Genomic DNA, 72,089 nt, shown 5'->3' with positions numbered 1-72,089 from the left:
TACTAATGGTGGGACAAGTAAAGCAAAGGATGGACTTAATTCTGGGGTGATTTGAATCATAGCCACAATTAAAGCTTCAGTACCATGTCAAATACATTTCAACACTTTAAAATCCTTTGCTTGCATAAAGGTTTTCAAGTCAACTAATGACTAATGACTACGTGGAACAAAAGCAATGTATGAGAATTGCAATTATCACAACAACAAAGGAAAGAAAGCATAGGTGATATTAATGACCCACTGTATAGAACTCACATTAATTTATCTCCATGAGTAAATGAAATAACTTCTTAAATGTGACTCCCTGCCAACATTCAAGCTCAATGCAATCGATCTTTCACACTGTAACCAGAGGAACCTTACAAACCTCATCATGGTTATTTCCCTACCTAAATAATGTCACTAGCATCCTGCTTCTCCAGAACTAAACTACACATCACTGGTTTAACCTGAAAATCCTTCCCAGTTTCCCTTTGTCCCACCCTCTTCAGCTACATCATTTGCCCTAACTTCTCCATCCTCACCCCATTTCCACAATTTATCCAGAGCTCCACACATAATACACTTCTTAATTTTTTCATACCTGAACCATTTCATCAGCTTTCTCTCTTCTTGGATTGCCTTCCCTTCATTGCATCCCTTAGGAAATGATCTGTTGATCAAATTTATGTTCAAAGATCATTATCTCTTTAGAGGTCTTCTTTGCTCCCCTAGGTCAAATTAATGTTGATCTTCTTGTACCCACAGGAACCCCTTACAATAGATAATAAATTCTAACACATGAACATTATTAAGAAATGATTTTCTAGACATAGTTTTACTCAATTAAATCCTAACAATAACCTCATGAGGCTGGTACTATGATTATTATCATCAATTTTCAAATAAGACAGTCTGAGATATACAGACACTGAGTGTTCTAGATGAGGTCATTCAAGCATTCGCTGACAAACACAAATTTGGATACAGTTGGTCTGTCCCATTTACAGATTATCCCACAGTTCCATCGCTTGAGGTTCTCCTGGGATCAAGCTAAAAAGAGAATCCAGGGCTTTGTTTGACTAGAGGTTCCATGAGGCAGGAGTCAACTTCCATAGGAAGCCTCAAAATCAGGGGGAAAAAAGCAGATCCATGTTCTAAAATGGGCGATTAAGTCAAGCAAACCAAAAAGATAAGATTTCACAAGCCCTCAAATAAAGAGCAAATACAAATGTCAGAAACTGGGCTCTGAAATAAATAAAAAGTGAGAATAAGTCTGGTTCCATAAGCAGGGTAATTTCTAACTCCTTATGTCCTGAAAAATGAGTTAGGAGTTCTCCCTTAGAGGAAGTAGAAATAAATCTATCCATGTGCTTCAAAGTGTCAGAAAACTATAAACTCCCCCTTCAAAGCTTCTTCACTTCCCTGTTCAGGATAGAGGAGGTCAAATTTTGAACAGCTCCTCACTGGCCTGGGCAAGGTTCTCTCCCATCTGAACAGCACATTCCCCATACAGCAAAACAAGAACCACAGTCATTTATTTATAAATCAATTTTAAGTTTTCTGTGCATGATGCTGGGATTAACTTCTTGTAATTGCTAAACAAGCACTCAATACTGAGCCAAGTCCCTAGCCCTCATTTATAACTTTTATCAGCTTGCTATTTGTCTTAATTGGCACTGCATTTCAGGTCAAATTTCACCAAATTTCTTCAGCAATATCCTTGTTCCCTCTGGCACCCTATTCTGCAAATTGCATTTTTCTTCACAGATTTAGTGGAAAAGGAACACATTTTTTAGGACCCTACTCAAATGCATTTTTCTTCATGAATTGTTACTTTTTCAACTTTACTGAAAGTAAGCTGATTCTCTCAAATTCCTATACACATTCTTTGTACCAATTAAAGGTATTCTCTGTATTTTTTATGTCAATAGCCATGATTGATGATTCTATTCCCAGTGCAACTACCACTAATACTAGAATCTATCTCTTTTTTTCCTGTGCTAGAACTGAGTTTCAACTCATGGCTTGGAATTCTCAAGTTCTCAGTTGACCATACCTTCACTTCCAACATTTTTCTGATTAGTTGAAGGTAAGAATCTCACTGATTTTACTACTCCAAACCCCATGATTCTTAAACTGAGCCTCTTGAGCAGCTAAGCTTATACATGTGAGCCCCCAGAACCTGGGTTCACTTCTTAAGAATATGCTATGGGGGCTGGGACGGTGGCTCAGTGGTAGAGCGCTTGCCTCCATGCATGAGGTGCTGGATTCGACTCCTAAGCACCACATAAGCAAAAAGAAAAAAGCTGGAAGTGGTGCTGTGGCTCAAATGGTAGAGCACTAGCCTTGAGCTGAAGAGCTGAGGGACAGCAATCCAGGCCCCAAGTTCAGGCCCCACAATCAGAACACCCCCCATCCCCCCCAATAAAAAGAATGTGCTATGTGCCTTTACATATAGTCACTTATTCAGCAACCTGAAATGCAGTTGTTGTTTCATGTCAGTAAATAAGAATAACTTTGAAAAACTATGAAATAATCTTTTGCTGAAAAGACATATTCTTTTTTTGGGGTGGGGGTCCGGTCATGGGCCTGAACTCTGGGCCTGGACGCTGTCCCTTAGCTCTTCAGGTCAAGGCTAGCGCTCTACCACTTGAGCCACAGCTCCACTTCAAGCCTTTTTCTTTTTGCTTATGTGGTGCTGAGGAATTGAGCCCAAGGCCTCAAGCATGCAAGGCAAGCGCTCTACCACTGAGCCACCTTCCCAGGCCTGAAAAGTCATATTCTTATCCTTATTTTATAAACAAGAAAACTAAGATACTAAATTATTGACAATCTTGTCAAGTTGACACAGCAGTTAGCCGTAGAGATGTGAAGTGACTCCAGGCCTGATTTCTACATACAGTTATACTTACTGTGTGCTGACTCACTTTTCTTGTCTCCATGTAATAAGGCTAATATCATGTGAACATGGACTGAAAGCAGAACAAATTATAATCAGTAGAAAATGAGTCTCTCTTCTGAGCTGAGGCATTTTAGAGTACAACCCTGGAAACCACAAAAGAGAGAGCCTGGATCTAAAAAACACATTACACAATGCAGATGTGTTTTACATCAGACCTTCAGAAAGCAAAAGACAAACCAGCGATGATCCCTTAGTTCTCTAATTTGTTTTTCTTGTTGTCAATGCTGCTATAATAGAGACTCTCAAACCTAGTTTCTCAACTCTAACTCTAATCCAACTTCTCATTCAACATTTCAGAGTATTTTTCAGCTAAAACAGGCAGAAGAAAGAAGAGAAGGAAATGAATACAGTAAAGGCTACTAGCTTCTTCACATGGAAATAAAACAACAGTGAAGCAATCAGATAGAATATGTGAGGAACTCATGGAGAACCTCACAAATCCTATAGTACCTCAGGTGTAATCTCAGATTCCACAAGATCATCTCAGAGTAAGAGAAGAGGACTGAATGCAAACAAGTTATGCAGTTGTCTTACTCCAACAAAAATCTTTTCTAGTCTTTCTACCTATACTACATTTACATATTAGTTTCATTTCCTGTGTATCAGGAAATCTTGTCTAACATTGGAATACAGAGACTAACATTGGAATACAGACTCTAACATTGGAATACAGGAGTCAGAATAGCTTTTAGAAACAGCACAAATTCATTCATGGCCTTCTTTATTTCAGTTTCTATAATAGTAGGCATTATCCTCTCTACTGCCTTTCCTATGCATTGGTCATAATACATACACTCTTTCCAATACTATTAAATTTAGAAATATTAAATGTGTTTTCCTCCCTCCAAGCAAATTCACCATGGCAATTTACACTACTCACAAAAACCCAAATATATACACATTAGTTAATGGCAGTATTTCTCACAATGGTGAAAAACTAGAAACCTCAGTGTTCCACACTAGTTATATTATTGTATTTTCTATAAAAGATTATTTCATAGTGTTTTTAAAGTGATTCTTCTTTACAGACATGAGACAACCACATTTCAGGCTTGTGAGTAAAATTGTAAATTACAAACATCTGTATTTTGATTCTATTTATGTGTGTGTTTGTATATATGTCTGAGGACTATTTTGTGTATGGAAATAAAGAAGGCATAAAAATCTGCTTCAGAATTTTAACAGTTCTTTATTATTGATAGGTTTTGAGATGCACTTCACTTCTATACACTTCTGTGTTGCTTCTGTTTTAAATGTTCATATATCTTTGTGTATATATATATATATATATATATATAAAGGATTTTATATATATATATATATATATATATATATATATAGGATTAGAGATATAGCTTAATGACAGTGCTTATCTAGCATGCTTAAGATACCAGGTTCAATATCCACTAGCACAAAAATCACAAATGTAATACAGATTCATATTGGGAAAATGTTTAAGCTGTATCTTAACTGCCACTTTCCAGCACACCAAAATTTCATTCAATGGATACACAAAGTGAAATAAACTAAGGTTAGCAATTTAGTTTACAGAGATCATTTCTACCTAGTTTCTATAATCAGAATGTTGCCTGTTATTACTCAATCTATGATGAAAATAATGAGGTTTCAAAAGTACATTCAGAGTTAATTCTTTCACTTCAGATTTCAACATTAAACCATCAAGGTAGATTCTATATATAGACCATAATTCCAATGAAATCTTGGGTAAAAATCTTGTTGCAGAATGAGTTCCTAAGTGATAATGGTTTTCTCTTTCTGACCACATTTCCAATTTATGAAGTCATAAATGTAACAGTACCAGAAATCTTACTGGCTGTCAAATAAAGAAAAAATAAGAGAGGCTCTAAACTATATTTGTTAACACACCAAGCAGTATATCAGACAAGATATTGTAAAATAAGATCTATACTTTAAGCCTCTTTTACCAGTTAAATGATTTTTTTCAAATAAGAAAGTAATAGACAAAATACACCATCAAGTTTTCTATTTTAAAATCTAACCACCAGAATTTACCAACTAAGATTGAAAAATAGGAGAATAAACAGGAAAATGTTCTAAAATCCTATTGGAACAATAACCTGTGATATCACGGGTTATTCCACCAGAGTATGAATGAAGTTTTATTTTAGGGCTAGCCCATCCATTAAACAGATGCTACATTAAACTTAAAGTTGCTTAATAACAAAGTATTTGTGTCATTGGCTATTCTGGTTAAATACACACTATGTTCATTATGGTTAAAACAATAAATCTTAATTTGTACTTTAAGTCATAGTTCAGTTGGTTGCATAGCTATTCAGGAATGCTCTCATTCATCTAAATGGTGACTTACAGAGACAGGATTCTTCCATATTGCAGTTTAACATTTGGAATATGTAGTTTCCAAGGTTGCCACAGAACAGATGCTGGGGAATAAAATACAGGATTTTATGGATTGAGCTGGAAATTGCATATACCATTTACAACTATGTGCTGTTTTCTAGAATTTAACCATATTATTTTACCTTGCTCCAAGAAAGGATTGAAAATATAGTTTATGTACCTAGGAAGACAAAATGGATTTGTGAACATGAGGAATGCTGCTGTAGTTTGATGTTAACTGTTCTTTTTATCTTTGTAGAACATATTAGATACTATGGTAATTTCTTTCCTTTTCTGTATGCCTCAAACTCATGTGGCAAAGGAACACTCACTGCTCTAAAGTATAGACCTAAAAGTTATCTCCAGCTTCTCCCTTTCCTCAGTGCTCCCACAGTCATCAACATTCCCGTGGCTCATTTTTTTCAGCCTATTCCTTTATCACCAGCACCACCAGCTCACGTGTTCAACTAGCCTTTCCTGGAAAGAAATCTCTGCCTCCACTCTGACCTCAACCACAATTTTCCCACCCCATCCATTGTCACTTCCACCAATGCAGAAACAATAACAAATCTTTCTTATCCTAAGACATATTACCACTCTCCTTACCTTTACACTTCAGTAGGTTTACTTCAAGCTCTATAAACTGAGACAACTAACTTTTTGATCCTTTTGCTCAATATTATAGTTTAACCAGTTGTATTATATTCTGACTCCAGGACGTCTTTACTGTCTATATTTTGCTGCACCCTACTTTCCAGACTCTTGTTCTCTATTACTTAAACATATGCTTCTGTGGCAGAAAAACAAACATTTTATTCTGCTGAAAATTTTCAGACTATTTTCTTCTAGTTTCAGGGAATAACCAATAAATTCTCATCATCTAAATCACCTATCTCCATAATGGCACATCAGAATTTCTTGATCCTAACTGTAAGTTGGTACTTACTGTTGAGCCTTCCTCTATGGTCACATTCTCCTTATTCTCCCCAACTTCTAGTAACTACAATTCTATTCTCAACTATGACATCAGCTTGGATAGGGTGGGGAAGTGAGGGTGGGGACGTTTTTTCTTTTCATCTTCTCATGACAGTTAACATGATATACTGAGTTTTATTTTAGAAAGGTATATTGTTTTGACTAATAAACCAAAATTAATAAAAAGATAATAATGATAATAACAGTGATTTGAAGAACAAAACTAAAAAATCAGTGGCTTGACAGAAGTTTGTTTCTTCTCTCCTAAAGTCCAAATTAGGTATTCATGATAGTCAAGCAGCTCTTCTCTTGATGTAGGAATACAGATTCTGCCACGGATTCTGCTTAACTTTGATATTTGGCTTCCAGTGTCACTAGTGCAAGAAGAGAAAGGATAATGATTAGGAGAGTTTTGTAGATGAGGCCTGAAAATAGCACATATCATGGGACTGACAATATTACATGGCTAGAACTCTTTTACATGGCTACACATAAAAATCAAAGTAGGGTGTGAACTCAAAGGATACTGGATCTGAAAAATAGCTTTCCTTTAACTATTTTCCTATCACTCCAGCTCCTTCCTCCTCTGCATATTTCTAGTATTTTCTAGAACCTTCCTGATATGCTGCATCAAACTCTGAACTGGACTCTGTTAAATATCTCACAATATCTCCTACAACTACAAAACTGCTCTGCACACTAAATGAGTTCCTTACATATGGACTAAGGAGACAAACAATAATCTCTTAGGAGCTATTAAAGTATATATAGGCATTTCTTCATATTCTAAGTGGTCCCAGACTTCTAGAAATAGAGAGTTTGGCTCTACACATTTTATTATTCCTTTCCTTGCCATATAGATATACACTTGCAATATTTTAAAATATGAAATGCTTTAGCAATTTGTTTGTCATCCTTATACAGTAGACATGCTAATCTCTGCATCATTTTGATCTTAGTATACAGTATATGTTGCTGTAGCAAGTAGTTGATATTGCTTTCTATTGCCTTCAGCATGTTGATGCTCTAGCCAGCCCTTCTTTACTGTTTCTACAATATGCAGCAATGGGTTCTACAACATATACAATCAAATAAATACAATCTCTAACAAATGTAATTATTCCATATTATATATTACATTGTTATATATTAATGTAATTACTAACATATATTTGATTATAGTTTACAAGAGAATAAATAAATGCGAAATTGTTCATGCTGTGGCCCCTGGGAGCACTTGTTCACTTTGCAGATGCCCATCCCTAAAATAATATAAACTTGTCTTCTTTCCTCTCTTCCTACCATTACCATGTGTTCATTGAAGAGTATTTAATAAATGAAGTCATCTAAGAATTCTAACCAAATCTACAATTTTATCAGCAATTCACCTTTATATTATCCCAATAAATCAAGACAGAAAGAGATGAAGAAGAAGAAATTAGAGAGCTAAAGAAGTCTTAAAAGTGTGGTGGATATTAAAGCAGACAGTTGTGACAGAGCTATGATAGACTTTTCAATAGCATCCTAGTTAAACCATGACAAGTCTATACATCCCAAGAATTTCATAATGCCTCTTCTTTAAACACAACATAAATATGGAAACATACATATAATTGCATCAAATCAACTTCATGAAGAAATAATATGGCTTGTCAGAGGTGTCTATCTGAATAGCATTGAATAGAGGCACAAATCTATTTCTAAAAGGAAACTAGAAGAATAATTCATGTATTTTTTAAACAAAAGTGGTAACAATTTCCATGATAAAGGGAAAAATACTTCAAATATTTCCAAGAATATTAAAGTCCATGGGCTCAGTCAAAATTTCTATGTACCAAAATCAATATCATTGTATAAGTTAATGTTTGTAGAAGTTGTCATTTTAATTGACTTCTGTTCCCTTGGCCATTATTTTTAACATCACAGTGATTAAGGTGCTTTGAACTAAATGTTAATTCAATGTAGTCTGAAATGAAGCAGAACAAAATTTCTTTAAGCCACACTGACCGCTAGAGACACAAGATTATAAATATGCTGGAGTAAAATAAAAATGCATCTCAACAACATCAACATGAGTAAAATGGGTTTATATTTTGTCACAAGTTAGCACAATAAACTGAACTGTATGTAATACTCCACTAAATATACAGCATTGCAAGTTATTAAAATTTCACTTCAAAGACAAAAAGACAGAGGCAAAGAGAAATAATCTAGACCAAAAAAGACTTTGCAACAACTGAAAATGCCCAACTTTGCAAACAATTGAAATGTATGTACCGATTCAAGCCAGCCCAGGCAGGAAAGACCGTGAGACTCCTATCTCCAATAACCACCAGAAAACTGGAAAAGGTGCTGTAGCTCAAGTGGTAAAGCGCTCACCTTGAGCTGAAGAGTTGAGGGACAGCACCCAGGCCCAGATTTTAAGCCCCACGACTAACCAAAAAAAACAAAAACAAAAAACTATTTTCCAATTTGAAAAGCAACAACAAAATCAAAAAGAAGTCTACATTAAATTTACCTTTTAAAAATCCTCTATTAGCCAGGTGCTGGTGGCTCTTGTCTGTAATCCTAGCTACGTCTGTAATCCTAGCTACTCAGGAGGCTGAGATCTGAGATTCATGGTTCAAAACCAGTCCAGACAGGAAAGTCTGTGATACTCTTATCTCCAATTAACCACCAGAGAACCAAAGTGGTGCTGTGGTTCAACTGATAGAGCACTAGCCTTGAGCTGAAAAGCTCAAGGACAGCATCCAAGCCCAGAGTTCAAGACTCATGACCAAAAAAAAATCCTCTATTATTATATAATTAAACTGGTTCATAGAGTACATCACTGGTAAAGATGGTTATATTTGGTGTTGAATGTCACTGTAACAAAGGATAACAAAGTGAGCAGCTTGCAGCACACACACAGAAAAATGAACACTCTCACAGTTTTGGAGATTAGAAGGCTGAAGTCAAAGGTGTCAGCAGAACTTTGCTCCTCCTGCTTATTTCTAGCTTTTGTGGTGGCCATGAACTTTTCACATTCCTTGTCTTGCACTTTACCACTCTGATATCTTCTTCTAGTATCTTCTCTCTGCATGTATCACTTTATTTTTCTCTTTCCTTTTAAGGATGCTGATCATTTCTGATAAATGTACCACTCTACTCTCATGTTAATTTTAAGTAATACTACTTCCAAAGAAGGACATACTCTGAGATACTAGGTTAGCACTTTATCATACTTTTGAGAAGCATACATTTAAAAATGATGATATCAGGCAGGCACTGGTGGCTCACACCTGTAATCCTGGCTACTCAAGGGGCTGATATCTGAGGATCATGGTTCAAAGCCAGCATGAGCAGGAAAGCCTGTGAGATTTTAATTTCCAATTAACTACCGGAATTGGTGCTATGTGCCGGAACTAGCCGGCAACGAAAGGAACTCCTGATTTAGGGGGCGAGGACGGAAAAATAAAGACATAAGACAAAGGATGGGGTTGGGAGGTCTGCAGCTCAAGACTGCAGCCCCGTTTATTTTTAACTCTCCTTATTTATACTATTAGAAGTCAAGAGGTAACCTAAGGTCACCATAGTGCAGAAAAGCAAGAAAAGTCTTTAATAAAAACAAGGGTGCAGAAAGAAACAAGACAAGGTCAACTGATAGAAAGTAAAGAAAATTCTACAGACATAGCAAGGCAAACCCGGACACCTGGTGTTATTCATGAAAGCCAGGTCCTTGTATGTGCCTTCAAGTGAGCACAAGGGTCAAGATGACCTTGGAGTTTTACTGTCGGCTCCCAACAGCTATGGGTCCAAATGATGTAGTGCTAGCCTCAAGTAAAAAAATCTCAGGGAAAGCACCCAGGTCCTACGTTAAAGCCCAAGACCAGCAAATCTAATGATGATACCTATCACTGATTATGGGAAAATACATGTGCAGAGAAACCTGACAGATCTACTCTAATAACAACAGAGGCTGGAGGGGATGTGGACCGAAGGGAACCTTACTACATTGTTGGTGGGGGTGTAAACTTGTTCAACCACTTTGGAAAGCAGTATGGAGGTTCCTCAAAAGACTCCACATAGAGCTCCCCTATGACCCAGCAATCCCACTTTTGGGCATTTACCCAAATATTTACAAACAAGACCACACTAAAGCTACCAGCACGACTATGTTTATTGCAGCATTATTTACCATAGCTGACATATGGAACAAACCCAGATGCCTCTCAGTAGATGAATAGATCAAGAAAATGAGGTGTATATATACACAATGGAATTCTATGCCTCCATCAGAAAGAATGACATTGCCCAATTTGTTAGGAAATGGAAAGACTTGGAAAAAATTATATTAAGTGAAGTAAGCCAAGCCCAAAGAAACATAGGTCCCATGTTTTCCCTTATTTCCAATATCTAGTATATGTATGAGTCAAGCAGAAAAGGTCAGATAAGGTGATGTTAGGAAAATGAACCCTAAGATATGTATTCAAATTTTTTCTTTCATGTGATTGTTACTAACACATTCATAAGATTATTTCTTTGTTGCTTTGTATGTCCGTCCCCCACAGTATAATCCCTGCTTTCACTGTATTTGCTGTTGGTATAATTAGTGGAGGGGAAGGGGAAAAACAAATCATTTAAATAGGGATACAGGTGGACCCATTGCAACAATGAGATATACAAGTCGTTATGTCGAAAACGAACTTTACAACTTTGGTGGGGGGGCAGCGCGGGGAGGATTGGGGGGGCGGGAGGAGGATGGGAAGGGCTGGGAAGGGGAAACAAAGGAGGAGGCTACAATGCTTGATAAGAAATGTACTCATTAATTTAACCCTTCTGTACAATATTTTCACAATAAAAAAAAAGAAAAAAGAAACCTGACAGTTCTAAAATAGGAAACAATTTGGGCATGATGGCACTCACCTGAAATCCCAACTCTGGAGGTAGAGGCAGGAAGATGAAGACCCATAGACCAGCCTGTTATTAGTAGTTGGACATCATCAATAATACAGATAATAACAGATTCTAGTATGGATGTGAGTGAATAGTAACTCTAGTACAATGTTAGTAAGAGTGTAAACTTGTTCAACTACACTGGAAAACAATATGGAAGATCCTCAAAGAACTAGAGTAAAATCCAGCAATTCTATTCTTAAAAATTACAAACTAGGATACAGTAAAGTCACTTGCACAACCATGTTTATTGCAGCACTGTTCACCACAGCCAAGGTATGGAATCAGCCCAGGTGGCCCTCAATAGATGAATGGGTAAAGAAATTTATATAACTAAATTTTACTCATCCTTTAGAAAGAATAATATTGTATCATTTGCAAAAAAATGGAAAGACCTAGAAAATATCATACTAAAAGAAATCAGGCTCAGGGAGTCAAAGATGTATGTTTTCTCTCATATATGAAAGCTAGAATTCATTTATAAATATAAGTAAACATCTTCAATGTTATGCAAATATACACAAATGTATCAGCCAAAATCTGGTAGAATCAGGAATGAACTCAGAGTGTAATTGCTAAGAAAGGCTGACTCACAGTCCAACAAAATAAACAACAGGAAACGAGTATTCAAAAGTGAAAAGGATCAAAGAAAGGGAGCTAGACAAATGAAGAACAGGGAAGAATGCAGTCATAAAATTCAATGTTTATCTTACAAAACTGAGAAAGGGGTGAAATTGGGAGGGATGGGGAAATGATGAAATGGATGATATTAATCAAGATGCATTGTACTCATATATTGCTTTGTTGAACGGCAATTCCTTAACACAACTACTTTAACATACTAAAAATACACTAAAAATAAAATATAAAATAAACATAAAAAAAGGTGATCTTTACTCAATCTACATATCAAAATACTAATCTCTCATGTGAACATCCTCATATTCACCCAAAAATAGCTTTGTCAGCTATCTGGAAATCTTTAGCCCACTCAACTTGATGCATACAATTAGCCATCATAATTAAGGCGATGTGGTGAGCCTTTTCTTTTTTTTCCTTTTGAAGAATAATAGAGAAGTACATCATTTTGAAAACTTGCCAATAAAAGTCAAAAATAAAATATCTGTCCTCCCTTTTTTTTCTGTTGGTCATGGTCTGTTGGGCCTGGAAACTGTCCCTGAGCTCTTCAGCTCAAGGCTAGTGCTCTACCCACATAAGCCACAGCTCCACTTCAGTTTTCTGGTGGTTTATTAGAGATTAGAGTCTGACAGACTTTTCTTCCTAGGCTGGCTTTAAACCGCAATCATCAGATCTCAGCCTCCTGAGTAGCTAGCATTACAGGCGTGAGGCACCAGTGCCTAGCTTGGTCTTTCTTTAACTACACAAATTACAACCGTGTTTTTAAGCAAACAGTGCATGTTTCTCTTTATAAATGTATTCTGGACACTCAGCAAATGAAAGAGATCATAGAATTATAACATCACCATTGGGCAGCCCTTAATGATTTAATGTATCTATGCACTGACCACCATTTTTCTCATGTTAGAAAGACACAGAGAGAGAGAGTCAGAAAGGCAGAGGCACAACCAGACCTTGTAAGTCTGTATCTTTCTTATACTGAGGATGGAGGGCCACCTCCTAACCTATGAGGTAGATATAACCAAAATAGTCTAACCATAATTGGATAAAACCTTGAAAACTTAATTATCAATTTGCAGAAAATAAACAAGGCAGAAGAATTTATTAAACTATACCATGAAACACTAAGAGAACAATCATAGAGAAAATCTGGGCATGGAAAATTCTAAAGGGCAAACCAAAACTAGGAAGAAAAAAGATGCAGGGGGTGAACCTACAAAGATTAAAAGGTGTCAAACAATTATTGGGGTGTATTTATGTCATTTATAAGAAAAATGTCAGCATGTTAAATGGCATTAAGATGCTGCTGTTAGCTGCTAAGAGTAATAACTATTCTGTTTTTTGTAGAGTCCTGTCATTTTTGGTTGCACCATGAAGGTTTCCAGGTAAAGTCATATGTCTGAGATTTGATTCAGTATCAATTAGTGTGAAAGGTAGAGGACAGAACAGAATTTCCCACATTTGATTGAAGATAGATATAGAGAGGTCACTAAAGAATTCTGTTTACTTTTGTATGAATGTTTAACTTTTTCATAAAAACTTGCAATTCACTGACATAGCTCTTGCTTAGCCTGGTTAAGGCCCTATGTTGAATCTCCAGCACCGCCAAAGACAATAAATGAGAGAAAAAAAATCACTTCAATTTTTTTTCATATGTAGAATAAAAAGGAAACTAAGAACTAAATTTCTTCTATGACTTTGTGATCTGGGAAAGTCATACAAGGATAAAATTTCCTCTTCTGCTATCAAACCATAAACTCTGTGAGAACAAAATCTGTTTTCTTCCTTTTCTGTATTCTTGAGAGATAATTCAGTGCCTTGTATACCATGGACATACAATACATATATGTTGAATTATGTTGAAAAACCTGCTAATATATTAGCTGCTTCAACGAAAAATCCTTTTGAAATTCTCTTTCAGATGTGATCTCTAAACCTGTATAGGAAATATTGTTACCCAGTGATAATTCTACCGGAGACCTTGATTCCCACCAAATGTAATCATAAATGAATGAACTCATATAACATATGCACTACTCAGGTAATATTCTATTTTTAGCAAGGTCTAAAAGTGAAGAATTTTACTGCAGTTAGTAGAGACTCTCAACATACATTTTACATGTATATTTTTTCAGTGTTTTAAATATGTTGTACTAAAATGAAGCCAGGGAATCCAGGATTGGGGGAGAGTCATTATAGGCAGCCCAAGCAAGTCAGGCCTGACCTCTCCACTACCATGATACATATACCACAGCAAACAACTTTACTTTTTCCACCTATATTATTATGATAGTTTCATATAATGGTGTAAATTTTTTAAAGTTTCCTTATTTTAAAAAGATTTTTTAAAAAAACATTTGTTTTCAAAGAAGTTAGAAACCCTGAGCAGGGTACTGGTGGCTCATAACTATAATCATAGCTACTCAGGAGGCTGAGATCTGAGAATCTTGGTTTGAAGCCAGTCCAGGGAGGAAAGTCGATGAGCCTCTTACCTCCAATAAACTACCAAAAAAGCTGAAAGTGAAGCTGTGACTCTCAAGTGGTAGAATGTTAGCCTTGAGCAAAAGAATCTAAGGGACTGTGCCTCTGGGCCTGAGCTTAAGCCACAGGACCAGCCCCCCCAAAAAAAAGGAGTTAGCAACCTTATTTCAGAGTATCATTATTATAAATTTTTCTTCCCCATAACTGTATAGAACTATAACAGAGCAATGGGGTAACTAGCATATTAAAGAACAAAACATTTGGGGCTGGGAAGGTGGCTCAGTGGTGGAGTGCTTGCCTTACATGCATGAGGCCCTGGGTTCAATTCCTCAGCACCACATAAGCAGAAAAAGCCGAAAGTGGGGCTGATGCTCAAGTAGTAGAGTGCTAACCTTCACCTGAAGAACTAAGGGACAGCACCCAGGCCCAGGTTTCAGGCCCCACAACCGACCAAAAAAAAAAAAAACATTTGTTAAAAATATTTTTATATAATGTAAAGTTTTCTGACAATCAAAAATGCCCACTTATTTTACCTTCTTTAATATTCTTGTTATTCTGTATTCTAATTAACACAAATACATAAATCGTGTTCACAGTCTGTAATTAGGCAGTGCTTCTGACATATCCAAACGATGTGAAATTAATAACACAGGGAAAAAGTTCTCAGAGCAAAGCTGATTCTGTTGAGTATTGAAAACCATTCTTCTGCTGTGAAATATACCCCAAAACAGTACTGGGAATTCAGTATCTGTAAGGATGAACAGTATTTTTTATTATTCAAAACTATTTCAGCGTTTGAATTATTATTATTCTAACTCCAGAGAACTAGAAACTTTAAGATGTCAAATGTAAAACCTACATAAAACCATGTATTTTTTTGTTTAAAAGGAGATCCAATAGCTTTTCACTGAAGAAAAACAAAGTATTAACATATCAAGGCAGAAAATGAAAAAGAAGACAAAAATTGGGAAGAGATCATAGTGAAATACAGAAAGAGGTAGAGAATATCTAAGAAACCAGATCAGCTGAATCTTAGTTACAAGTATATCCACACAATCATTTCAGTACTCATTGTCAGTGGGAGTCTTATCTCTGCTTCCTTGATTTGATCTCCATCTGGTATTATTTTCAGAACATATCACTGTGATCTCATAACTCTTAGTAAGCCATTATAAAGTTGAAGATTTGCTTTTCTGCTTTAAATAAATATCAGGATTATTAAATATACTATAAAATATTATGTCAAAAATCTGCCAGTCAAGAAGAGAGGACTGCACTGCATTTGCAAAATCAATAATGGCTCTGTGTGTGTGTGTGTGTTTAGTGTGTGTGTGTTTATGTACAAACGTGTGCATGTGCCATTAATGAGGCTTCAAATCAGGGCCTGGGAACTGCCTCTCAGCTTTTTTGCTCAAACCTAATGCTCTCCCACTTGAGCCAGAGCTCCACTTTCAACTTTTTCATAGTTAATTGGAGATAAGAGTTTCATGGATCTTCCTGTCCATGCTAGCTTTGAACTGTGGTCTTCAGATTTCAGCCACCTGAGTAGCTAGTATTAAAGCATAAACCCTAGTGTCTGGGTAATAACAGACTCTTAATCAGAACACCGGTTAAATGATCTCACCACCCACTCTATGACATTAATGTTTTGATCAATTTTTTAAGAAGAGAAGACCTTAAGTCAGTCCTACATTTCCATATAATATTAATAGACACAAAATGTAGAAACTCAAAGCCTAAATCTAAACCTATATACCAGAATAAATCATAGCTTCCAGCATTAAAGTACTCAGTTCTGTTTTTTGAAAACTATTTCTCTTAGGGTGAGATTGTGATTGGGACACATTGTATACATGTACAGAAATGTCACACCAAAATTCTTCTTGTGTAACTAATGGATACTAATAAATTAAAAAACAAAACAAAACAAACCTCTCTTGAGCCAGGCATGGGTGGCTCACAAATTCTAACTACTCATGATCTAGGATCCCAGTTCAAAGCCAGCCAGGGCAGCCATGATACTCTTTTCTCCAATTAAACACCAGAAAAACGGAAGTGGATCTGTGCTCAAAGTTTAGAGTGCTAGCCTGGAGCAAAGAAGGTCAGAGACATTGCCCAGGCCCTAAATTCATGCCTCACGACTCACAAAAATAAAAAACAAAACAAAACCCCTCTCTAATTTTTTTTCTGGAATCCTAAATACGCTTACCAAAGCAAAAATTACACTGAACAAGAGATAGTCAAAATTGCATCATTGAACATTCTGGATCACCACAATAATCAACAGAACCATCATCTTAACCATAATAAGCACAAGGTTCTAGTGTCAGATCTACACTGAAGGCCAGTCACAGGGCCTTAGGCCTCTTATCTATCTCTAATTTCTCATCTCTAAAATATATAAATTGGATACAGCCCTATATAACACTAAAATACTCTGTACAGTTATGTTTCTGCAACTTCCATTGAAGTGCAAAAAAAGTATTCAAACATAAATATCTAAAGTTTACTGACTTTATGAATTACAATGACCTTACAAACAGTTTTACCTAATATAAGTTTTTGAAAAGCTATAGAAAATGTTATCACAAACATACATTCTCTATTAATAGGGGTTAAGTTATTTCTTTCTTGAATTAAGAAACTATAACGAAGGGACTTAGAAAGTTATAATATTGGTAAAAGCTAATTTGTGATAAGGTATGAACCTGAGCAACCAATGTCCCTTCATATATAAAATTACAACTGGATATCTGTTGCTACTGATCTATCAAAACATCCTATAAACTTAAACTCTCAGAAGAAAACTATAAATTCACTTCTTTTATGATTCTATGAAGGTTTAATTATTATTTATATTTATTCAGCATTTTGTAACTACTGAAAATGAGAATTCATAATTAGGAACTGAAGTCCAAAAATTCTGGATATGAGTAAATTCAACTCTTTCACATTAGAGGCCATCTATGTTTCTATATACACATTTATGCAAACAAATATCTACATATACACATATACACACCACCCTCCAACTAATTAACTGAATTTCCCAATATTCCATAGCTATATATCCCAAGGCTATTGCTACTATAAGCATAATAGATCAATATATGCAGTTGACAAGGTTATCGTCAAAATTCTTTCGGGGCTGGGAAGGTGGCTCAGTAGTAGAGTGCTTGCCTTGCATACATAAGGTCCTGGGTTCGATTCCTCAGCACCACATAGGCAAAAAGAAAAAAAGCCGGAAGTGGTGCTGTGACTCAAGTGGTAGAGCACTAGCATTGAGCTGAAGAGGTGAAGGACAGCGCCCAGGCCCAGAGTTCAGGCCCCAAGACCGGACCACCCCCCAAAAAATTCTTTCTTGACTAAAATCCTAGGCTCCTTGGAAATACTCACTGTCCTGAGAGAAATTAGATATTCCATTTCCTAAAGAAATGAGCTGAGAAGTTTCCTAGCCTTTGTAGTTTCTTAGTGTGTGTGTGGGGGGGGGGGGGGGCGGAGGGGGATGATCCCAGACAGTTTAAAAAAGAAAGGAACATTTTGAAGGATTATTTGGTAGCTTCCAAAATAACAGGATACTGACTGTGAAGTATAAATATGAAGATAATTGCTAGCAAAATACCCATTATAAAGGAAGCTAGGCAGCTTCTAAGGCCAAAATAGAAATGAGGTCATAGAGCAATAGGTGGGCACCCCAGCACTGTAAACCATGCACACCGGACTTTGGGTAGGACTATAAAGCAAGATGAAGAACATCTGGAACTTTCAGCTCTGTCCATAGAAGGCAGGTTTTGCACGGGACTTCCCAAAACAAAGGGTCCAAATCCAGTGAAGTCGGGCACAAAGAAAATTGACAGACAGCCATAAGATAGATAGGTGACAGAAACTGACATTATTATGAATAAGAAGACTTCATTAGCCTTTAAGGAGAAGAGGGGGAAGGGGATGAAATGAGGACAGGAAGCAGGGGAGGGACAGGGGGTGGAGCAGGATAGAGGGAAGAGAGGAGGGGGAAGAGAGGCAGGGAAGGGAAGAGGAGGGAGGCAGCCATGGGCTGTAGTGGCTATGCCAGGCCAGAAGAGAGAACAGCAGGGTGAAAGCTGAGCACAGAGTGCAGAACTGAGGGCTAGTGGGAGAGCAAGCTGCCTGCCAAGCCGGCCTCTGCTGCCTTCTCTTGCAGGTAGCAGCTCCAGCCAGGGCACCGGCCGCCTTGCAGCTCTGCAACAGGCAGCCAGGTCCAGGTTGAGGGAGCCTAAGAGCCAGGGAGTGGGCGAGCAATTGAGCCTGGGTATTGAGCACTGCAGCAGGAGGCAGCCAAACCCAGCAGGCACAGTGCTGGTGGCCTTGGGAGTGGGAGCCCATCCCTTGGCCTGCTTGGCCCCTTCTTCGCCTTCCCTGCACTCCCGCCCACAGCACCTGCACGGCCCTACACATCTTACATAGAGCCAAAAATAGTGATTTAATTCATAACTGATCACATGATTGGATATTAGAAATAATCATCTTTATTTTACACTCATTTACAGTGAAACAATGTTCCAGTTAGCTTTAAAAGGCATATGGTGCCAATTAGTAAAATACTGAAAGCAATATTTTACTGTTATCTTGCAAAATCATAAATGTTTAAAAAAATGAAAACATTTTTTAAAAAATAGCAAAAGTAAGCCTAAATTTTTAAGAAGAATGTTACAGGTATCCGGAAAACACACTTCAAATTATGCTACAGAAACACAGTATACAACCAGATTGGTACTGGCACAAAAATATACCCAAATACTAATAAACCTTAATAAGAAGACCAGGAACAAAACCACACAGCTACAATCACCTAATTTTCAACAAGGAAACGAAAAACGTGCAGTAGAAAGCAATCGCATCCTCAACAAATAGTGCTAAGAAAACTGGTTATCCACTTGAAGGACACTGAAAGTTGACATCTCTCACTTTCTCCAAAAATTAATTCCACATAGTCTGAAAATCTCAAAAATATGATCTAAAACTCTCAATCTACTACAGGAAAGTCTAGAGATTTCCCCAGAAGATAAGCGGCACATCTAATTATTTTCTGAGTAAGATTCCACTTACCCAGAAAACAAGAACAGTAACAAGTGGGACTGCACCAAATTAAAAAGTTTAAGTACAGTAGAAGCAACAATCCACTGAAAACAAACAGTCCACTGAATGAGAGAAAATATTCACTAGCTATTCAGGTAAATGAGTAAATGTCCAGAATATACAAAGCTCTGAAAAAAATAAACAGAAAATGAATAAATAATTCAACGAATTAATGGGTAAGAAAACTGAACAGTTTCCAGATTAAGAAATCTAAAAAGTATTTTAACATCCTTAGCTATAAAGGAAACATGAGTTAAAAGTCCTAAGGAAACCTCAAAGGTTCCATCTCACCACAGTCACAATGACAATCATCAAAAAAGCAAACAACAAATGCTGGTAAGTATTCAGGGGGAAAAGACCCTCAAACATTGATGGTGGGAATGTAAACTAGTGTAACCAAAATTATTATGAAGCTTCCTCAAGAAAGTAAAACTAGAACTATCTCCTAACTCTGCCAACCCACTACTAGGCATATATCCAAATTAGTGTGAATCAAGAAAACCATCTGCATGCCAGATACTGTTTATTATAGTCCTATTTGCAATAGCCAAATGACTAAATCCTCTGAATTAATACAACAGATATTGTACATATACCATCAAATATTATACATCCATAAAAAATATGAAATGCCCTTTGGAAGGGAAAATGAATGGAATTGGAAAACATCATTTTGAGCCAGGCAAGTCAAGCGAAAAAAGACAGCATTGTGTGTTTTTGTCTATATACATATGTCTATATTCCCATATATATATATGTATGTATGTATATATATATATATATATATATATATATATATACATACACTTATAACATGATTCTAATTATGTAGAAGGATAAGGGGAAAGGGAGGTAAAAGAAAAAAATGATGGCGAATAATTTTTGGTTATGTTTATTCCCCCTCTCCAAGTTGTATAGTTCATTCCAATATAGCATCTACTGGGTTTCACTGCTGAATTGGTTCATCTTATGTCCCATCATTTCTGTCTTTCCCCTTCCCCTCACCAAGTCAGGTAAACTTTACATAAGAAAAAGGGTACAGAAATCAAAAACAGCAGCAGAAGGGAATAAACCAACAGGGGAAAAAAAGGACAAAAAGAAAAAATAGAACACCAAACAGTACAATAAAAATCTCTTGCTTCCATTTCTTGGAGTTCATTTCTATAAGTATCATTTTATATAATCACACATAGCCATTGAGCTTTTGCAATCCTCTCCTAATAATATCCTCCTTTGTGAATGTCCAAGTGCAATTACCAGTCTTTTACTATGCATTGGGATTACTTGTAGATTTATAGGCACATTCTAATTACCACATGCAACCTGTTAACTTTGGGTTAGTTTGTTACTTTGCTTAGTATAATTTTTCATAAGAAAATGAAAAGATGGAAAAAGTACAACTGTTTATAATAACGACATAAAGAACTTCAATGAAAGCTGTTCATCACTAGGAGATTGAGAAAGCCAGGGAATAGAAAGCAATTGAGGCTTATTCTGTGTAAAGCACATCTGAAATAACACAAAAAGAAATTACCTTAACAAAAGCTAAATACAACAAAGCTGAAGCCAAGATCATACTAAATGAGGAAAACAAATCATTTCCCCTAAAAATCAGATGAGAAAAGGCAACTTCTCTAAGTACTCTTATTCAATACAGTGTTGGAATTCCTAGATGAAGCAATAAAACAAGAGAAATTAAAAAAAAATAACTCAAATAGGAAATGAAGAACTCAAATTATCTCTATTAGCAAGTAATAGCCTATATTTAAAAGGCCATAAATATTCCACCAATATTCCCCCACATCTTATAACTATTTTTGGCAACCATAGCAGGATATAACACCAGCACTCAAAAAGTCAATAGCTTCTTTATGTACCAAGGAAGAGCAGGGTGAGATGGATCAGGACAGAGGGACTGTGCCAGACCTGCTCCCAAGGGGCCCTTGGCAGCAGGTTTCTCTGGCCTCTGGATAAGCCTGGGAATGCAGGATAAATACAGGAACAGGAACAAAGGCCTGCAGCCGTGAACCAGCGATCCTGGGATGTGAGCTATGGACCCTGGGAAAGGCCACAGCAGAGTGACTAAGGACAAGCATTCAGCAGAGCTCCCCAGGGATCCTTGGTCAGGCCCTCCACAGGATAACCCATGGACAGGCCTTTGTAGGGTGACTGGAGACACAGGGACAGACCTCAACCTCTATCCTGGAGCCCTCTATTCCTTGCCTAGCCCAGGGGAGGGCCCCACCAGACTGCTGACAACATGGCGTCCATGGGCTGCCGAGGGCTGGCAAGGTGAGAAGAACAGCAGAGGCCTTCCGGAGATGGAGGACAGAGAAGGCGGATGACCTAGAAAACTCACGGGCATTCTTGGCTTGGGAGCTCGCTGATGCATTGCCTGGGGTGTTCTCCTTGTCCCAGAGAAGAAGATTTCAGCCCATAACAAGGGCAGATGAAGGTCTTAACAGTCCTGGAAGGTCAGCCAAGTCCCAGATGATGTCAGGTGCCACGTGAGGCCCTGATGGTGGCAGAAAAGAAATCCCTGATGATGGCAGATACACCACAAAACCCGGGCATCATAAGAAGGCCCTGATGGTGGTGGGTACAAGGAGAAGCCCCGGATGATGGTGGATGCATCACAAAGACCCGGATGACTAGGGTGCAGTGAGAAGCCCTAGAGGATGGCAGTTGCAACAACAAGCCCGATGTTGGCAGGTGCAACCATGAGATCCCCGTTGATGGATGATGCCTGTCTGATGCAAGAGGTAGGGAATATACCACGAAGCTCCAGATAACTGGAGTTCAATGAGAAGCCCTTGATGACAGCAGAACAACTCGAAGTCCCAGAAAAATAGTGTTAGAAATAGCTCTGGATGTCAGAGTGTCGCATAGGAAAGAAAGGAAATCTGCAAAGCAAAGTTTACTTCTGCAAAAGGGTAAGTCATAGACAGGCATCTGGCAAGCAAGCACACAGAGCTAACCAAGCAAGCCCTGCCCCTCTGCTCACATTGGCTGAGTTCAGGTTCACAATCTGCAAAAGTATGTGGCCTAATTAGCAGGATGTAATTACACTTCAAGGAGCTTTAAACAGGATGTCTTAAAGTGCTCAGGAAAACTAAAATATGATTAACAAGACCCAAGCCACCTAGGCAAAATCAAAACCCTTCAAAAACAAAAAAATTCTCCTAAGATTAACAAAGGAAACAAACTACTGTACTTGTATAGAAAAGACTTTTTCTTACACTGGGTGCAACACTAAACTCTGGATGGAGCTGGGACTAGTGAATCAGGCTTTGATCCTAGCTATTCGGGAGACTAAGATTTGAGGATCACAATTGCACGCTAGTCAGGGCAAGAGAGTCCTTAAGATTCTTAACTTTAATGAACTATGTGGAAAAAGTCAGAAGTGGAACTGTAGCTCAAGTGGTAGAGTGCTAACCTTGGGCAAAATGAAGCCCAGAGAGAGCACCCAGGATTGGCACCAAAAAAAAAAAAAAGGAGGAGGAGGGGGAAGAGGAGGAGGGGGTAGAAGGGAGGAAGAGAGGAAGAGAAGGAGGGATGGAAGAAAGGAAGGAAGGAAGGAAGGAAGGAAGGAAGGAAGGAAGGAAGGAAGGAAGGAAGGAAGGAAGGAAGGAAGGAAGGTAGAGAAAAAGAGAGAAAGACTGAGGTGCAGTGAGAACTGCTGGCCCTAGACAACTGGGGTGAAACTAGAAGTCCTGGATGACAGCCTGTGCAATATTTCATGGCCAAGACAGTAGTGCTGGTGCCATCCAAGGAATACTAGAGTGACAGCCACATATGCCCACCAGAATCCCCTGAAGATTCACTGTGGATTTGATATGAAAAGCCTTCTCTCAAGTTCTCCAAACCTTTTCAAAGACCACATTTAGTCCATCTAGACATACCAGATATGAAGAAGTTGTCATTCTGTGACAAAGTAGAGGGACAAAAATCAAACTTGCAAATACTCACTCATTTGTTTGTAGAAAACAGAAATGTCTGCTGGAAGTGATTTTGAATGAATATGTTATACCACTGCTGGACATGTCAGCCAGAGCAACATTCCTGTTTGCTCTGTGGGCTAGAGGATGAGGAAAAGAATACCTTGTGAAGGAACAGGAGGGGCCATGCCACTCATGGAGGGGGGAAGATTTGAGAGAAAGAGTGAGAGAGAGAGAGAGAGCGATTTTTACACTTTTTTTCAAAGGTAGATTAATTAAATTAAAAATCTTACTACCTATGAATTTTATGGTTATGCGCAAATCACTTACTGTGTATAGCTATACACAGTATCTACTGTGTATGCTATACACATACTGTGTATAGCAACAGTATGCTTTTTATGGAGTCATAGGTAAAATTAGTGCTCAGAGCGATATGTATTAGTATGAGAAGAAATATGTTTGATCTTTGTCCTTGATTCCTGGAACAGAGTTCCTAAAAATCTCAGAATTTCCTGAGTGATATGAATGTCTTTTTATTTATAATGAATTTATTTCAACAACACCTGAATTTATGCTAGTGCAATTGCTTAGAGTAGAAACCCTAGATAGCTAAGTGATTAAAAAAACATTGGGGGATTGAAATCTTTAGCCTTTACCCACCAACCTCCAGGAAATGGAGAGTAGAAAACAACACCATTCCATGCCCTTCCCTATCCCTTTAATCTAATTGTTCCTGAGCAATCATATGATCAGTATTGCATTGAATGTGGGATTCCTAGATGATGGGAGCTAGAGAATAATTGCTTGGTGTATGTAGAATAAGACAGGACTAGGGAAAACTTTACATCAGGTCAAAATGTATTATTTTTTTTGAAAGTATAACCTTTTCGTTTGTGTGGTTCCCAGCCTGGAAAGTAGTAAAGACGTGTTCACTGTAGTTATTATTGGAAAAGTGGTTGCCACAAACACTGTCAAATGTTAAAGAAATTAAAAACTACACTTTGTGAAAATATCTACTCAGAATACAGCAGAAACACTCTTGTAGTTGTGCTTATACACTTCAAAGCAGAACACGACACTATTTAATAAATTAAATTAATGTAGACAGTTAATCGGTCTAAAAAATCCAGGTCGAATTTAGACCTGCATTGTATCTTGTAATATCCAAATATCTGTATCAGCTCTCCATGCTACCCACTTGGCCTGAATATTTCTAATTAAATAATTATTTGAAAACAAAAACAAATATGCAATAACAAAGTATTCCATTTATGGCTCTTCATATACTGTGGTCAATCTTAGTTTAAACAGCCTTCTCTACCTGGGACCTTGTGTGTGTGTGTGTGTGTAGTTTAAACAGCCTTCTCTACCTGGGACCTCTTTTGTGTGTGTGTGTGTGTGTGTGTGTGTGTGTGTGTAGTTTAAACAGCCTTCTCTACCTGGAACCTCGTGTGTGTTTGTGTGTGTGAGTGTGTGTGTGTGTGTGTGTGTGTGTGTGTGTGTGTGTGTAACCAGGGCTTGAACTTATGGCCTACACACTATCCTTTAGCTTTTTTTCCCCCAACCCTGGGCTTAAACTCTGGGCTTGGTGCTGTCCCTGAGCCTCTTTGTGCTCAAGCCTAGCACTCTACCACTTGAGCCACAGTGCAACTTCCAGCTTTTTCTGAGTAGCTTATTGGCAATAAGAGTCTTCTGAACTTTCCTGAATGGGCTGGCTTTGAACACCTATCCTTAGCTCTCAGCCTCCTGAGTAGCTAGAATTACATGTGTGAGCCACGAGTGTCCAACCTACAAATATCAGTTGTAATTTATAAAGATGAGAGTATATACAAACATTAGATTATAATATATGCATTCCATAAATTTAGTAATGAGGAAATACATTGCATAAATGCCACTGAATAAAGTAGAGTGAGGCTTAGCTATCTGTCTTGGAAGTACCCTAAACATTGTCCAAGAGAACAGAAATCCTAGCCCATTGGCTCTAATTAGAACATGGAATCTGTATCCAAAAGAAGAGCTTGTCTCTAGGCTTTTCTGGTTCCAAAAGGCTCTGTTAACTCCATAATAGTTATTAATACAATTCTTGGAGACTCCCAGGACACAGAAAGACAATGTATTGTTAGATCTGATAAATCTAATAAACTGGCCACTTCACAATATGTAAGGCTTTTTAAACTGCCAGTAGTTTAATTTACGAACTTTTTGGTTTGCCAGTTCTAGGACTTGAACTCAGAGCCACCCCCATTCTTGCGAACCTTTTTGTTCAAGGCTAATGCTCTACCATTTGAGCCATATCTCCACTTCTGGCTTTGTAGCCACAATTATAGTAGCTGGAATTACAAACATAAGCCACTTGCACCCATCTAAATATTCCAAACCTTTTCAAAATGTAATCTTCAGAATTGAGGTATTTCATGAAGCAAGGAGGCTTTCCAACTATGGTTCTTTTAAAATGACCAGCTTAAAAAAATAATTTGAAAAATGACCAACTTTTATGTTCTAGATATTCTCATAGAAAGAGATTGGTATTACAAAAGATCATTTTCAAGTTTCAAATGGGGTTACAAAGGAGACAGTAATAAAATAGTCAAGATCAAAATTTTGCCATACAATAAAAAGTATCCAAAACCTAGAGGTCAAATTGGGAGCTAAGTTTCTTCATTATCCTGTTCAACAACCGGTTCTTCCTTATTTCCAAATTGGCTTCCATTAACTAAATTTATCCTTTAATAAGGTAAACTTATTCTTTAGTAAGATAGAACAACTTGAAAAGGATTTTTTTTCTATTTAAATGTTCACTTCAAAGATAAAACTGAGGCCGGGCGCTGGTGGCTCACGCCTGTAATCCTAGTACTTAGGAGGCTGTGATCTGAGGATTGTGATTCAAAGCCAGCCTGGGTAGGAAAGTCCGTGAAACTCTTATCTCCAACAAATCACCAGAAAACCAGAAGTGGTGCCCTTAGCTCAAGTGGTAGAGCCTTGAGCTGAAGAGCTGAGGGACAGCGCTCAGGCCCAGAGATCATGATAGACAAAAAATACATAAATAAAGCTGAGCACAAAACTATAATGCATAAGCAGAGCAATATATAATGTCATCTATTTTGGGACCAATGGAAGCATTAAACTGAGAAATATTCTCAGAGAAAATAGTGGATTAAAAGTTAAAAGTGTACTCTATAATCCTGAATGCTGATCGTCACTGACTACAAAACTCTGGGCAAACACTACTTCTCTTTAAAACTACAGTAATGTATGATCAGATTGGATCAGACTGAAAAGTTCCTTTGATTCTAAAACTTTTTTTTCACCAATCTTTTTTACTTTCTCTCTTCTCTTTTCCCTTTCTTTTTTCTTTGCCAGTCCTGGAGCTTGAATTCAGGACCAGGGCACTGTCCCTGAGACTCTTTGTGCTCAAGACTAATGCTCTATACCATTTGAGCCACAGGGCAATTTCTGGCTTTTTCTAAGTAACTTGTTGGAGATAAGAGTCTCATGAACTTTCCTGCCTGAGTTGGCTGAGAACCACGATGTTCAGGACTTAGCTTCCTGACTAGTTAGGATTAAAGGTTGGAGCCACCTATGCCAGGCTTCCTTTCTCCCTTCTTTTCTTCATTCCTTTCTTTTCATTCTTTCATTTTTTTACTTTGGCTAATCTCCAAATCCTGGACACAAATGACATTCCTAACTCATTCTCTCAAGTAGCTGCTATTTCTACTGCCTAGAATGCTCTTCCCCAGACACCCAGCTGCTCACTCCCACATCCTGTCCCATCCCCACCCCCCCACCAAAAAGGTCTACTTTATGATACCCTGCTCAAAAATACAACCTTATGCACATGCATGCACACACACACAAGCATACAAACACACAGTATTCCCACTACTCATCCTACTCACTCTTTCTTCCTTACATCTTCCTTCTGATGTATTCTGTTTATTACTTTTGTAAATCTGGGTAATGTCATTCTCCATGCTTGAGTTAAAACTCACAAGGAGAGATACTTTTGTGCTATTCCCAGCATTGTGTAAGTCTTCAGCATGATGTCTCTCACCCTGTGGTCACTCAGTAAATATCCATTGAATGAAGGCCTACTGATTCCCTCACACACTTATTTGACAAGTATCTTGCTGCACATGGTCAAAGCTCTTTCCCACTACTTTCTCAAGATTCTCCTCCACAGCCCTTCTCACCCTTGCCTCATGGTCTCCTCACCTGTGTTTCCATATCCTTTGCCTGAAGCCTTTTGTGCCTCAATCTCACACATGGAGATGGAATGCACACACGAACTCCCCTGCTCCTCCTCTGGGAAGCCTTTCCATCCCACATTGGCTCCTCCCTCTTCAGTTCTTCCAAGTCTTTCCTCCAGCCCTGATCCAGTCCTGCTGGCTAGAAGCCTTCATAATGGTCTGTGTGATATTCTGGCTAAGCGGTGGTAGCCTCATTCTCTGGGCCAACTTTTGGTCCTGTCTCCTTCACCTGCTGAGCCAAATGAACTGCAGCTGTTCCATAAAGGTGTTCTAGCATGCCTGTGCATCAGACCATCCATTGAAAAGTCAAAGGTAGACCTTAGTTTTGGACAGAAAACTCATCTTGCCCCTTAAGACAAGGCTGGCATGGAATCATAAAATGACTTGCCTCCTGCTTGGCATACTGCCCCTCTCCCCAATCTCCACAATGCAACCCAACACTGAAATCACAGCGGCAATGAGGCACACTCTCTACTGCACTAGGAATACAAGACACTAGCCTCATAAGCCAAACCCACAGATGTGAATTGAAGTCCACTCCCTCACTCTGAGCCTCAGCTGCACTTATTGGGGCAGCAAGGCCTTGTCTCCTGGAAGTCTCTACATCACTAAGAGGAGATCATTTCTGACACATCTAGCTCTGCATTGAGAGCTGAACTTGAAGGAAGAAAAGAGCACATTTTCCTTCCTAATTCCCTCTCGACGTGCACATCAGGTTGGGTTTGAAGGAGGCTGATTTCCAGAGGAATTCCTGAGCAGCCATCTGCTTGTGTGCTTCTGAGACATCTTGCTAAAGATAGAAGGAAGCTGCTATTCAATCATGCTGTTTCACTAGGAAATGGGGGGTGCACATGTCCTTGAGTGTGCACATGTTCTGATATTCTAAGGGTGTTGATAGTTGATACACTTACACTATACATGTCCTCTCCCTGTCCATTCTGCACAGCAGACTAACACCACCTAACTTCCACACCCATTTTTAATGTGTCACTGACAAAGCTGTGTGTCAGTGACAGATAAGTACACAAATCCCTTTCATAACAACAGAGACACCAACCTGTGCCACAAGAGATGAGCAAAGTCAAGTGCATTGCTTGATGCTGGAGGCTCTGTAATCCTAACTATCCTAGAAGCTGATACCTGGATTGCAGTTACAGCCAGTCTGAGAAGACTCCATCTTCAATTAACTAGAAAAATACAGACATGGAGGTGTGACTCAAGTGAAGATCACCAGGCATGAACATGCAAATTGAAAGAAAGAAAAAGAAAGACTGAGACAGAGAAATGCACAGAGTTAGAGACAGATTTAAGAACAGGAAGAAAAAGTGAGGTAAGAAAAGAGGAAGATGAGGGGAAGGAAAAGTAGACTAAGAGACAGTATGAGGTAGAGGAAGAGGAGGAATGAGAGATGGTAGAGAGGGGAAAAGGTGGGGAAAGATGAAAGAGAAAATTGAGGGAAAAGGAAACAGAAAGAGAATTAAGGAAAAAAGCACTGAGATAAAGCCTTGGTACCAGCACACACTCACAAACACATACACACAACCAAGAAACAAAAGGAAAAAAATATAAGGCATGGAAACATCATGGAATTTAACATTACTTCCCTCCCCACGTACCCTCTTCACTGAACACTGGACCATGAGTAGTTCAGGATTCCTCAGCTCCCTTCATGACCTTCCGCCTCTCAGTTCTCCTCCAGCATCAATGTTAACCCTGTCATTCACCAGGTGCCTATCCTTTACCCTCTTTAGGCCTCACTGCTTCTATCATCAGAATCCCACCACATTCTTTGAGGAGCTCCCCAAATAATCCTGAAATGCACTTGTCCACCAGGAGACCCAGCCCTCCTCTTGCTACAAATATCATCAGTCAGCTCTGCAGGCTCAGCATCCTGACCCCAGTGTCCACAGAGCAAAATCCAGCTGTGCCCAAGTCCTTCCCATCACACACTTGTCACCCAAGACAGCATCAGCCCTCAGCACTTCCTCTGTGTGAAAATCTAATGGCCCTGGATGAACCAACACAAATAACCCAGTGGTGGAGGGTCACATCCTATCTTACTGAATCGCCACTCATGTCCAGAAGTAGTCATCCCAGGCAGGGTCCATCCTCAGACCAAGTCCACAGAGGCCTGTACCATCCACAGGCACCACTATACCTCCATATTCTCTTAGGTCTCCTGCTCATTCAGAGGTTTCTCCAGCTCTCACTGAAAGGAAGAGGAAATATTTTAATTAATATACTTTGTGATTCCAAAAATAGGCTGTACATGTTCACAGTGGTCTCATATGTAAAACTCAGCACTCACAACACTCTGTTTACTTGAGGAGAAAAATTGGGCTAACAGAGGAAGTTGCAATAATGACTTCAGGGTGTATGCATTAGGGTCTTTCAAATATATGTTTTATCTTTTACCACTGTGAGCCAATAAGTGTGAAATCAGGTCCTCCTGGATGATGGATGTTGGGATACTGATGAGTGGAGGATTATAGCGAAAACAAACACAGAAGAAACTGCATTGAAATGGAGGAAAGTGGGGCAGAAAACCACTGACATGGTACATGGAGACAGGTCCCTCTTCTTTCCCAATGAAGACTTGCACTTATGCTCCAACCTAACCAGTATAACGAGTGTGCTCAAGAAAAGTTCGACCCAGTCATCTAGAGCCCACAGTAGGAGAAGCAGAGTCCAGGATGCCTCCTGACCCTCAGATCTATGGGCTTCAGCTCAAATGTAAAAAAAAAAACAAATAAGTATATAAACAGACAAGAAACATACATGGAAGGTAAGGTGATTACCTGCTGTAGCATTTGGAACAAAAACACCTTAAAAGACAAAGGTAAAAGGTTGTCGGATGAAGTCACCATGTGATCAAGCTGCAACCCCTACCACCTCTGAAGGTAAAGATACCTTCAGGCTACTTTTCCACTTGTCTTTCAGCCTGGGAAGGCCAGCTCAGTGTCAGATTTACTTTGACCAGAAACTCGGCTGCAGAATCCTGTAGCACCAGGCACTTGGCCTGAGTGTGTTACACGGAGACTATGCCAGGTATGCTGGGCTCACAGCACTAGTCATGCCTCCTGAAATGAATGAACTAGTGTGTAAGGGACTGATAAATAGTCACAAGAATCAAGTCTCTGTGAGAGCTTGGTGGACTCTACTACTACTCTTCCATGAGGCCTAGCGGACCATTGCCAAGGACACTGGGCACATGGGAGGATGCTGCTACTGCTACCTTGGAAACCATGTGGTAACCATGAGGACATCGACCAGAGACAGGGAGAGAGAGACAGACAGACAGACACAGAGACAGGGGGACAGAGAGACAGAAAGACACAGACAGAGAGACAGACAGATAGAGACAGAGCAATAGAGAGAGAATGGGCTGATCAGGCAAGTTTGAATCTCTTGGCAAGTATAAATTTAACAGTCATAACAAAATTTCATGAAACCAAAAAACAAATTTGGAGCTAATCCCCAAATAATGTACCTATTAAATCTGATTTTTTAAAAGATGGTTTTACTGTAGAGCAAGCCTGCCTTGAACTCAAGACCCTTCTGCATTATCCTTCTAAATGCTGGGATTAAAGGTTTGCACTACCAGTCCATCATAAAAAGATCATCTCCCATCCTGAGCCTATCCAGGTGTACATCAAGGGTTGCACCTCTTAGAACATGCTTTTGTGACAGGAAATTCCAAAGGATTCATAGCTCTGGGTCATCTGCTACTACAACTCAGGAAATTACTAAGGTCTTAGGAGCTCCGATTGAGCACCCAGGGTCAATGACCAAGTAGTAGAACAAAAGATCGTACTACCACCCCTGTTACTCCGGAAAGCATGAGTGTTTTTGGATTTCTATGTCAGGAACCATGGAAAAATGCCAAATACATTATTTTACAACATCACAGGCAATCACAGGAGATTGTTTACAAACAGAATAAATGACTCAGTAAGTCATCCTATCAAGGGTAATGGGTTTCTTGGTAGTTACAAATATGGAAAAGAAAAAAAATCCTGGAAGAATATTTGGGGTGAGATTGCAATTGGAGGTGTCAGTGTGAACTCATGATTTTGAGTATATATAGATGGATATATATACATAGATTGGTGTACCAATAAGAAGTTGAGAAACTCAGGAGTTAAGAGTTTGAACACTGAAGTTTGAGACTAGTCCAGGCAGGAAAGTTTATTAGACTTCCCCTCCAAACCAACCAGCAAAAAGCAGGGCTTAAAGGGTGGCTCAATTACTAGGAAACAAGCGAAGCAAGCAAGAGGCTCTGAGTTTACATTTCTGTACTACTAAAAGAAATTAATATAAATTTAAATGTGTGTATGTGTAAATATACATGTATGTAGTTGTATATATCAATGCACATCCACATACATGCATACATGTATTTTGTATATTAATTTTATATATTTTCCAGTTGTCTTCTCCAAAAGGGCCTAGGAACAATAATATCTCAAAAGAAAAGATGTTGGTTTCTAAATGCCAACCAGCCACAGCTCCTGGGATAATAGTTTATTCAAAGGCCAGAGCATGGAAGGTACTAAATAAACATCAATCTTGAGTATTAGTGAAGAACAAAAGAACTTATGAGGGCTTAGGGGTAGAGTGCTTGCCTAGCATCCATGAAGCCCTGGGTTCTTCAATGCCACATAAAGAGGAAAAGCTGGAAGTGGCACTGTGGCTCAAGAGGTAAAGGGCTAGCCTTAAGCAAAAGAAGCTCAAGGATAGTGCCCCCAGGCCCTGAGTTCAAGCCCCAGGATTGGCAAAAAAAATTAAATTAAATTAAATTAAAGCACTAATAAAAGTCTTTTAGAAGGAGCTCCCACTGGCCAAGTCTGGAACCATTTGCACATCAAAACCATGACAGGAGTGGAATTACAACCCAATGCATTCAACAGGAATCCCTTAGCCAGTTCAGATATGAATAAATATGTAAATACATAAGTAAACTGTCAGTGGTGTGAGTAATGGTATATTTCCACAGCCTTATGTGTTTTCCCACACATCACTCAGTCACAAAGGGAAAGGAGAATTTTTACAGTAGAAAAACAGGCAAATTTGGCTATCTTCAAGTGATCAAAATTACCGACTTCAGGGGCTGGGAAGGTGGCTCAGTGGTAGAGCGCTTGCCTTGCATGCTCAAGGCCCTGGGTTCGATTCCTCAGCACCACATAAGAAAAAGCCAGAAGTGGCACTGTGGCTCAAGTGGTAGAGTGCTAGCCTTAAGCTGAAGAGCTGAGGGACAGCACCCAGGCCCAGAGTTCAGGCTCCACGACTGGACCCCCCCCCCCAAAAAAAATTACCTACTTCACTGCTGGGACAAACTGATGTCCCCAGCCACCTGGTGGGATGCAGTGGGAGGCACACAGTGTCACTTCACAACAGCCTTCCAACCATGCAAGACCCAAGTCAACTCATGATAAATCTTCAGACAAGACTAAGAAAAACAATCGATAAAATAGAAGTGGCATATAATTTTGAAAACAGTCAAGAAAATCTTGAAAAATTTTCAAGATTGAAGAAGACGGCAGAGCCAGGACCAGTGAAGGCCATCTTGACTTCTGGACAGGATCTTTTCACTATCAAAACTATATCATGAGCCAGGCATTGGTGGTTCACGCCGGGAATCCTAGCTACTCAGAAAGCAGAGATCTGAGGATCATGGTTCAAAGCCAGCACAGGCAGGAATGTCCATGAGAATCTTATCTTTAATAAACTACCAGAGAACCAGAAGTGGTACCATGGCTCAAGTGGAGAGCCCTCGCCTTGAGGAAAAAGAGTTCAGGGACAGAGTCTAGGATATACAACTGACAAGTAAACAAACAAACAAACAAAACCCCATAATTTGAGCTGGGCTACTCAGGAGACTGAGATCTGAGGATCATAGTTCAAAGACAGCCTGGACGGGAAAGTCCTTACCACTCAATAAACAGCCAGTATCACACTCATCTCCAAACTAGGCGAAGATCCAACAAAAAAAGAGAACTACAAAATAATCTCTTTGATGACCACATATACAAAGCTACTCAATAAAATTTAAGTCAAGTTTGTAGAGACCATAAACCTTATAGACCATGATAATGACAATGCGCCTCATGAAGGTTAAAAAGTGTTTGTGACTTTAAGTATCTCTATCCCACAATACTGTGAATTTTATGAAATGTATGTAATCACTTAATCTCAATTAAAAAATTAAAAACTTGAAAAAAAAGGTGTTAAAATGTTTCACAAATAATGACCTCATGGGCTGGGAAAGTGGCTCAGTGGTAGAGCGCTTGCCCTGCATGCTCGAGGCCCTGGGTTCGACTCCTCAGCACCACATAAGCAGAAAGAAAAAAGCTGGAAGTGGCACTGTGGCTCAAGTGGTAGAGCACTAGCCTTGAGCTGAAGAGATGAGGGACAGCGTCGAGGCCCAGAGTTCAGGCCCCACGAGCGGACCAAAAAGTAATTTAAAAAATTTAAAAAAAAAAAGAAATGAACTCATTACCTTACTCATGTAACTCTAACTCCTCTGTATAGCCTCTTTACAATAAAAGTTAAAAAAAAATAAGTGAAGGGACAGAGTTCACACTTTGAGTTCAAACCACAACACTGACTAACACACACACAGAAAATCCTGGTGCAGGAAAACAGCATAGATATGGTAGAATAGAAGTAGTGATGGGCTAGGAATGTGGCTTAGTGGTAGAGTGCTTGCCTAGCCTGCATAAAGCTCTGGATTCAACTCTTCAGTACCACATCAACAGTAAAAGCTGGAAGTGGCACTGTGGCTCAAGAGGTAGAGTGCTAGCCTTAAGCAAAAGAAGCTCAGTGACATTGCTCAAGCCATGAGTTCAAACCCCAGGAAGAAGAAGAAGGAGGAGGAGGAGGAGGAGGAGGAGGAGGAGGAGGAGGAGGAGGAGGAGGAGGAGGAGGAGGAGGAGGAGGAGGAGGAGGAGGACGAGGACGAGGAGGACGAGGAGGACAAGGAGGACGAGGAGGACGAGGAGGACGAGGAGGACGAGGACAAGGAGGACGAGGACGAGGAGGAGGAGGGTGGTAATAAAACTCGTTCCCCCACCCTGCCCCCTCTCACTGAGTAGGTTGAAACCAACTAGTTTTTCATGGCATTGGCAGACTTGTATATTCAGAATAAAGTGAGACTTCTGATGGAATGCCTGGAAAGGAAAATACCACCTCTAAGAAATTTTCAGGGATGTTTCCAGTGGCAGTTTAGGCTGTGATCAGATTCTAGAAAAATTGCGCTTAAAACTCAAACTTTCTATCACCAATAGAATAATGTTTTCATTCATTCAGTACAGTGTTTAGGATAACTACAAATTGCTAGAAATTTTCTCAAGAAATACCAAAGCCACTTAGGGTCAAAGCTTTTACATTCTAGCAAATAGCTACAAGAAAGGGGATGCTAGTGAATGGGAATGCTAGCTAGTGCTTTGGAAAATTGAGAGAGGACCTAATAATTAGATTTAGGTGACTTTGAAGAAAGGTACAAAAAAGAAGAGGAGAATGTTGCATGAGAGAAAGAGGAATGTGGAATGTTGAATGGAAGTGTGACGGAAAAGCACTCCTGTGTTGCAGTTCATGTGCAGGAGGTCAGGATTGAACCAAAAGTTCACCTCTGGCTGGGTTCTGGTGGCCCACATCTGAAATCTTAGCGACTCAGGAGGATGAGCTCTGAGGACCTGGTTCAAAGCCAGCCCTGGCAGGAAAGTGAGACATCTCTAATTAACCATCAGAAAACCAAGTGGAACTGTGGCTCTAAGTAGTGGAGTTCTAGCCTTTTGTGAACAAACAGTCTTAGAGAGATTCATGAACAGGAAGAGAGAAAGAGAGGTAATGGAAAGGAGAGAGGAGAGGAAGATGAGAAGAAGGGGAAGTAGAGGAGGAGATGGTATAGGTTAGAAGAGGAGGGAAGAGAGATGATGGGGGGAAAGGAGGAAAAAGGGGAGAGAGTGAAGTGAAAGAAACAGAAACAGAATAAGAAAAATTACACAGACGTCAAGCCCCAGCTCTAGCATGTACTCACATACACACACACAAACAAAGAAAAAGGGAAAATAGTGAAATCAAGAGTACTTCTCTTAACATCACATTAAGAGAAGTACTCTTGATTTCATGAACCCTTAAATATGTATTTTAATGTTTTCGTTTCTTTCATGCATGTGTTTCTAACGCATTTATAAGATTATTTCTTTGTTGCTTTGTATGTCCCTCCCCCACAGTGTAACCCCCGCTTTCACTATATTTGATGTCAGTATTACATGTGGAGGAGATGGGGACAAACAAGTCGTTTAAGGATTCAGGTGGACCTGTTGCAACAATGAGAAGTACAAAATGTCATGTCAAAACCAGCTTTACAATGTCGGTGTGGGGGGGGGGAGGGGGGTATAATTGGGTGGGGGGAGGGGGGTAAAATTGGGTGGGGGGAGGGGGGAGGCAGGGAAGGGAAGTGAAGGGTAAACAAAGGAGGAGGCTGCAATGCTTGGTAAGAAATGTATGCATTATCCTGCCCATGTAATTGTCGCCCCCCTGTACAGTATGTTCTCAAATAAAATAAAATACAATTAAAATATATATATATAAAAAAAAAAAAGAGTACTTCTCTTCCACCGATCCTCTTCACTGAACACTGGTCCATATGGAATTTAAGATTCTTCAGCTCTCTTCATAACCTGGATCTCATCATTTCTCCTTTATTATTGCTGTCTACCCTATCATTCACCATGTACCCATCTTTGTCCTCTTGTGGCCTTCATTGCTTCGTTCACTAGAATCCCATCCATTCTTTGAGGGAATCACTGCTACTCAAATTTCCCTGAGCTGGATCAATGACAGCCCAGCCTTCCTCATGCTGAAAATCGCATCAGTCTGCTCTACAGTCTCTGCCTGCTATTCCCAGTGTACACATAGCAAAGGCCAGGTCTGCCCAATTCCTCCCCCTCATATGCTTGTCACCTAAAGGCAGCATCAGTCTCCACATAGCCTATCTGGGCAAAGCTAATGTCCTGCCTAAACCAACACAAATATCGCAGTGGTGAAGGCTCATATCTAATCTTCCTGAATTTCTGTTCATGTGGGAATACAGTTAGCCCAGGCAGGATGTGTCTACAGGCAGAGTCCATCCAGGCCCCGTCCATCCACAGGTACCACTATATCTCCATGCCTTCTCAGGTCTCCTTTTCCTTCATATATTTCACCATGTTTAGCTGAAACAAAGGGGTTATATTTTAACGTATACACTTTGTGATTCCAAAAATGCACTCTTGGTGTTCAGAATGATTGACTATTGAACATCATCTCCCCCAGCACAGTGGTTCACCCAGCATAAAAATTAGGGTATACTCTTCCATGAGGCCAATAGTCTTTCCCTTGGAACTGCCAAGGGAAAGCACCATACCCAAAGCCTGGTGCTCTGGGGAAAGGGTGTCAGCTGGCGGCCACTCTGGGGACTCATTGTGTCTCTACCAAGATAAGCTAACACTCAGTGCTGATCCACTTGTACAGTGCACATGTCCCTCCCTCCCTGTCAATTTGTCTACCAGCCCACCATCCCCTTTCTCCCACAACCATTTCTTAGGTCTCACTCACACAGCTGTGCCTCACATAAGCACACAAATCCCTTTCATAACAACACAGAAAACAAGGTATGCTACAGCAGACTAACAAAGTCAAATGCACTGCCTGATGCTGGAGGAGCTGCCTGTCTTCCTAACTATCCCAGCAGCCTGTCTGGGAACACTCCATCTTCACTTAACTAGAAAAATGCAGGCCGGGAGCTATCATGTAATGGTAGTGTAATAAACAGCATGGCCAAAGGCATCCTCCTCCCCCCCACATGCTGAGCTCATTGTTCCCCTGGGCCTAGCTGTAGGGGGGGTCAAGAAGGGATGGAACAGTGGGCTTCCTGGGGGCAGGGCAATTAGTGGAGGTTGAAACTTTTATAGCTGTTGGAGTGGGGGAGGGGCCCAGCCTATATATAGGCTGTCTGTTCTGAGGAGTAGGGGCTGGGGAGAGACAGACAGCAAGAGGCTCCATCCAGAGCAGAGCAGAGCAGAGCAGAGCAGAGCAGAGCAGGGACACCCTGTGAAGAGCTCTGAGGCCTGAGGATAGGCCACTGGAGAGGCAAGCAGAGGAGGAAGGAAGCAAAAGGAAAAGCCTTCCCCTTTGGAGGTTTGCAGACTATTTGGAGGTTTGCAAGTCTGGAGGTGTAACTCAAGTGATAGTAAACAAGACATGACCATGCCAGCTGAAAAGGAGAAAGCGTGAAAGAGGGAGGAAAAACCAGAGAGAGTCAGAGTCAAATTCATGAGCAGGAAGTGAAGGAGAGAGAATGGAAGTGTGCATGAAAGGAACAAGAAGTGGGATAGGGGAAATAGAATAGTAGAAGTTATGGGGAGAAAGAAAAGGGAAGAAGATGGTAGAGGAGGGAATGTGGGAAAAGGGAAGATAGGAAGGAGAAAAAAAGGAAACAATAAGAAAACAGCACTGAGGTCCAGCGTCCAAGTACCAGCATAAGCATACACACAAAAAGAAAAAGGGGAAAAAAGCATGGAGGAATCATGGAAATCAAAAGTACTTCCTTACACCTACCCTCTTCACTGACCACTGGTCCATGTGGAATTCAGTATTCCTCAGCTCCTTTCATAACCTAGCTCCTGTCATTTCTCATTTAGGTTTAGTGTGCATCCTGTCATTTACCAGGTACTCATCTTTGTCCTCTTGTGGCCCTCAGTGCTTCTCTTACCAGAATCCCATCTCATTCTGCACCCCAAATAGCCCTGACCTGGACTCCTCATCCACCAGGAGGCCCAAGCCCAGCTCTAGCTGCAAATCTCAAGTCTTCTCTTCAGGCTCAGCCTCCTGATCCCAGTGCACACATAGCAAAGGCCTAACTCCTCCATTACACACTTGTCACCAAAGGCAGCATCAGCCTCAGCAACTGCCTCTGTGTGCAGATCTAATGTCCCTGGCTGAATCAACACTAATAGCCCAGGGGTGGAGGATCACATCCAATCTTACCCAACTTCTGCTCATGTACAGATGCACTCATCCCAGGCAGGGTCCATCCAATATCTTCATGCTTTCTTAGGCTTCTTGCTCCTTCACAGATTTCTCCACCTCTAGCTGAGAGGAAGGAAAAGTATTTTAATTCATACATTTATGTGATTCAAATTTGGTGGGGGGGGAGGATTGGGAATGAGGGTGGGGGGAGGATGGAAGGGATGGGTAGGGGAAACAAAGGAGGAGGCTACAATGCTTGATAAGAAATGTACTCATCTTGCCCATGTAATTGTAAACCCTCTGTACAGTATTTTCCCAATAAAAATTTTAAAAATAAATAAATAAAAAGAAAAAAATGAGCTCTGGATGTTCAGAATTCTGCTCACCAGCACTCTGATACCCTAAGAACAAAAACAGGGCTCTGCTATTCTTCCATGAGGCTTAGAGCCTTCTCATGGGAACTGAAGGGGAGAGGAAGAACAATGCCCAAATTCTGGGTGTTAGCTGGGGGACTCTGGGAACTCACAGAATCTCTACCCAGATATGACATCACTCAGTGTTCAAACCCTTCAATTTTGCACCTACTTCTCAACCTGTGCATTTGGCATAGCAGCCTACCACACCTGTCCTTCCCCCAACCATTTTCAAGGTGTTCCTCACACACCTGTCCCTCAGATAACTACACATCAGAGGAGCCATCCTGTGCTACACCAGTTTAACAAGATCAAAAGCATTGCTGATGGTGGTTGATCATGCCTGTAATCCTAACTCTTCCAGAAGCTAACACCCCGAAGATCACAGTTAAAGCCAACCTGGGCAGACTTCATCTTCAATTAACTAGAAAAATCCTGGCTTGGAGGTGTGACTCAAGTGGTACAGCACCGGTTATGAACATTCAAACTCAAAGAGAAGATCTAGAGAGGCAGGAAAGAAAAAGACAGATTTATGAGGACAGAGGAAGGGAGAAGGGAAGAGAAGAAGAAGAGAAGAAGAAAGAGAATAGGAAAAGAGGAAGAAGAGGAAGAGATGAATAGTCTGGAGGGAAGTTACCTGGAAAAGGGGAGAGAGGAAATGGGGAGAAAGAAGAGAGAGAAAAGGAGACACAGAGAAAATCACCCAGTTCAAGTGCCAGTACCAGCACACACTCACAAATACATACCCACAACAAAAAGAAAGGAACGGAAAGGACTGAGAAAATAATGAAAATAACACTATTTCCCTTCCCATCCACCCTCTTCACTGGAGACTGGTCCATGTGGAATTCAGGAGTCCTTAGCTTCATCTTCTCAGCTGTCTTTCAGCATCAGTGTCAACCTTGCCTATCAGGAAGGTGCCCATCCTTTGCCCTCTTTTGTTCTGCATTGCTTCTTCTCAATGGAATACATTCTCAACCTGTTAGCTGTGCTCTATTCCCCAAATAATCCTGAACTGGATCATTGATCCAACAGAAGTCACAGCCCACCTTCTGCTGCAAATCTCATCAGCTGCTTTGCAGGCTCAGCCTCCTGACCCTTGTGCACACATAGCAAAATCAGGTGTGCCGAAATCCTCCCTATTACATGCTTGTCAGCTGAGGCAGCATCAGACAAAATCACTTGCTATGTGGAAATCTAATGCCGCTGGAGAAGCGAACACAAATAACCCAGTGATGGATCATATCCAAACATACTGAATTTCTGCTCATGTCCCAATACAGTCATATCAAGCAGGGCCTATCCATAGGCAAAGTCCATCCAGGCCCCGTCCATCCACAGGCACCAATATATCTCCATGCTCTCTCATGTATCTTGCTGCTCCTTCCTAGGATTCTCCACCTGGTGCTGAAAGGAAGGGTAATGTTTTAATTCATAAAGTTTGTGGATCTAAAACTGGGCTCTGGATGTTCAGAAGGTTCTAATACTTTAGACTCAGGTCTCCCAGTAATCTTTCTTCCCTAGGGGAACAAAATGTACTTGCTATTTCTCATGAGGCCTAGAGACTTCAACAGAGAAAAGCCAAGAGAAAGGAAGCACTGTGCTGAAGCATGGTGCCCTGGAGAAGGGGTGACACCTGGGGGCCTCTGAGGGGACTCCCAGAATCTCTATCAAGATATCCCAATTCTCAGTGCAGACACTCTTGAACAGTATACATGCCTTGCCTCTCTATTGATTGTACACACTATCCCACAGCCCCCTTCAACATCCATTTGTAACTTGTCCCTCACACAGCTGTCCCCCAGACAAGTACACAAATCCCTTTTTCCACATTAGAAAAGCCAACCTGTGTCTCACCAGATGAACAAGGTCAAAAGTACTGCCATATATGTATGGTTCTAGACGGAAATCCTAACTATTCCAGAACTTCACACCCAGAACAGAGTACTTAAAGCCAGCAAAAACACAGCATAGAAATGTAGGCTTGGCATCTAATCTTTAATAATGGAGCTAAAAAGATAGAATTGAAGAAAGACATCCTCTTCAGTAAATGGTGCTGGCAAAATTGGTTAACTACTTGTAGAAAACTAAAGCTAGATCCTTATATATCATGCTGCACAGAATCAACTCCAAATGCACCAAAGACCTCAGAGTCAAAGCAGACACTCTGAAAACATTACAGGATAGAATAGGAGAAACCGTAGGTCTCCTTGGCACGGGTCCAAATTTTTTTAATAGAGACCCAGAAACTCAACAAATCAAAGAAAGGTTGGACAAATGGGAGTGCATGAAATTGCAGAGCTTCTGCATGGCAACGGACATAGCTAGCAAGATCAATAGAAAGCCCACGGATTGGGAGAAGGTCTTCATACAACGGACAAGGGTCACATAACTAAAATATACCTGGAACTCAAAAAATTAAATCCCCCAACAACAAATCTTCAAAGAAACAACTGCCCAACAATTAAGTCGGCTAATGACTTAAAGAGAAACTTCTCTGAAGAGGAAAGAAGTATGGCCAATAGACACATGACCAATAGACACATGACCAATAGACACACCTCCCTAGCCATAAATGAAATGCAAATCAAAACAACATTGAGATACCACCTCACCACAGTTAGGATGGCTAAAATCAAGAACTCTAATAACAACAGATGCTGGAGTGGAACTTTACTGCATTGTTTTTGGGAGTGTAAACTTGTCCAACCACTTTGGAGAGTAGTATGGAGGTTCCTCAAAAGACTCCACATAGACCTCTCCTATAACCCAGCATTCCCACTTTTGGGCATTTACCCAAATGCTCACAAACAATACCACACTAAAGCTACTAGCGAAACTATGTTTACTGTAGCATTATTTACCATAGCTAAGATATGGAACCAACCCAGATGCCCCTCAGCAGATGAATGAATCAAGAAAATGTGGTATATATACACAATGGAATTCTATGCCTCCATCAGAAAGAATGACATTGCCCCATTTGTTAGGATATGGTAAGACTTGGAAAAGATTATATTAAGTGAAGTAAGCCAGGCCCAAAGAAACATAGGTCCCATGGTTTCCTTTATTTGCAATAACTAGTATATATCTGAGTCAAGCAGAAACAGTCAGATAAGTTGATGTAATGGGGAAATGAACCCTAAGGTATGTATTCAAATGTTTTTTTTTTCTTTCATGGGATTGTTTCTAAAACATAAGATTATTTCTTTGTTGCTTTGTATGTCCCTCCCCAACAGTATAATCCCTGCTTTCACTGTATTTGATGTTGGTATAATTTGTGGAGGGGAAGGGAAAAAACAAATCTTTTAAATAGGGAATACAGGTGGACTTATTGCAACAATGCGATGTACAAGTCGTTATGTTGAAAACAAACTTTACAATTTTGGCAGAGTAGGGGTGAGGGGAGAGGAGGATTGGAGGAGGGAGGATTGACTGGGGGGGGCGGGGGAAGGATGGGAAGGGATGTGAGGTGAGACAAAGGAGGAGACTACAATGCTTGATAAGAAATGTACTCATTATCTTGCCCATGTAATTTTAACCCCTCTGTACGGTATTTTCACACACAAAAAAAGAAATGCAGGCTTGGAGGTTGGAATCAAGTGGTAGAGCACCTGTGATGTACATGCAAACTGAAAGAGAAAGAGAGGAGAGATAGAGACAGAGACAGAGGCAGAGAGACAGATTCATTCAAATATCTGCTCATGTGTAGACAGTCATCCCAGGCCTGGTCCATCCACAGATATCACTATATATCCATGCTTTTTCAGGTCTCTTGTTTTTTAACATGTTTATTCACCTCTACCTGAAAGGAAAGAAAATTAGCTTAATTCATACACTTTTCCAGTGTAACCAGGGACTCTGTTTGCTCAGAATGTTCTCAAATTTGAAACTCAGCTCCCTCAGCACTCTGATTCCCATTAGAGAAATTTGGACTCCCAGGGCAGTTGCAATTGTAAGTAACCTGTGTAGGAAATCGGGTCTTTAAAATTTACTATTTTTTTTTTACTGTGAGTAAATAAGTCTGAAATAAGGGACTTTTGGATGATGGCATAATGTTAGAATGGTGATTAGGTGTAGACAGAACACACAAGAAACTGCATTAAAATGGAAGAAAGTTGGGGCAGAAACTACCCTCATGGTCCATGGAGACAGTTCTCTCTATTTTCCCAATGAAGATGTGCCCCTGAGTTTCGACACAGCCAGAGTAAATAGTGTTCTCAGGAGTTTTACACAGTCACCTAGAGACTGCCAAAGGAGAAACGAGTCCAGGATGCCACCTTCCCCTAAGATCCCCCTGAAGCCCAAGGGCCTCACTTTAAACCTAAGTAAACAAACTAGGTAAGTAAGTAGGAAAATATGCAACATATCTGGAAGGTGAGATGATGACCTACTGCAGCATTTGGGACACAAACACCTTAGTGTTCAGAAACAAATGGGAAAAGTTGTTTAATAAAGTGACATTACTTGAAAGTAAGGGATTGAGGTGTATTCACCAAGCTCAGAAGGTACAGACAGCTTGAGGCCACATTTCAGCCTACTTTTCAAAATTTAAAAGTCAGCTCCTTGTCAGCTGTCCTTTCACTAGAAAGAATGCTAGCTGGAGAACCCCCTAGCTATGCTAGGACTATGCCTGGCTATGCTGGATTGAGACCTTTGCTGAGGATACTGGGCACACAGCAGTGTGAACTTCCTGTATGACTCCCTCCCCTCCTGCAGCTCTTCAATTCCACACCTCTCTGATTTTCCACACCCTAGTGCTGTGGCAGAGTGCTGCACATCTTTCTCTGGAACAGCTTTGTTCTTAAGCTGTGGACATTAGTTTTTGGGCTTCACACAGTACCAGAGTTTGTGAAAAATGGCGACTATCCTGTGAGCCACACTCTTCCAGCCCCATCACTTATTCCATCTGGAGGCTATGGATTCCCCGTGTGGCTGCCAAGAGGGAAGGGCATTTTCAACCAAGTGTCAACTCTCTAGTCTGCTCAGCCAGCTAAAAGAATCCTGGCCCCAGATTAAGCTAGTACTGGAGCTTTGTGGGGAGCAGAGTGGAAGGACAGGCAGACTAGGACCTTGGCCTCTCTTCAGAGGCAACTGTTTGTTATCATCTGGCAATTGAAATTCTGAGGGCAAACTGAAGGTGTTAAGTTGTGCAGTGAAGCTGACTCCCCTTCATTGAGAGAGGGCTAGTGCAAAGTTCCTGAGGAGTTGTACACAGTGGAATAGCTAAAGTCATCATTTTCCACTCCACACTTCTGGCACTCTCTTTTTAGTTTTCTTGGATGACCAGATAGGTACTCATGGCTTCATTGAATGCCCTGTCCTGGATTGCCTTTTCAATGTCAGCTATATTGTACCCCATGTCACACAGAACTGTGACACTAATGGAGTCCAGCTTGCTGGGCAGTGGCTCATCAGGAAGCAGGCCAAACCCCACATCTACAGCCAGCCATGGGTTTCTTAGTGACATCCACAGTCAGCAGTTTGGAAAGTACATTGTGTCTCTTCGCAGATAGATAAAAGGGAGCTGTGTACATGGCCTCAAGGATGTGTAGCCATGTCTGCCATCTTCCTCCCTTCAAATGGGAACTTTCCTGTTGTCCTCACATACAGAAGCATACCTGGGATCTAAATGTCCTGTTTATAGACATCATAAATTTTGTAAAGGAACATTTCACGAGGTCTGAATACCAAGGCTCCACAAAACCACTTTAGCAACTGCCCCAGCAACACCGTGATGCTCAGCCCCAAATCACTGACTTTGGCATTGCATTTGCCATCCAACAGGATGTTCCTGGGCTTCAGGTATCTGTGTGTGATTTCGTTCTTGTGAAAGTATTGCATAGCACTCACCATCTGCTTGAACAGCCTCCTGGCTTCATAATTGACTAGGTGGTGGCAGGAGGATTTGCCAGTCAACCCTATCCTGTACTGGCTGTTGTTACTACATTTTGTCACAACTCACTTTCAAGGCCTTTTGAGTCAGGGTGGGTGGAGTTCCTGCCTCTTGTCTCTTGAAAGGTTATTCATTTGCTTTGAAATTAAAATGTCATCAATTTGAAATTATTTACATTGTTTCAAAACCAAACAAATTGATGTTTGTATGTTTTTTGGTCATGTGCGGGCTGGAACTCAGGGCCTGGGCACTATTCCTGAGCTCTAATGCTCAACCACTTTGAGCCACAATGCCACTTACAGTTTCCTGGTGGTTAACTGAAGATAAGTGTCTCATGGGCTTTCTACTCATGGTGGCTTTGAACCTAGAACCTCAGATCTCTGTCCCCCAAGGAACTAGGATTACAGGTGTGAGCCACCAGTACCTGGCACAAATAGGATTTTAAAAAGATGCCAAGTTTAACCTTAGGATAAGACCATGAGGTCCGAAGGGCTGAGACCTTACCATAACTGTTGCTGAGTAGTTCAAGTTCTTGTCTGCCATTGCTCTGTAAAGGACTCTCTGTTTATCTGAGTTTGCCCATAGCAATGTTTTTATTTTGTATTTTATTTCATTTTTAAAAGGTTTCAGTGACATTATTTTCCAAATATGTTTATGGAACAGCCACCATTGTCAATTGCCGGAAGTGGAAAAGTTCCCAAGGTGTTATTTTTAATAAGTCATTACTAACTATTATGATGCAGGATGGAACTCTTAATGGCTCTTGAAGGAAGATAGAATCTTTCCTAATTAGGTTTTTATATTCTATAAGTAATTGTACAGGACTCAGAATGTGCGTTAGTGGTAGAGTGCTCACCTAGCATGCACAAAGCTCTGCTTTTGCTTCCTCAGTTCCACATACATAGAAAAGCCAGAAATGGAGCTGTGGCTCAAGTGCTAGAGTGCCTCAAGCAAAAGAAGCTCAGAGACAGTGCCAAGGCCAAGTTCAAGACCCAGGACTGGCAAAAAAAAAAAAGAGAGAGACAGGGGTAAATGATCTGAATAGAAATTTCCAAAAAGAAGAAATGCAAATAGGCAAAAATATATGAAAAAATGTCCAGTGTCTATAGCCATGCTGGAAAACTTTTTAAAAATCAAAATGATAGAAAGATAACACATGCTGGCCAGGATGAAGAGAGAACTCCTGTCAGACAGATTGTAAATTGATACAAGCATTATGGCAAACAGTTTGAAGGTCTCTAAATAAATACATGAACTCAAGTACAATTATAATATGTCTATTTCTAGATTATTTATAGCAGCTCAGGTATAGATTCAGTCTAAATGTCTATCAATGGAGAAATTGGTAATGGTCTCTCTCTTTCACACACATATATACATGCACACACACATACATACTCACACACACATACACACACACATACACACACACACACACACACACACACACACAAAGGAGAATTTTCCAAGCATAACAGTGATTGGAAAGCTATCATTTCGTGACAAATGGAAGCAAAGATTAAGTAAAGTTATCGAGACAAATGGCCCAGGATCGCTCAGATATGTAGAGAATAATGTTGACCATGGACTAGTGCTGGCCAGAGGTTGGGAAGGAGGGATGAAAAGGGGGAAGGTGAGGTTTGTTTGATCAGTGTGTGTCATGTCCTGTGTACGATTACTACTTGCTTATAAAAAGCATCAATATTAAGATAGTCATCTTCTATTTCCAGAAGAGAACCATTTCTCTCTGCCTAGATGACACCACTGCAGCCTAGGCCCCTGCCCCTGTCCCTAGCTGGTCTTCCCATTCCCCCTTCCCTGTCCCTCCCAAAATCATCCTTGTAAACACAACCCACAGCATACTATTCTCTGTCTGTTTATGAGTGTGGGTGGGTGCAAGCACAGGCCAATACGTGGGCTTGAAGTCCATGTTCAAGGTGAGTGTTCTACTCCTTAAGCCACAGCTCCACTTCCAAGTTTTCTGGGGTCATGCACTTTCCTACACAGGATAGATTTTAATAATGACCTGGCAGCAGCCAGCCATAGAATACTTTTTTTTATCTGCATGCATGTTGTTTTTACTATAGCACCATTCACAATAATATAGGGTATCATTCAAGTGTCAATCACTGGACCAATGAAAAGACAGTACATACATATTGTAGTACATTATTCAGCCTAAAAAAATAAACAATAAATTTTCCTGGCTCTGGTGGCTGCTGCCTGTCATCCTAACTATACATGAGATAGGAGGATTGAAGTCAAAGCCAGCCCAGGCAGGAAAGTCCATGAGACTCTTACTTCAAATATCCATCAGAAAACCAGGAATGGAGCCTCAAAGAGGTAAAGTGTTAGCCTTGAGCTAAATGCTCAGGGACCACTTACTGGCCCTAATTCAAGCACCAAAAAGGAACCAGAAAAAAGAAACCAACACTCAGACACTATGGATGGAACTGGAGGACACTCAGTTTCATGAAGTAATACAGGCAGAGGAACACCAATATCAAACATACCCTTTCATATAGGAAGAAATGTGGCTTTAGAATAGACAGGAGAACTACAGGACATTGTTGAAGCATGATGGGTCACCCCTCTGCCCACAGCCTCGTTTGGTGAAGGAGGCTTCTCTGATCCTGTCTCTCTCCACTGAGCCCAGGCTTCCTTGCTGCAGCCACACTGGCATTTGTACTGTACCAGCTGGGGGCCACTGCTATTCCAACTGCCTGGAATGCTTTTCCCAACACCCAGCTGCTCAATCCCCTATCCTTCCCCAAAACCCCCTTGCCAAACAGGTCTCCTCTGATACTTAAAAATAAAACCTTGTGCACATGTGTACACAACACACATCTGCAAACACACAAAAACATAGAGTATTTCGAACACTCATCCTGAATTTTTCTGCCTTAATCTTCATTTTCATATATACTATGTGGTATTTTTGTAAAGTTTGGGTATTCTCATTCTCCATGCTTGAGTGTAAACTCACAAAGAGAGGTATTTTTATGCTGTTCCCAGCATTCTGTCAGTCTTCAGCATGATGTGACTGATCCTGTGGGCACTCAGTAAATGTCCATTGAATGAAAGCCTACCTATTCCCTCACACACTTATTCAACAAGTATACTGCCATACATGGTCAAAGCTCTTTCCCACTGTTTTCCCATGACTCCTCTCCAGAGCCCCTGTCACCCTTGCCTCGTGGTCTCCCCACCTGTGTTTCCAAGCCCTTTGCCTGAAGTTTCTGCCCCTCAATCTTACATATGGAGATGGTGTACACACACCAAATAACCTGTTCCTCCTCTGGGAAGCCTTTCCATACCACCTCAACTCCTCACTCGAGTTCTTCCAAGTCTCTCTGCAAGCCATGAACCCGTCCTAGATAATGGTCTGTGTGACATTGTAGCTAACCTGTGGAATCCTCATCCTTAGGCCAACTTTTCGTCTTCTCTCCAAGTGCTGAGCCAAATGCACTCCATCTGTTCCACAAAGGTTTAGGAGTGTTCTAGCATGCACATGCATTATACTGTCAATTGAAAAGTCAAAGTAAGACCTGAGTTTTAGAGAGTGAGCTCATCTGGCCCCTTAAGACAAGACTGGCATGAAATCATAAAATGACTTGCCTCCTGCTTGGCACAAGGCCCTGGCCACAGCCTCAAGGGTCCACAATGCCCCTCTCCCACATCTCCTTAATGCAACCCAATACTGAAATCCTACCCAGTGCAGCAGTGATTAGGCACCCTCTCTACTGCTCTGGGACTACTAGAAACTAGCCTCAAGACAAACCCACTGACATGAACTGAAGTCTACTCCCTCATTTCAGGACGCCTGAGACAAAGAAAAAGAACTTAGAAACCATGGAAATTCACAGTTCTTCCCTCCCGACCCACCCACTTCACTGAACAATGATCCATGTGGAATTCAGGTGTCCCTAGTTTCCTCCTCTCAGCTCTCCTTCAGCATTAGGGTCAGCCCTGTCTATCAGCAAGGTGCCCATTTCTTGTATACTTTTGGCTCTCAGTGCTTCTGTCACAAAAATCCTATCTTATTCTCTGGGAAGAGCTCTGTTTCCTAAATAACCCAGAGGTATACCCTGTTTCACTGGGAGCCTCAGTCTTCTCCTGCTGCAAATCTCATCAGTCTGCCCTACATGCTCAGCCTCTTGACTCCAGTGAACATACAGCAGAGGTCCAATGTGTCCAATTCCTCCTCATCACACACCTGTCACCCAAAGGTAGAATCACCCTCAGTACTTCCTCTGTGTAGAAATCTAATGCCCTGCTGAACAAATATCCCAGTGGTGGAGGTTCATATCTAATCTTACTGAAGTTCTGCTCATGTCTGCATGTACTCATCTCCATCCACATGCTCCTATATTTTCATTCTTTCTTAGGTCTCTTGCTCATTCAAAGGTTTCTCCACCTCTAGTTGATAGGAAGGAAAAGTATTATATTTCCTACATTTTTTGGTTCAAAAATGGGCTCTGGAGGTTTATAGTGTGGCAATATTTGAAACAGCTTCCTCCACACTATGTGCCCTAGGACAATAATCAGGCCCTACTCTTCTTCCATAAGACCTAGAGGCTTCCCCTGAGAACTGCCAGGGAAAAGGAAACACCAAGCCCAAAGCCTGGTGCTCTGGGGAAGGGGGGTGTCAACTGGAAGCATCTTTGTGGACTCAAAGGGTCTCTCCTAAGAATCTGACATGTCTCAGTGCTGAAACCCTTGTATTATGGAAATGTAATTCTCTGTCCATTTTCCACAGCAGCCCAACCCAACACCCTTTCCTTCCCCCAAACATTTCTAAGTTGTCCCTCATACAAGTATACAAATTCCTTTTGTAATTACAGAGAAACCAACCTGTGCTGTACCGTCACAAATTCTAGGTGCTGGAGGCTCACCTGTATAATCCTAACTACTGCACACGCTGACACTGAGAAGACTGTAGATAAAGCCAGCTTGAGCAGACTCCATGTCCAACTCAGTAGAAAATCAGGACTAGAAGAGTGACTCCACTGGTAGAACATCAGCCAGAAACACATTCACACTCAAGAGAGAGAAAGGGAAAGAGGGGGAGAAGGAAAATGGACAGAGAGAAAAACAGAGGGACATGCATACATACCTAAAGACAGAGAGACAAAGAGACAAATTCAGGAGAAAGGATTGAGTGAAAAGAAATGGGATAGGGAGAAGAGAAAGATTAGAGGGAGGAGAAAAGGAGAGGGTGTAAAAAAGGAGAGATTAAAGACATTAGAGGGAGGAGGGCCCAAGGAAAAGCCACAGAGGGAAAAGGAGACTGAGAAAGAGAAAAAGAACAAAGTTCAAGCCAGCACACTCCCAAATGCATACACACAACAAACAAAAAGACAAGAAAAAGCATTGAGAAATCATGGAAATTAATAGTACTTCCTTCCCCACCCACCCTATTCACTGAACACTGTTCCATGAGTTCAGCATTCCTTACATTCCTCCTCAGGTCTCTTTCAGCATCAGTATCAACCCTGTCTTAAACCAGTTATGCATCCTTTGCCTATTTGGACCCTTATTGCTTCTCTCACAGGAAACCCATCTCATTCTTTGAGAATAGCATTGCTTCCCAAATACCCCTGAGCATTACCACTGATCTACCAGGAGCCCCAGCCCTCTTCTTACTGCTAATCTCATTAGTCTACTCTGCGGGTTCAGCCACCTGACCCAGTGTACACATAGAAAAGGCCAGGTTTGCCCAACTCCTCCCCATCACACACTTGGCACCCAAAGGCAATATCAATCCTCAGCACTGCCTCTGTGTGCAATTCTAATGCCCTGGGTGAACCAATACAAATATTCTAGTGTGAAGGCTCACATCTTACTGAATTTTGTTCTTGTGGGAAAGCAGTCATCCCAGGCCACCCAACCACGGGTGTGGTCCATATACAACCAAAGTCCATCCAGGCTATGTCCTTAAACAGATCCCAGTTTATCTCCATGATTCCTCAGGTCTCCTGTTCCTTGATCACCTCTAGCTGAAAAGAAGGGAATGTATTTTAATTCATACACTTTGTGATTCCAAAAATTGCCTCTTGATGTTCAGAATTTTCAAATATTTAAACTTGGCTCTGATAGCATTCTTTATTCCCCAAGGAGAAAAATTGGGCTCTGCTATTCTTCCATGAGGCCTAAAGTCTTTACTGGGAAACAGAAGCACCATGTACAAGCTGGGTGCTCTGGAGGGGGCCTCTCTGGGGACTCATAGAGTCTCCACTAAGAATCTGACACCTCTCAGTGTACTTGTACAGTGCACATGTCATCCTTCCCTGTCCATTTACACTAACCCATCACCCCTTCCTTCCACAAACAATTTTTTTAATTTAATTTAATTTTATTTGTGAACATACTGTACAGAGGAGTTACAATTACATGGGCAGGATAATGCGTACATTTCTTACCAAGCATTGCAGCCTCCTCCTTTGTTTACCCTTCACATCCCTTCCCAGCCTCCCCCCTAACCCCCAATCCCAATCCTTCTCCTTCCCCCCCTCCCCCCCCCCACACCGACGTTGTAAAGCTCGTTTTGGACATGACAACTTGTACTTCTCATTGTTGCAACAGGTTCCACAAACAATTGTAAGGTGACTCTTACACAGCTGTCCCTCACATAAATACACAAATCCCCTTTCAAAATAGAGAAACTAACCTTTGCCACACCAGATTAACAAAGCCAATTGCATTCCCTGATGCTGTAGGCTCTTGTCTGTAATCCTACCTATCTCCCAAGGTGACACCTTGAAGACTGCATTTACAGCAAGTCTGGGAAATCTCCATCTTCAAGGAAATAGAGAAATGCAAGCCTGAACTGTAACTCAAGCAGGAGAGAACCAGACATAGCCATGAAAACTGAGAAAGAAAAAAAGAGGAAGACAGAGTGGGAGAAAGGGAAAGAGGGAAAAAAGGGAGAAGTGCACAGAGAGAGGAGGAGTGAGGGAGGTGGATGGAGAGAGAGACAGATTCAAGGGCAGGAAGAGAGTGAGAGGGAATGGTAGAGGGTAGTAGTAGAACATCAAGAAGAGGAACAGGAGAAGTAGAATAGGAGTAGTTATGGGAGGAATGAAAACAAAGGAAGAAAAATGGTGGGCAGGGGCAGGGAGAAGGTGAGAAAAGTGGAGAGAGGACAGAGAAGGCAAAGGAAATAGAGCATAAGAAAAAAAGCACTGAGGTGTAGCAGCACACACTCACACATACCCACAACAAACAAAAGGAAAAAAAATAAAAGAATAGGAATTGAGAAATCTTACAAATCAACAGTTAATTCCTTCCCAACCACTGTCTTCACTGGGTGGAAAATGTCTAGTGTGCCCGACCAGCTAAAAGAATCTAGGCCCCAAATGTAGCTGGAACTGGAGCTCTGAAGGGTATAGAGTGGAAGGACAGGCAGACTGGCACTTCGGGCTCTCAAGAGGTAACTGAAATTTTGAGGACAAGCTGGAGGTGTTATATCCTGAAGAAAAGGTGGCTCTTTTTCGTGGAGAGGGCTGGTGGGATTGTCATCAGGAGGTGTGCATGGTGGACTAGCCAAAGGCATGGTTTTTTATTCCACACTTCTGGTATTCTCCTTCAAGTTTTCTTGGATGAGCAGGTAGGTGCCCATGGCTTCATTGAATGCTCTGTCCTGGAATGTCCTTTCAATACCAGCTAGGGTGTACCCCATGTTGCCCATGACTGTGACAATAATGGGGTCCAGCTTGCTGGAAAGTGGCTCATCAGGAAGCAGGCCAAAACCCACACCTAGAGTCAGCCATCAGTGCTCCATTATCTCCTCAATAGCAGGCCTCAGATTGAAGCCCACAGTCAGCAGTTTAGGAAGGAGATCATGTCCCATTGCAGTTGGTAAAGGGGACCGGTGTACCTGGCCTCTAGGATTTGTTTCCGTATCTGAATCATTTTATTCCCCTCAAATGGGAACTTTCCCATTGTCATCATATACAAAAGCACGCCTAAGTTCCCAAATGTCCACCTTGTACCCATTGAACATGTTCTGTAGGAACATTTCAGGAATAGCAAGGCTCCACAAACCCCCCTTTAGCAACTTCCCTGTCACCCTGATGCTAATGCCAAAATCACTGACCTTGACATTGCAATTGGTATCCAACAGGACGTTGTCGGCCTTCAGGTCCATTGTGCAATTCTGTTCTCATGAATGTAGTGAACATCACTCGTGATCTGCTTGAACAATCTCTTGGCTTCATACTCTAATAGGTGACTGCAAGGGGATTTATTGCCCCACCCCAAGAGATAGCCCCGAGTGTCCAGCTCAGTGACAAGGTACACATAGTCTTCATCCTCCATCACCTGGAACAATAGTATGATGTGTGGGTGATATACACTCTTCAAAATGGCTACTTCATTTTCTATCTCATGGCTTTTTAGATCGTTCTTTGGGAGAACTTTGACTGCCACTGTGGTGTCTGTGAGGCAGTGATGGGCCAGCTTCACATAGCCACAGCTGCCATAACCGATGATCTCTTTCAAGTTGTACTGTCCAATGACAGTGATCTCCTCCTCCTTTGGGGAGGAACTAAAGTTGTACATTAACATCTTGCCCCTGGGATGGCAAGTGATCAAGCTTAAGAATTTACCTAAGATGATCTCAATGAAGTTGACAACTAATAAATCTTAAGAAATGGAAGGTAAACTACTAACAAAGTAAACACAACCCCCAGATGAGTAAATGAATTCCCCAAACCCAAACAACACAACCACCACCCCCCCCCACACCCAATGAAAGTAACCAAGTAGCTCTGAGTTAGCGGGTCACCAAGTAAAAGCTCCCAGTGCTGTAACTGAAAAAGCTGGAGAGAAGCTGCCTCATATGTACCCTGCTGGGCACGCCTCACAATGCCCTGTGATGTCAGGGGGAAATGGACCAATCACAAGTCAGGCCATTGACATCAGTGAGGAAGTGAACCAATCAGAGCCCAGTGCACACCCTCTGGCAGTTAGGTACTTGGGCCAGGAAGTCTGTTGCCAACAACACTGGGCACATGGGAGGATGCTCTTACTGCTACCATGACAGCCATGTGGGAACCATGAGGACATTGGCCAGTGGCCTTCATCTTCGGGGTTGGGCATCCTAGGAAGACCCCTGTGAGGACATCACCCAGTGGGGTATTGATGAACCCCAGAGAGTGAGACAATCCATGGAGGCACAGTGAGAAGTGAACAAAAGAAGTTTATTTACACTATTTACACCAGAAAGGTGTCTTGAGACTACCTTGTCCTGGGTTAGATACCCAGAACCAAGAGCAGCCTCAACCACCAAACCTCCAATAGGCAGTCCTGACACTCCAACCTTTATTGGTTGGTCTGCAAACCACAAATTAGTCGGTCCACAAACCTACAAACCTCAGATCTCCAAAGCTCCAAAGCTCCAAACCTCCAAAGGGGAAGGCTTTTCCCTTTCTTCCCTTCTTCCCCCACATGCAGACCTCTCCACTGTCCACAGGCCTCTCTAGAGGATGGTACCAAATGGCCTCCAGAGGAGGCGCCGAATGACCTCCATAGGAGGTCCCAACAGGTCCCTCCAGGAGGCCCTGAGTAACCTCCGGAGGATGTTCCAAATGTCCCCTCAAGAAATCCCTGAAGGGCTGGGAAGGTGGCTCAGTGGTAGAGCGCTTGCCTTGCATACTTGAGACCCGGGTTCGATTCCGCAGCTCCATATAAGCAAAAAGAAGAAAAGCCGGGGGGCTGGGTAGGTCGCTCAGTGGTAGAGTGCTTGCCTTGCATGCATGAGGCCCTGGGTTCGATTCCTCAGCACCACATACACAAAAAGAAAAAAGCCGGAAGTGGCACTGTGGCTCAAGTGGTCGAGCACTAGGCTTGAGCTGAAGAGCTGAGGGACAGTGCCCAGGCCCAGAGTTCAGGCCCACAACAGGACTACAAAAAAAAAAAGTCCCTGAATAGCTCCTCGAGAAGCCCCAAAGGACCTCTCAAGGAGGTCCCAAGTGGCCACTCGAGAAGCCCCAAATGGCCTCTCAAGGCTTGCCCTGTCCTCCACAAGCCTGCCCTGCCCTACTGCAGCAGGCTTTCCCCTCCTGCCATCTCTCTCCCTCCACTCCCACTCCTCTCCTTCCTCCACACTCAGTTCCTGCCTCAGGACTCCTGGTCTTTCCCTTCTCTCCTCTCTTCAGGACACCTGGTCTCCTCTGGACTCCCCTCTCCACAGGAGTCCAGTTGTCCTCTGGACTCTTCCCTTCTCCCTCCCAATGTGTTTTCCCCCTAACGTCCTCCCTGGCCTTGGAGCATGCAGCCTATATACACCCAGATAGGCTGCAGCCCTGTCCCACTGTCAGGTTTCAAACTGACATTAATGCTCATCCCCCAAGCTGCCCAAGTCCAATTCCAATAGGCAGCTCACTATGTGCATGTCTCCAGGAGCATGCCCCTCCCCCTTTTGGTGGCATGCTCCGCCCCTTTCAGTGGCATGTCCCAGCCATGGCACACCCCTCCAGTGCCCCTTGGGGTGGTGACATCAGTCTCTCAATACCCTGCTCTATCCAGGGGCCGGGTCTGTGGAGTTGTGAGGCTTGAATCTTGATGCCGCTCCCCTTCCAGCAGGCTGGACCATGGGACAACACTATTGGGCCCCGCTGATTTTCGGGGCACCACGGGTTATTACAGAGACTATCCTTGTACAGAAATTATAACACTGTCCTTTTCACATAGCATGGTCTACATCTAATTGCAAGGGAGCCTGAGATATGGAGATTTTGTAACGATTCAACTCAAAAATGTCTTTCCACTTGAGAAGAGAGACCAGACATCCAAGATGAAGTCATAGTTTTGTCCACATCTGCCATTCTCATTTCTGATTCCAGTTTGAATTGGTTCCTGTGCTGCTTTGTACCTCTTTTTTACTGTTTTTGATTCGCTTAATCACTTTTTTCAATCTTTATTTATCCCTCACAGGTTAGAAATAAAGTATCTTGCTTTTATATATTTTAGTACCATTGTCTCAGATTTTAATATATCTATAATTGTTCTAATAAAAACCATACACAAAATATGTCTTATCTCAGAGGCAGACTCCTATTTTATGGACCATGGACCTGAAGTTTATTTCATTTGAGAGGTCTTTTATTCTTTATTTCATTTATTTAGTCATTTATTTTTGGCCATGGAGCTTGAACTCTGGACAGACCTGGGTGCTGTCCCTCAGTTCTTCAGCTAAAGCCTAACACTCTACCACTTGAGCCACAGTGCCACTTCTGGTTTTCTGGTGGTTTATTGGAGATAACAGTATCATGGTCTTTCCTAGCTGGGCAGGCTTTCAACTGCTATCCACACATCGAAGCCTCTTTAGCTAGGATTTTACGCATGAACCACCACTACCCAGCAACTTGAGAGTTCTTTTTAAGGGAAAATAATTAATGATTTGTCAGACATTGGTGGCTCCCACCTGTAATTCTAGCTACTCAGGAGGCTGAGACCTGAGGATCTTGGTTTGAATCCAGCCTGGGCAGAAAAGTCCATGAGACTCTTCTTGAAAACGACAAGATAACCTCAAGTGTCCCTATGCCTCAAAGTGGATGAGAGCTAGCCTTAAGCAAAAAAAAATCTCAGGTACAGCACCCAGCCCCTATGTTCCAGTCCCAGGACTGGCAACAACAGCAGCATTAAAAAGGAGCTGGGTGTAATAAAGCCTTATTCACAAACACAGAATGCAGAAGGTAGAGGCAGGAGGTTCAGAGATTGAGGCCATCTTGGCCTTTATAGTGAGTTACACTTCAACCTGGACTACATAGCAAGATTTAGTTCTAAAAAAAACCCTCTTCCCCCTAAAACATGCAGGAAGTTCACTTAAAGATGAATCTCAGAGAGCTGTTCCTCCATAACCCTATTTCATTTTGTCAAATATTGTCACCTACTACTTCATTCTTTCTTTTTCAAAAAGTCTCCATAAGTAGTTGCTGACAGTTATCATTGTTGGGTCATACATGAGGGTTATTTAGACATCCCAACATATACTTTTTCCCTATTCTTGATTCTTTGAATTCTCTCCCCCCTTCCTTTCCTCTGTTTACCCTTCCTTTTCTTTACTAGTTCCTCCTTTTCTCTTCATGTGCTTGTTGTAATAATTCCTCCCTTTTGTCTGTCCCTTCCTTCCTTCCTGAGATAGAATTGGGTGATATAGCGCAAACTATTCTGGAATTTATGTTCTCGCTGCCTCAGTGTTCTGACTGACAGAAATACAGGAGTACACTGGCATGACCGGAAAATTCCAAATGGTAGAGAATACTGGACCATTATCTTTTTTCCATAAAGTTCTCCCTAGATTCCCTAGACTCTTCACAGACATGAGGCTGTTTCATGTCTTATATGTCTCTTAGGCTCTTTTCTGAATTTCCTTTTTTGTTTCCTGTCCCATTCAGTGGCCCTTAGCCTTGGGGTGGTTCCAACCAATGCCAGGCATACCCAACCCTCCCTGGGACCAAGTATCTTGGGCACAGGCTCATTCAGGCAATAAATATGACAGAGCATAGATGAAGTGTACATAGTCCCTTCCTTTCAGGACCCATGAGCCTATTAGCTGAGCAGATCCCCTTAAGGGAACACACTCTGAAAGGAAGTTCCAGATCAAAACCATACCAATCTCGACAATCCCTTGCAATCTCACATTTTTCTGATATTGCCATGTCTAGTTATTTCTAGTGAATAGAACATGGCAGAAATGAGAGATATCATTGTTCAGATTGCAATATAAATAGCCGTTGCTCTCACAGTAGGATCTCTTTCTCTTGCTCTCTCTTGCTCTCTCCTTCTCTCTCTCCTTCTCCTATACTCTTTGCCCTGGGTGAAACAAATGCATGTGTGAGCTGTCTACGGAGAAGGCTCCATGACAAGGAGCTGCAGCTCCAGATGACAGCTGGAAGACATGAGTGGGATGCAGTCAAGCCTGGAAGTGACTCTGACTTAAGTCCAGGTTTTGAATCTATCTCTTTTGGTTTCTGAATAATAATCAGCTGGGCACAACTTCCCCAATGAGAAAATAATACCCAAAGGTGGCAGGTGGCCATTCCTACAGACTATGCAGAAACCATGTCCAGAATGGCAAAAAGTAGACTTTTTTCCAAGTCTTTGATGCCTTGGCAGACAGTCTCCTCCAGCGAAGTCTCTCATTCCTATCATGCAACAGAACCAGACTGCTGCATCTTTCCACTGCAGATGAGTGCCCTGCAGTGATTTAAACAATGGCCAGAAAGAGGATGAGACCACCTTGGTAAAATGCATCCAGCTGTAACAAGGATGTTACATTCTGAAGTCTCTTTACTGCACGTAGGACCAGATACTGTGGTTCCAAATAGCATGCCCTTTGGCTTTGTGAGACAGAAATCTTTACTTCCATCTAGAAAGATGGGCAAAGAAAAAGAAGGTCCTTGGCTAGGTTTCTCATGACAGAGCAGTTTGATACCAGATGAGGCCAAGAGTCACAGGTACTATATCTCTGCAGAAACCTATCCCCAAAGAAGAGTGATGGATGGAAGTCAGCTCAGAGAGAATGAGTGAGTTTCAAAGTAGTGCTGACTAGCATCTTGGGATGGCCCCTGGCTTCTGGCTTGATTAACCATCTCTGCTAAGTGTGTCTGAAGATGTATAAGCACAGGCTTTCTAAACCATAGAAATAAATGATACACACAAACAAAAACTCCCACAGAGCAGGATATAGGTCAAGCTTGTCCATTCCAAGTCAATTGACCTGATTCAACACTTCAAGTATTTCAGTGTTTATATAAAAGTGCCTATGTGCCAGGTGCTGGTAGCTCATGTCTGTAATCCTAGCTACTCAGTAGGCTGAGGATGGTGGTTTAAAGTCAGTCTGGATAGGAAAGGCTGTGACAGACTTTTCTCCAAAAATCACTCAGAAAGCTAGAAGTGTCATGGCTGCTCAAATGGTAGAGTGCTTGCCTTGAGCTGAAGAGCTGAGGGACAGCTCCCAGGCCCAGAGTTCAAGTACTATGACTGAGAAAAAAAAAGAAGTGCCTATGAATCAATTCTTACATATTGTTTTTCCCATATAGAAAATCTGTAAGAAGCCGGTGGTGGCTCACACCTATCCTAGCTACTCAGGAGGCTGAGATCTGAGGATCGAGTTTCAAAGCCAGCCCGGGAAGGAAAGTTCATGAAAGTCATCTCCAATAAACCACCAGAAAACCAGAAGTGGACCTGTAGCTCAAGTGGTAGAATGCTAGCCTTGAGCTGAAGAGCTGAGGGACAGTGCTCAGGCCCAGAGTTCAAGCCCCATAACCACCAGAAAAAAGAAAAGAAAAGAAAAGAAAATCTGTATGAACACATCAGTAATGTTTTTTGCATGCAAAAAATGATACCTGTTGTTGCAGAGAATAATTACACATGTTTGAAATCTCCAAATCTTGATTTTCTATTATGTAAGGATCATCCAAATCTATCTTCACCAGTTCATTTTATTCTTAAGAATCATCCTAAGAATTGTGTTTTATTTATTATTCAAACACACACACACACACACACACACACACACACACACACACACACACACACACACACACACACACACACACAAGACTGCAGCTTAAAATTACAAGTCAGGCATTTAAGTGTGGAATCTAGAATTGGAACCCAGCTCCAACCACACTCATGTTCACAACTCGATGAAGAGGAATGCAAGCAAGCAATTACTTGATGATGTTTTTGTTTAATTTTGCTGTACCACTTGAATAACAGCTCCACTTCTGGCCTTTTGGTGATCAATTGTCAATAATAGTCTTAAAGATCTTTCCTACCTGGGTTCACTTCCAACTGTGATCTTCAGATCTCAGCCTCTTGAGAAGCTCTGCTTTAGGTGCTTTGTTTCCCTGAAAGCCCAAATAAATTTATAGCTATAAAAGAGGATGGGGGCGGGGGAGGGAGGATGTATCTGATTTGTTAGCCAAGCTCCAAGAGCCAAGTATCACTTTTTTTCACCCATTTAGACTTAGAAAAATATGCATATCTAGATATGAACATTTTTACAGACATGACTAGAGAACATGATTTAAAGGTGGAACTATAGGGATAAAAGGGAGGGAGAATGATAGGGTATAAATAAGATTAAAATACATTGTGACTAGGTAAGAAAATGGTATAAGGAGACACATTTAAAGCTACTGAATGAGGTGGTAGAGGGATATGGAAACTCAGGATCCAGCAGGCACTGTTCCTTAGCTATTCTGCTCAAAGATATTGTTCTATCCCTTGATCCACAGCTCCACTTCTGGCTTCTTGATAATTAATTGGATATAAGTGTCTCACAAAATTTTCTGTCCCAGTTGGCTTTGAATCAAGATCCTTGGATTTCAGCCTTCTGAGTATCTAGGGTTGCAGGTATGAACCACCAATGCCTGCCTACATTTGTTTCAAGGATGGAACAAAAGAAAGTGATGGAGGAGTGAGTTTAACTGAGATGCAGTGTATGCATGTATGGAAATATCCTGAGATCTTTCTTTAGACAACTAATTACATGATAAGAATCATCTTTAAAAAGAGTTTGTTCTGGGTGCCAGTAACACACTCCTATAATCCTAGCTACTCAAGAGGCTGAGATCTGAAGATCACACTTTGAAGTGAACACAGTCAGGAAAGACCATTAAGCCTCATATGGCCAATTAATCACCAAAAGGCCAGATGTGGCAAGTGGTACAGTACTCGTTTTAAGTAACAATTAAAACAACAATGTCAAAAAAGCCATGCTCAGACACAGCTCCCAGGCCTGGAATTCAGGCTCAAATATATTTACTGATGAGTTTATAAGCTAAATTTAGCTTCCACGTAGAAGGGGAAACAGGCATTGACTTCATTTAATATTTTTTGAATGTAATGTTTTGAATGTAACTTAAATCTCATTTTTGGTGACATTAAATGACAGCTCACCAGGAGTTCCCCACCTCCCCAACAAACACATACACACACACACACACACACACACACACACACACACACACACACACACACACACACACACACACAGAGGACTAGAAACTGACCAAGGTAAGAATCGCTTCCTGCATTTCTAGTGAAAAAGACAATTGAATGATGCTCATTTGTAGTTGGATAGTCTTATTTTTGTCGGTGGTGGGGCTTGAACTCTGGGCCTGGGAACTATCTCTCAGCTCTTCAGCTCAAGGCGAGCTGAAGTACTCTACGACTTGAGCCACAGCATCACTTCCAGTGATGCTCATTTTTATCTTAGTCTTAGCATTCAAGATATCCAGTTTTCCCCCAAGACTGATTTTATGGAGCTCATCCAGTGCTGAAGTTCATGAATTTTAGTGGGCTGTTGAATGAAACAAAGATTGATACACAGAGCATTCTCCTAAGTGGTCATAGAAGACCAGATAATGATTGTATCCCGTGATCATGTTGACACAGTCAGTGATGGAGATGACTCATACATGTCAGTGTTCATAAGGTTTGAAAACATATTTTATGTACCTCAAGAAAGAAAACATCATGAGTGGGCTGGGAAGTTGGCTCAGTGGTAGAAGCGCTTGCCTTGCAAGCCTGAGGCCCTGGGTTCGATTCCTCAGCACCACATAAGCAAAAGGAAAAAAGCCGGAAGTGGTGCTGTGGCTCAAGTGGTAGAGCGCTAGCCTTGAGCTGAAGAGCTGAGGGACAGAGCCCAGGCCCAGAGTTCAGGCCCCACGACTGGACCCAAAAAAAAAAAAAAGAAAAGAAAACATCATGAGTGAGTGAGAGATCTGGGTCTGAATCACACAGTAGCCATACTCTGGGCCCTGGCTCTCCCTCTATATATAGCTGTCACCCCAGCACTATGGAAGATGGTCAAACAACAGCAGGTAAGCTGAGCAAGTAAGTCTGCTTCAAAATGGAAAAGACCATCTGACCTGTGGTTGGAATTGGCATATTTGTGGAATATTCTGCAATATCCTTATGCCTAAATTCAACTCAACCTAAAACATGGGAGGTGCAGAAAGACTCCAAGGTAGGCCTCTTGATAGATCTCAAGGAGTGGGAGAAGAGAGCAGGAAGGGCAAGGCATAGCTCCCAGTTATCCTCTCAGTCTCTCTGTTCCTTATGCTCCATTCCCCAAGCAACCACAGGAGCCACAACTCAGGACAAAAATGAGAAAAATGTATCTCTCTGGTCACAGGAGTTGGGGTCCCAAGATTGACTGACTGATTTTGTTCTCTGTTCTCCTGAAGGTTAACCCTGGATTTGAACACATTTTAGCAAATGTATGACAGAAAGGAAGCACGAATGGATGCAGAAGATTTCACACATCATAGAGATAGGGGATCATCCTGACACTAGAGCCCCCTTCTGTCAACTCAACAAATGAAGGCCTTGATTCCAAGGCCTTTGGAACCCTGGTTTCTTCAATACAATTAATATTGTACTTAGCATGCTGAAACATGGCTTGTGTTTTCATGGGTCCCACAGTTGTTTTGAAAAGTAAGAGAATGCTTTCTCAACCTTTTAAAACATTTTGCTAAAAAGAAATGAAACCCTAGAGATTTGAAGCAAATGACCATGTATGGCATTTTCTAAGTGTCAATATTCCTTCCAACCCACAGTGGAAAATTGCCCAGTATCGTATACAATACAGTTATGACCCTGTAAATAATTACCTTTATTACAAGTGAAAAACAAGATTTAAAGTTACATTTCTGATCCAATTATTAACTGCCTGCTTTGCAAGAGCAAAAAATGTTTTAAAAATGCTCACAGGGTATGAGAGAGCAAACTATGATTGACTAAGATAGATAAAAGGTAGGTTGTATTACAAAGCTATCATTTAAAGTAAGTTGGCAATGTCATCTAAAGCATCCACCCCTCAAGGATGGACAGAAACACATGCTCCCATAAACCAGTTTGGTCAAAGAAAGTCATAGGGACATTCAATGTTTCTGACCTTGCATTCTGCAGATGATGCAACTGAAGCACCAGTAGGAAAGGGGACAAGTCCCCTGTGGACAAAATCCAGGTGGTGGTGGCCATGCAATGATAATGGTCCCTTGGCATTCTGGTGTCAACTCTGCTCAAAACCAGATGTCCTATGCTCCTGTGAAAAGATAGAGAAAATGAAGTTGTTGGTGCAAGTTTCACAGGAAGTGCTAAAGACTCATGTGAGCGAAAATGACATCCTTTTTCTACTCTTAGGCTTCTCTGAATTATCAGTATGCCATTGTACACTGTGAATCTCTTAGTGGACATCTATTGTATACAAAGCAGGACTTCATCCCCACTGTCAACTCCTTTCTCCAAATCTCCATCTTTTCTTGTATCAACAGGAGTAACAGACCTCCTCTTACCATGGCTTCCAGTCCCTGGTGGGGAGGGGGATCAAGAGGAGGGGCACTTACTGGCAATGAGGGTGTCCTCTTGATGGCACTGCAACAAGGCACATATAGACCAGGAAGACGGAGGTCCACAGGCAAAGAGACATCAGTGTAGCAGATGCAGTGCCAGTTCGGGAAAGGTGGCAATGAATATGGCTCCAGCTCCATGACCACCAGAGATCCTGGCAGAACTGACCAACCCTGGGGCCATACTGGGGGTAGCAAGGAGGTCTCTGAGACAGCCCCACCCTTCATTCTCCCTGGGGATCTAGGGCACCTTAGTCCATGTCTATATAGCTCTGCAAGTGCGTTCCCAATCCCCTCACCCAGCTTCAGGTCCTTTGACACACACTTACAGTACCTTGACCTGCACTTCCGGTCCTATGAGTGTGTGTGTGTGTGTGTGTGTGTGTGTGTGTGTATGTGTGTGTGTGTGTCTTTGTGCCTGTGCGCACGTGTGTGCATACACACGTGTGTGAAGTGGCCCACTTACTTTGAACTAGCCCGAGCCCAGGAGGGCATCACACACATGCCGCAGTCACACGACTATGAGGATGGAGATGCATGCAGTCAGGCTGAAGATACCCTAGGATTCACATCACAGCAACAGGTGCAGCACCAGTTGGGGAAGGAAAGAAATGAACATGGCCTGGGTCCTGAGACTGCTGGTGGATGCAGTGGATTCAAGAAGCCTCAGGGTGGACCCCGGAGACAATGCAGGGCAGATTCCTGAATTCCCGCTTCTTTTTTGGGTGGCCACTGTGGTGACACTCACATCCAGGTGGGTGTGCATGTGTGCGCATCTGTGCATGCATGTCCCTCACCAGCGTGCATGATTATGTGCAGTGCATGTGCATTCTCTTACCCTATGCACACGCACATGCCCTTCTCACACACTTCTGGGCTGGGATTCTAAATTTCCTGAGAAGCTGGAGGATTAACAAAAGGGATGGGAATGTCGCTTAGTGGTACAATGCCTGTCTAGCATATGCATGAAACCCTGGGTTCGCAACCCAGATGCCCCTCAGTAGATGAATGGATCAAGAAAATGTGGTATTTATACACAATGGAATTCTATGCCTCCATCAGAAAGAATGACACTGCCCCATTTGTTAGGAAATGGAAAAACTTGGAAAAAATTATATTAAGTGAAGTAAGCCAGGCCCAAAGAAACATAGGTCCCATGATTTCCCTTATTTGTAATATCTAGTATAGTATGAGTCAAGCGGAAAAGGTCAGATAATGTGATGTCAGGAAAATGAACCCATATATATGTATTTTAATGTTTTTTTTCTTTCATGCATGTGTTTCTAACGCATTTATAAGATTATCTCTTTGTTGCTTTGTATGTCCGTCCCCCACAGGATAACCCCTGCTTTCACTATATTTGATGTCAGTATAACTTGTGAAGGAGATGGGGAAAAACTAGTTGTTTAAGGATACAGGTGGACCTGTTGCAACAATGAGAAGTACAAGTTGTCATGTCCAAAATGAGCTTTACAACGTTGTTGCGGGGGGAGGGCGGAGGCAGGAAAGGAGAAGGATTGGGATGGGGGGAGGGGGGAGGCTGGGAAGGGATGTGAAGGGTAAACAAAGGAGGAGGCTGCAATGCTTGGTAAGAAATGTACGCATTATCCTGCCCATGTAATTGTAACTCCTCTGTACAGTATGTTCACAAATAAAATAAAATTAAATTAAAAAAAAAAGAAACCCTGGGTTCGATTCCTCAGTAGCACATAAACAGCAAAAAACTAGAAGTCGCTCAAGTGTTAGAGCTCTGGCCTTGAGCACAGCAAGGAACAATGACAGTGTCCAGGCTCTGAGTTCAACCTCAGGACTGGCAAAAAAAAAAAAAAAAAAAGAACAAAGCTCACTCGTAAACGGAATACAAAATCTATTTTATAGATAGTGCTCCAACCGAGCAGGGTGCCATGCTACATCCTCCACTGGATGCTTTCCAGTAGCAACTGGGAAAGTCTCACCTCAGGTCTAGATTCCAGCGGTCATGGGTCCTCCAGCCTCTCAGGAGATATAGAAGCCCAGCCGGGAAGTGTGAAGAAGGGGCATGCATGGTCACAAACTGTGACAGTACAAACGTGCAATGGGCATAAGCACAAATGCTGGTGAGGGACACTCATGGGCACACACATGCACACAGTCCTGGATGAGTCTGGAAGCACACCACCATAGCGGCCACCCTTTAAGGAAGCAGGAGGCTTGGAGTCTGTCTGCCCTGCATCCTCTCCCGGCTCCAGCCTGAGGCTACTTGGTTCCACTGCATCCACTGTGTCCACCGACAGTCTCAGGACCCAGGCTGTGTTTGCTGCCATCCTCCTGCAGCTGGTGCTGCACCTGCCGCTGGCACAAGAAACCCAGAAATCTCTATGCCCTAGCTGCGTGGATCTCCATCCTCCTAGTCCCTGTCGGTATGTGACCATGCATGCCTATGATGCCCACCTGGAGTACGGCTGGTTTGAAGTAAATGGGCCACTTCACCCCACCCCTTCTTCAGCTAAGGGTTAGCTCTCTACCACTTGAGCCACAATACCACTTCTGGTTTTCTGGTGGTTTATTGGAGATAAGAATCTAATGGATTGTGTGGGGGGGGGCGGGGAGAGGCTGGAAAGGGATGTGAAGGGTAAACAAAGGATGAAGCTGCAATGCTTGATAAGAAATATACTCATTATCTTGCCCATGTAATTGTAACCCCTCTGTCCAGTATGTTCACACACACACACACACAAAAGAATCTAATGGAATGGTCTGGGAAGGTGGCTCAGTGGTAGAGCACTAGCCTTAAGCTGAACAACTGAGGGACAGCGCCCAGGCCCAGAGTTCAGGCCCCACAACCGGACCCAAAAACAAAAAAAGAAAAAAGAAAGAAGAAGAAGAATCTAATGGACTTTCCTGCCTGGACACTGTTTTTTTTTTTTTGTTTTGTTTTGTTTTGTTTTTTCCAGTCATGGGGCCTAAACTCTGGGCCTGGGCACTGTCTCTCAGCTCTTCAGCTCAAGCCTAGCACTCTACCACTTGAGCCACAGCACCACTTCTGGCTTTTTTTCTTTTTGCTTATGTGGTGCTGAGGTATCAAACCCAGGTCCTCATGCATGCAAGGTAAGCGCTCTACCACTTAGCCACCTTCCCAACTCCTGCCTGGACATTCTTTCAATTGCTATCCTCAAATCTCAGCCTCTTGAGTAGCTAGGATTGAAGGCATGCGCCACCACTGCTGAGCTATCTCAAAGATCTTTTAAAGGGAAAAGAATTAATAATGCATTAGGCACTGGTGGCTTCCACCTGTAATTCTAGCTACTCCGTAGGATGAGATTTGAGGATCTCTGCTTAAATCCAGCCTAGGCAGCAAAGTCCATGAGCTTCTTCTCAACAATTAATCACCAGAAAACTGCAAATGGCCCTGTGCCTCAAAGTGGGAAAGAGCTAGCCTTAAGCAAAAAACCTCAGGGATAGTGCCCAGGCCCTGTGTTCCAGTCCCAGGACTGGCAAGAACAGCAGCATTAAAAATGAGCTTGGTGTAATAAAGCCATACTCACAAACACAGAAGGCAGAAGGCAGAGACAGGAGGTTTAGGGATGGAGGACAGGTTGGCCTGTATAGTGAGTTCCAGTCCAACCTGGGCTACGTAGCAAGACTTAGTTCCAAATCCATTCTCCTCTTACCCCATAAAAACCTAGTAAGTTCACTCACAGAAGAATCTCAGAGAGCTGTTCCTCCATAATGCTATTTCATTTGGTCAAATATTGTCACATGCTACTTTATTCTTTCTTTTTTTAAAAAGTCTCCATAAGTAGTTACTGACATTTATCATTGTTGGGTCATACATGAGGGTTATTAAGCCATCCCAACATATACTTTTTCCCTATTGTTGGTTCTTTTTATTCTCTCCCTCCTTTCTTTCCTCTGTTTACCCCTACCTTTTCTTTACTAGTTCCTGATTTTCTCTTTTCATTTTCTTGTTGCACTTTTCCTCCCTTTCATCTGTTCCTCCCTTCCTTTCTGAGATAGAATTGGGTGATGTAGCCCAAGATGTACTGAAATTTATAATTTTCCTCCCTCAGTATTGTGTCTGGTAGTCCTACAGGAGTATGCTATCATGACTGGCAAATTCCCAGTGGGAGAGAATACTGGCCCATTATCTTTTTCCATAAAGTTCTCCCAAGATTCCCTAGGCTGTTCACACACATTAGGCTGTTTCATGTCTTATATGTCTCTTAGGCTCTTTTCTGAATTTCCTTTTTTGTTTCCTGTCCCATTCTGTGGCCCTTAGTCTTGGGATGGTTCCAACTAGTGCCTCTCTGAGACCATGAATCTTGGGCACAGACTCATTCAGGCACTGGATACGGCAAGAGCATAGATGAGGTGTAGATTGTCCCTTCATTTCATGACCTATGAGCATTAACTGAGCAGGACCCCTTAGTCCCAGTTTCAAAACTATACCTGTCCTGACAATCGCCTGCAATCTCTCATTTTTCAGATGTGGCCACATCTAGTTATTGGTTCTAGTGAATAAAACGTGGAAGAAATGAGATGAGAGATATCACTTCTCAGATTGCAATATAAATGGCTGTTACTCTCACAGTGGGATATTTCTCTTGCTCTCTTGCTCTCTCTCATTCTCTTTCATCCTTTGCTCTGGCCAAAACAACTCCATGTGTGAGGAGTCTATGGAGAAGGCCCCATGACAAGGAGTGGGAAGTAGTCATGTCTGGAAATTACTCTGATTTACATCCAGGTTTTGAATCTATCTCTTTTGGTTTATGAATAAAAATAGACAACTAATGAGTTGGGCACAACTTCCCAAATGAGAAAATGATATCCAAAGGTGGCAAATGGCCATTCCTATGGACTAAGAAGAAACGAATCCTGAATGGCAAAAAGTAGATTGTTCCAAGTTTCTGATGGCTTAACAGACAAGTCTTCTCCAGCAAAGTTTCTCATTCCTCTCATGCAACAGAACCTGGCTGCATTATGCTCCCACTGCAGACCAGTGCCCTGCAGTGATTGAAACAATGGCCATAAAGAGGATGCGACCACGTTGTTAAAATGTATCCAACAGTAACAAAGTCACCTAGAGGAGATGTTACATTCTAAACATTACTGCACAGAGAAGCAGACATTGTGGTTCCAAAGCATGCCCTTTTGCTTTGTGCAATACAAATCTTAACTTCCATTTAGAAAGATGGGGCAAAGAAAAGGAGGTCTTTCTCTAGGCTTTTCATGATGGAGCACTATGATATCAGATGAGGCCACAGTGTCACAGGTACTGTATCTCTGCAGAGACCTGTCCCCAAAGAAGAGTGATGGATGTAAGTCACCTCTGAGAGAATGAGTTTCAAAGTATCGCTGACTAACATCTGGGGATGGCCCTGGCTAGATTATCCATCTCTGATAAGTGTGTCTCTGATAAGTATCTGGAGATACTTAAGCCTGGAGATGTCTAAGCACAGGCTTAGATAAATGATATACACAAATAAAAACTCCCACAGAGCAGGCAATTTATAAACCTTTTCCATTCCCAGTCAACTGACCTGATTCAATAGTTCAAGTACATCAGCGTTTATAAATGTGCCTATGAGCTGGACACTGGTGGCTCAAGCCTTTAATCCTAGCTATTCAGGAGGCTGAGATCTGTGGATCAAGGTTTAAAGCCAGTCCTAGGAGCAAAGTCCGGGGACTCTTATTTCCAATAAATCACTTAGAAAACAGGAATCATCACTTTGGCTCACATGGTAGAGTGCTCTCCTTGAGTTGAAGAGCTGAGGGCAGAGCCTAAGGCCCAAAGTTCAATCCCAATGACCAACCAAAAAAAAATGCCTTGCATGTTGCTTTTCCCATATTGAAAATACATAAGAACACATTAGTAATGCTTTTTGAATGCAAAAAAATGTTACCTGTTGTTGCAGAGAATAATTACACAGCATGTTTGAAGTCTCCAAATCTTGGTTTCCTATTGTGTAAAGATCACCGAAATCTATCTACACCATTTTATTTTATTCTTAATAATCATCCTAAGAATTGTGTCTGACAATTCTTCCCCCAATATCATTCTCTGTGAGAATCTTCTAAGATATTACCTTCTCTAGGAAGACTTCCCGAGCACTGTTGCTACCAGATCATGTGAAAGAATCATCACCAAGTAGTCACACTTTGGTGTTCTCAGACATGTCATTATGGTTTCTATTTTCTTCCTCTACTCCAATACAGTTTTTAAGCAACTGATACACTGTAGCCAGTAAACCAAATGCATCCTTCCACCTTATTTAGTAAACCAAATTCCCTAGAAGGTTGTTGGGCTCATTAATGTCCCTGCAATGAGCTTTCCCATCATGACAGCAAACCAGAGGGACTGTGACAGAGAACAACCACGTAGATTACAAAGGCTTCCAAGTTTCATATCCAGCCCTATGATGAAATGTTCATGCCCTCTCTCTTAAGAGAAAAGGAAATGGGCAGTTCACATTTGTGACCCCCTTCTTAGGTCATTGGCATAATCTACAAGCATAGTTAAGTACTTCAAAAATGTTGCTGGATTAATGAAGGTAATGCAGAAATTACTTGACCTCATTCCTTTCAAATTGATCAAAATAAAATTGATCAAAAGTAAGAATTGTTCAAGATTATATACCTTAAATGGAAGCACTTAATGTAACTTTTAGGGCAAAATTCCATAGAGAGGCCCTTGAGCAGCATTTTCTTAAAAATATAATTTTGAATGTCCTTATTCTTTAGTTGTACAAAGGAGTTCCCATGTAACAAAGCAGTTCACGAATACAATATATCTTGATCAATGGTACCGCTTTCAACCGATCCTTTCCCTACCTAGCCCTTCCCTCACTCTTAATTTTGTAGCAGATACATTGGATTCTTGACTGCATTTCCCCCCTCTTTACTATTTGTTCACACTTTTCCTATTGACCCCACCCATTTTTTTCCAGTATCTGCTTCCTGATGTTTCATTTTGCTAAAATCTTTGTCTTTCTAAGGAATTACATATTTGAGATCTCCCTTCAATCCACCATATTTCTGTGAATACATTTGTGTATACATGCTTATCACCAAACGTATTTACTGATGCGTTTATAACCTAAATCTACCATCCACAATAGAAGGGGAAACATGCATTGACTTCACTTATTTTTTGAATGTAACTTACTTAAATCTCAATTTTGGTGACATTAGATGGCAGCTCACAAGGAGTTCTCCACCTCACACACACACTGGAACAGGAATTGACTAAAGTAAGAATCTCTCCCTGCATTTCCAGAGTAAAAGACATGATGCTCATTTGTCTTATTCTTAGCAAAGGTAGCAAAATGATCTTTGTTAATGCAACCTGCAAAAGCAGATCTTTGAACCAGTACAGGGCAGCACTGAGAAATGGTTCCATGAGCCTCTAGGACATTCCAGCTCCAAATCTCAGCATCCTAGCTTCAGAAAGCTCCATGAACACAACTCAGTGACACTTGGTATTGCTCAGCTGTGAAAGGAGGACAAGCAATGAGTTTGGGGGCACTGGGAACACAGGAGTCTACTACTTATAATGAAGGGCACGGTGTTTAGAAGAAAAGAAAGGGGAGAGTCAACCAGCATCCAGGAAATTATAAATGATTAGGTTTATGTAGTAACGGACAAAAAAGCAGACAAAAGACAAATAACCCATTTGAGATTGAACAATTTCACTTCATATGGTGGCACAACGGTTCTTTCTGAGGGCACAGCTTGTGTATCAGTACTCCTGAGGAACAAGTGGAGGACAAGAAATGTCCAAAAAAAATAAAAGCAAGCAGTAACCTGTATTTCTTTTCACCTCTCCAATTGCTGCTTTTTGCCACTAGAACAAACATGGCCTCTTGGGCACTGGCCACAGCATCTATAACCACACTGGAGGCATGAATTCAAATTGAGCTTTGCTACCTATGGGAGAAGGTTGCACAGAGTGCTTTGGAAGCAAACATATGGATCGAAAAAGCCTGATGAATCCAGCAAAGATAAAAACTCACAATCAGTACTGTCATCTTCCCAGCACTCTTTCCATTCTCACACACTTTGGGATTCTCCTGGAGACTTTATTTGCTTTTATGCTATATCCATGCCATCACAAAATACTACATGTTGGGATTTTAAACTGCATGCAGAAACTGAATATACCACTGTGTCTACCTGTAATTCAATCCACATGAGTGCAATGCATCCTTATTCCCATACCTGCAAACTACAGTCCCTAAACAAGGTCTCCCATCCCTACTCTCTTTCAAACACTATCACACTATGAAGTGTTTCTTGGCTGGAACTTCACAATGGCGTCCTACTCATTTCAGAAGGAAAATGAAATGTCTCTGTGTTATGATACCCTTCCTCACTGCCACTTCTCTTGGTCATTCTCTTCTGGCTATTGCTGTTTTCGTAAGTGAGTCACCCACATTCCCAAAACCCATCTCGGGGCCGCATTCACTGGCTCTGAATTGCTTTTCTCCTAGATAAAATCATGTCTCTCTCTCCAAACTCTGGTTTCAATAAAACAGCCACATAGTTGAGAGTTCCTCCCAGATAAATAACTCCTTGTTCTTTTTCTTTAATCACATTTTTCATGACCTAATAATACTCTGTTTGTGTGTGTGTGTGTCCTTGTTCTTTTTCTTTAATCACATTTTTCATGACCTAGTGTGTGTGTGTGTGTGTGTGTGTGTGTGTGTGTGTGTGTGTGTGTGTGTGTGTGTGTGTGTGTGTGTGTGTGTGTGTGTAC

The 72,089-nt window shown here is 41.4% G+C and overlaps 1 long non-coding RNA gene across 1 annotated transcript; it reads right to left on the bottom strand.

Annotated features, from left to right (window-relative positions):
- Positions 1-21,851: 21,851 nt before the first annotated feature.
- Positions 21,852-50,337, bottom strand: LOC138825628 (uncharacterized). The gene is made up of 5 exons (XR_011371440.1): positions 49,880-50,337; positions 38,694-38,798; positions 29,724-29,871; positions 28,720-28,849; positions 21,852-21,986 (listed from the first exon to the last, which is right to left on the bottom strand). It is a non-coding gene; the product is annotated as an uncharacterized lncRNA (long non-coding RNA).
- Positions 50,338-72,089: the final 21,752 nt, after the last annotated feature.

The sequence above is a fragment of the Dipodomys merriami genome, unplaced genomic scaffold (assembly GCF_024711535.1).
Source record: "Dipodomys merriami isolate MVZ:Mamm:240054 unplaced genomic scaffold, mDipMer1.0.p SCAF_1387, whole genome shotgun sequence".
Classification (NCBI taxonomy): domain Eukaryota; kingdom Metazoa; phylum Chordata; class Mammalia; order Rodentia; family Heteromyidae; genus Dipodomys; species Dipodomys merriami.
Note: the sequence above shows the minus strand (reverse complement) of the source record. Positions and strands in the feature narration are given on the sequence as shown.